This window comes from Littorina saxatilis, linkage group LG16 (genome assembly GCF_037325665.1).
Source record: "Littorina saxatilis isolate snail1 linkage group LG16, US_GU_Lsax_2.0, whole genome shotgun sequence".
Classification (NCBI taxonomy): domain Eukaryota; kingdom Metazoa; phylum Mollusca; class Gastropoda; order Littorinimorpha; family Littorinidae; genus Littorina; species Littorina saxatilis.
Genome location: NC_090260.1, coordinates 43,785,198 through 43,857,286, shown reverse-complemented (window position 1 = coordinate 43,857,286; position 72,089 = coordinate 43,785,198). Strand labels below are relative to the sequence as shown.

At 43.3% G+C, this 72,089-nt stretch overlaps 2 protein-coding genes across 2 annotated transcripts; both read right to left on the bottom strand.

Moving 5' to 3' along the window:
- Positions 1-35,077: 35,077 nt before the first annotated feature.
- Positions 35,078-46,923, bottom strand: LOC138949652 (uncharacterized). Its single transcript, XM_070321443.1, has 3 exons — positions 46,059-46,923; positions 39,054-39,457; positions 35,078-36,881 (listed from the first exon to the last, which is right to left on the bottom strand). Exons 2-3 carry the CDS (start codon positions 39,451-39,453, stop codon positions 35,920-35,922), a joined length of 1,362 nt encoding a protein of 453 aa, XP_070177544.1. The 5' UTR covers positions 39,454-39,457; positions 46,059-46,923; the 3' UTR covers positions 35,078-35,919.
- A 13,933-nt stretch (positions 46,924-60,856) lies between these two features.
- LOC138950018 (gastrula zinc finger protein XlCGF57.1-like) lies at positions 60,857-62,770 on the bottom strand. The gene is made up of 2 exons (XM_070321802.1): positions 62,113-62,770; positions 60,857-61,755 (listed from the first exon to the last, which is right to left on the bottom strand). Exons 1-2 carry the CDS (start codon positions 62,768-62,770, stop codon positions 60,926-60,928), a joined length of 1,488 nt encoding a protein of 495 aa, XP_070177903.1. The 3' UTR covers positions 60,857-60,925.
- Between the last annotated feature and the right edge of the window lie 9,319 nt (positions 62,771-72,089).

Below are 72,089 nucleotides of genomic sequence, written 5' to 3'. Positions count from 1 at the left end.
AGATGGGGGGGGGGGGGGGAAATATATGCCTCAGCAGATATTCGAAATTAGGGCTTCTTGGGGCCGATGTCTTTATTGCTTGGCCACCCCACCAGTTTTATCCAAGAAAACCAATTCAGAATGTTATTTCAATACATGCGTTGCAAAAACGTCACCAATCGCCGTTTTTGGTGCAAACATGTTTCACGAAATCGCAGCATACATTTACGCCACCAGGCTACATGACATAAGGGCCATGTGATGGCTGCGATATTTCTATATAGCTCAGTTGGTAGCGCGCTGGATTTGTATTCAGTTGGCCGCTGTCAGCGTGAGTTCGATCCCAGGTTCGGCGGAAATTTATTTCACAGAGTCAACTTTGTGTGCAGACTCTCTTCGGTGTCCGAACCTCCCCCCGTGTACACTACATTGGGTGTGCACGTTAAAGATCCCACGATTGACAAAAGGGTCTTTCCTGGCAAAATTGCTTTGGCACAGTTAATAATTGTCTACCTATACCCGTGTGACTTGGAATAATAGGCCGTGAAAGGTAAATATGCGCCGAAATGGCTGCAATCTACTGGCCGTATAAAATTTCATCTCACACGGCATCACTGCAGAGCGCCTAGAACTGTACCCACGGAATATGCGCGATATAAGACTCATTGATTGATTGATATTCAACATGCAAAAAAGTAGAAGAACTGTAACCGGATCACTCCAAATGTCTGCGCAGTTACAATAATTACAACAAACTATCAACGAAATAGTTCTATTCACTTCTGAGCAATAGAGGGGTTGAGGTTTAAACCAGATACTGCTCCAAAAATAACGCAAAATACATTCATAACTTTTTCATCAATTCCCGGTAGCTCAGTTGGTAGAGCACTGGACTTGTGATCGGAAGGTCGCAGGATCGAATTCGGGCCGGGACGGACACGGGTCAACTTTATGTGCAGACCCAGAGACGGAAGCCATGTCCCACCCCCGTGTCATCACAATGGCACGTAAAAGACCTTGGTCATTCTGCCATAAGTGCAGGTGGCTGAATACACCTAAACACGCAGACACCTGGGTAGCGCGACTCCGTTGCTGCTAGCTTTCCACGGGGAGGAAGCGACCCGAATTTCCCAGCCTCCCACTCTCCCCTCCCTCTTTCTCTCCCTCTCCCCTCTCCAACACACACCTCTCTCTCATTGGGTAAAAACATCTGTTGTGCGTTACGGGCTTCCAACGAGACTCGAGAAAACCTTCAGATACGCACCCGAATGCATTCCCTGAAATCAGGAAAATGCCTACAGGGAATACATCCCCTTCTGCGTTAATTAGGGACCTGTAAGTGTTGTCAACACGTGGTTCTTCAGTTCTGTATGACTTAACATGTGTCTTTTCAAACTCCTTTTTTGAGCAAATTTCTTAGTACAAATGAGGGCAGGCATGTGGCTTTTCTCCTGTATGTGTCGACATGTGGGAGTTCAAACTCCCTTTCCAAGCAAATTTCTTTGAACAATGAGGACAGGCATGTGGCTTTTCTCCTGTATGTGTCGACATGTGGGTCTTCAAATGTTCATTCAGAGCAAATTTCACTTCGCAATCAGGACAGGCATGTGGCTTTTCTCCTGAATGTGTCAACATGTGGGTCTTCTTACATACTGCTTGACTAAAATCTTTACAAACATTGACTATATTCTATACAAGAAACACTTGACAAGGGTAAAAGGGTCGCCTCTTTCGACATGCTGGGAAGCATCGGGTAAATTCTTTCTCGTCGCAACCAATATGGGACTCCCCCTAACCCGCGGGGGGTGGGTCTTCAAATGCCCTTATAATAATAATAATAATAATAATAATAATAATAATAACTGGACATTTTTAAGTGCCTAACCTATGGCTCTAGGCCTTTTACAAAGGAACATTCTTTCTTTCTTTCTTTGGTGTTTTACATTGTTTTTAACCACGAAGGTTATATCGCGACAGACAAAGGAACATTATACGTTAATTGGATCTGTGATCCAAACATGGCTTTTGGTCAATCGAGATGGAAGTTTATTCCACAAGCCCGTAGGGCGAGTGGAATAAACTGCCATCGAGATTGACCAAAAGCCATGTTTGGATCACAGATCCAATTAACATATATATCTCGACTTTCACTGGTCTTAGGGTTTTTGTTTTCAAAGAAGAAAGAAACTTGCTTGAACACGGACCACTTCTCCGAGCAAAATCAACAAACCTAATCACTCGCATTCCACCTCAAGGTCTCGGCCAACCAAGACTATGGCATACTCGTAGCAAAGCCGCCGAATGGTACCGTAAACCAAGAATAGTGACGTAAGAGAATAGAATGTCGTCTTTTGATTTGGAACGTGACGTGTTTCAGAACTTCTTCTGGACAACTCGGATGGTCTTCTGCGTAGTGGTTGGTACGAGATTCTTTTTCTTCTTCGACAGTTCATCCTCCGATACTGTAGCAAAACGTTTCATCTTTTTTTCACTTTCGAGTATGCGGACGACTGAACTTGACCGCTAAAAAGTAGTCCTTTCGGTATTATTACGCCGTGTCTGAACATGAGGTCTGAACATTGTTTTTAGGCAGGATCTAGGTGAAAGCGAGGCTGTTCTTATCTCTGTGTACAGTCGAGAGAGAGAGAAATACATGTCGAGACATATATATATATACAGAATAGAACAATTAAAAGTACAACCTACATAAAACAATCATGCAGACACAAATCACGACATGTACTGTTCACACAATAATCATATATGCAATACACAATAATTTTATATGCATTACACACTTTTTTCCGCATGTGTCAACATGTGGGTCTTCAAATCCCATTTCCGAGCAAATTTCACTTTGCAATCAGGACAGGCATGTGGCTTTTCTCCTGAATGTGTCAACATGTGGGAGTTCAAACTCCCTTTCAGAGCAAATTTCTTTGAACAACAAGGACAGGCATGTGGCTTTTCTCCTGTATGTGTTGACATGTGGGTCTTCAAAGACTTTTTCTGAGCAAATTTCTCTGAACAACCAGGACAGGCGTGTGGCTTTTCTCCTGTGTGTGTCAACATGTGGGTCTTCAAAACCCATTTCCGAGCAAATTTCTTTGAACAATGAGGACAGGCGTGCGGCTTTTCTCCTGAATGTGTCAACATGTGGTTCTTCAAATCCCTTTTCTGAGCAAATTTCTTTGAACAATGAGGACAGGCATGTGGCTCTTCTCCTGTATGTGTCAACATGTGGTTCTTCAAATCCCTTTTCTGAGCAAATTTCTTTAAACAATGAGGACAGGCATGTGGCTTTTCTCTTGTATGTGTCAACATGTGGTTCTTCAAATTCCCTTTCAGAGCAAATTTCTTTGAACAACAAGGACAGGCATGTGGCTTTTCTCCTGTATGTGTTAACATGTGGGTCTTCAAATGCCCTTTGTGAACAAATTTCACTTTGCAATAGGGACAGGCATGTGGCTTTTCTCCTGTATGTGTTAACATGTGGGTCTTCAAATGACCTTTCCGAGCAAATTTCTTTGAACAATGATGACAGGTGAGTGCCTTTTCTCCTGTATGTGTCAACATGTGTGCCTTCAAATACCCTTTCCGAGCAAATTTCTTTGAACAATGAGGACAGGCATGTGGCTTTTCACCTGAATGTGTCAACATGTGGGTCTTCAAATGCCCTTTCAGAGCAAATTTCACTTTGCAATGAGGACAGGCATGTGGCTGTTCAGTTTTATGTGTTAACATGTGTTTGTTTACACCCCCCTTTTGACCAAATATTGTTGTACATTTAAGGCAGGCATGTGGTCTTTCTCTTGTCAACATGTGATTGTTTACCTGACGCTTTGAATCATGTGTAACTGCACTCGTGGAACAGACATATTGTTGTTTCTTACTGTATGGGAGTGCACATCTTGTCAAATTGTTCTTCAAACCAGGAAATTCATCTTTACCACTGTGTTCCACACTCTCAACGTGTTGTGTGGGTTCTACTGGCTCTTGTTTCACTTCCACTTCACAGTAACAGCCTGCAGGCAGAGGACAACATGCTGCTTGCGTTACACAGTCACGTGCAATGTCTGGTTTCCTGTCCTCTTCAACTTCCACACCACCACAAACAAAACTCTCACCATGCGCATACACACTTGTTGCAGGGATGTCTTCAGCCGCTGAACTGTTGGTCTCGGTCACAGCTGGGAATGCCTCAGTCTTGAAGTCCTGCCCCGCATTGCATGTACACTCCTCTTTGCACTTGTCGGAGACCTCCATCACTGGCCTTGCTCCACCCTCCCCCACACCGTCTTTTTCACGCTTGATATCATTAGAACATGTACCCCAATCTTGTTCTGAAAATGAAGCTGTGTCTGCAATGGTTCCAAAATCAATTGGGATTTCTGCTGCCCCTTGTTTCTTCCTAATAACTTCACTGTAAGCACTGGACAATGTTGGTATTTCAGGTGCCTCTTGTTTCAGCCAAACAACGTCGCTGTGAGCACTGAACGATGTTGGTATTTCAGCTGCCTCTTGTTTCAGCCAAACAACGTCGCTGTGAGCACTGAACGATGTTGGTATTTCAGCTGCCTCTTGTTTCAGCCAAACAACGTCGCTGTCAGCACTGGATGATGTTGGTATTTCAGGTACCTCTTGTTTCACCCAAACAACGTCGCTGTGAGCACTGAACGATGTTGGTATTTCAGCTGCCTCTTGTTTCAGCCAAACAACGTCGCTGTGAGCACTGAACGATGTTGGTATTTCAGGTGCCTCTTGTTTCAGCCAAACCATGTTGCTGTCAGCACTGGATGATGTTGGTATTTCAGCTGCCTCTTGTTTCAGCCAAACAACGTTGCTGTCAGCACTGGACGATGTTGGTATTTCTGATGAACGCTCCATCTGCACGTTGACTGTTTTGTCTGTCTTGAAATCTTCACCTGCTGGTGCTGTAACAGAAAATTCAAAAATCATTTGTAAGTCTCCTGATGAAAATGTAAGACAGCATTCCTGAAAGATAGAAATACACAACTCCCAAAGACAGAAAGATTCTCTTCCTGAAAGAAAAGAAGAGACCTTAACGAAAGACAGAAAAAGATGTCACTTAAAGGCACACAACTTCTCAGGAAAACAGTTCGGCTCACCATCTCAGATTTTGCAGGTCTTTGCATGGAATACGACCATCTGTCCACTTGGTCACATATGAGAAATGAACAGCGTGGGTAATCCCTGTGATGAATCGAATTAAATGTCGTAAATGCAACCACTGGCTTCTCAAGAAATCCTTTTATTTAGTGGAACCCCCCTTTTAAGACCCTTCAAAAATCTAAGAAAATCAGGTTTCCACTGTTTGTTTGTTTGCTTGCTTAACGCCCAGCCGACCACAAAGGGCCATATCAGGGCGGTGCTGCTTTGACATATAACGTGCGCCACACACAAGACAGAAGTCGCAGCACAGGCTTCATGTCTCACCCAGTCACATTATTCTGACACTAACCCCATAATGCCAGACGCCAGGCGGAGCAGCCACTAGATTGCCAATTTTAAAGTCTTAGGTATGACCCGGCCGGGGTTCGAACCCACGACCTCCCGATCACGGGGTGGACGCCTTACCACCAGGCCAACCGTGCCGGTGGTTTCCACTGTACAGCAATTTCAACTCACCAGGGGCAGTGAGGAATTGTTAGTATGTAACCAAGTGAAGGGATGGTCTTATCCCATGTAAAGCCTGACCTGATCTGAGATGCTGATCCAAACCATTTTCACAAGAAGGAGTGAGTCTTTAAAGTCATCTTCTTCCGTAGAGGACTGGGTTCTTGCAAACGTCTCAGAGTCCTGCGTTTACAGAGTCCCAGGATTTATGCTGTATGTGGGCATACGTGCCTTGCCAAAAGAACTTCAGATGAGTTTACTCAAGTTACATACACACACCCTCCGACCAGAGGAACATAGGCTTAGTGGTTTAAGGAATCGTGTGCAAAGGGGAATAGCCACGTTTTATCTCTAACTCAAGAGGAAGAAAAGTCAGTTGCTTCCCTTAAAAGTGACTTGGGGCAAAACTTGAATTTTTATGTTTGTTTGTTGTTGCCGCAGCTTCAACACTACCCCCACACATCTAGAAACGCGTATATCGCTATCTCATTCTTTGGACCACAAAAACCACGTAGTGGAAGTCTACTGCTATTCGGATTACAAAATAACAAAACAATTGCAGGTTTTGTCAGCATCAGTTTCTGCATTGTTATAAATTTGTAATTGTTCTTTTCAGTACAAAACACAAACTGAAATGTATTATGCTTCTGGGACTGGGTGGCCGAGTGGTAACGCACTTGCGCTCGGAATCGAGAGGTTGCGTGTTCGACCCTGGGTCAGGCCGCTATTTTCTCCCCCCTTTCCTAACCTAGATGGTGGGTTCAAGTGCTAGTCTTTCGGATGAGACGAAAAACCGAGGTCCCTTCGTGTACACTATATTGGGGTGTGCACGTTAAAGATCCCACGATTGACAAAAGGGTCTTTCCTGGCAAAATTGTATAGGCATAGATAAAAATGTCCATCAAATACCCGTGTGACTTGGAATAAAGGCCGCGAAAGGGGAACATTCGCCTAACAGGCTTGAGGTTTGCTGGTCGATGTGAATGCGTTATATATTGTGTGTAAAAAATGTCTGTTTGTCTGTCTGTCTGTAAAAAAATTTCATTTCACACGGCAGAAATTAATATGTAAAGCGCGGAGAGCACTTGTGGTTCGCGCTATATAAGCTCACCATAATAATAATAATTTTTGACAATCTGTGGTGAATATAACACCTATATCAGGTTGGTTTGAAAATTTCATATTTCTGCTTGATTTAAAGCAGCAGACACTTTTTGACTTAAGTGAAATGAAGACCAAGAGACACAAAAAAGTTAAATCAAAACTGATGAAGTTGACTTTTTATTCATTAAACCCTGTGTGAACAAGTGTGTGTGTTTTCTCGACGAAAGAAACTTTTGTATTTGGGCAGGTAGCTTTTGACCTTGGCTGATTCATTTTGGTGAGTTATGATTGGGTATATTCACCTCACTTACTTTTTAAGCTAACCTACCAGGACAGTAATACAAATACATTTTTTGCAAAATTGCAGTGTTCAACTCCTTGCAAAAAAAGTCAATGAAACTTGATAATTTTCTTCATGAACAGAAGACTTTAAGCCCAAAGAGACCTGTGCAAGACAATGCGAGAAACATTGTTCTTTTAACTAATAGTTTACGGGTAGAAAAAAACTTATTGGCCCTTCGTTTTTAACATACTAAAATATTTTACATGTCAAAAGTCATAAAAGTTCTCCTGAAAACCTAGCAACTGTAGTGAATATAACCTCCGCATCTAAAACCCGTATCAAGTAATCAATAACTGAATGTACATGATCACTCATCACTGTTCACACACACAACATGACGTTACACACTCACTGCTTGGAGTTGTCTCCATCACCATACTGTAAGCACTGGACGATGTTGGTATTTCAGCTGCCTCTTGTTTCAGTCTAATAACGTCGCTTTGAACATTGGATGATGTTGGTATTTCAGCTGCTTCTTGTTTCAGTCTAACAATGTCGCTGTGAGCACTGGACAATGTTGGTATTTCAGGTGCCTCTTGTTTCAGCCAAACAACGTTGCTGTCAGCACTGGATGATGTTGGTATTTCAGCTGCCTCTTGTTTCAGCCAAACAACGTTGCTGTCAGCACAGGACGATGTTGGTATTTCTGATGTACGCTCCATCTGCACGTTGACTGTTTTGTCTGCCTTGAAATCTTCACCTGCTGGTGCTGTAACAGAAAATTCAAAAATCTTTTGTAAGTCTCCTGATGAAAATGTTTACATACCTTTTCTGAAGGTATGTAAGACAGCATTCCTGAAAGATAGAAATTCACATCTCCCCAAGACAGAAAGATTCTCTTCCTGAAAGAAAAGAAGAGACGTTAACGAAAGACAGAAAAACATGTCACTTAAAGGCACACAACTTCCCAGGAAAACAGTTCGGCTCACCATCTCAGATTTTGCCGGACTTTGCATGGAATACAACCATCTGTCCACTTGGTCACATACCAGAAATGAACAGCGTGGGTAATCCCTGTGCATAGTGGACATTAGCTGATGAATCAAATTAAATGTCGTAATGCAACCACTGGCTTCTCAAGAAATCCTTTTATTTAGTGGAACCCCCCTTTTAAGACCCTTCAAAAATCTAAGAAAATCAGGTTTCCAATGTTTGTTTGTTTGCTTAACGCCCAGCCGACCACGAAGGGCCATATCAGGGTGGTGCTGCTTTGACATATAACGAGCGCCACACACAAGACAGAAGTCGCAGCACAGGCTTCATGTCTCACTGTCGTGTTCCGAGCGTACATAAACAACACTCACATCAGGTACGTTCATCTGGTTTACTTGTCTAGCAAACTGCTACAGATGACAACAATACAAGGTCGATGCGGTAAGCCATGCCTAATCAGTGTCCCGCGTGCATGCCAGAGCGAAGCGAGTAGTGGGCGGAAAGGCACCGTTGCACATGCGCGCCCCATCACATGACCGACCGAGTTCGACCGACACGACCCGAGAGGTACCGAATACCGTCACATCTCCCCCCTTCAAATAAAAAGATATAATGATCTTGATGAAACGAAACGTTATCGTTATCATTTAAAATTAAAGTTCAATAGGGGTTTCAGTAACGAATCTTTCGACCGGAACCGAAACAGTCATTGTTTATTTGTTGTTGATCTGCGGAGTCGATGGTTCACTCTTCGAAGCGGGACGGTGGTCTCACAGTTCGTCCGCTGCGGGTTTTGATGACCGGAGTCGACGGTTGCTGCCCTGGGTTAGGCGCCGCTGGAGGACGTCGCGGGGACCCAGGCGTCGGTGGAGGTTCCGGAGAACGAAGACCTGGCTGGTCTGCATTGCGCTGGCTTGGCGTTTCAGGAACAGGACTCTGTTGGGTTGGGACAGGGTAAAGGACAGGGATGTTGGTCATGGTAGGCCTGTCTAACACTTGTCGGGAAGACAATCTGAGGTGTCGTCTGTTCCGACGATACTGTCCCCTTTCTGACCGTATCTCGTAGGACCGTGGTGCACATTGACGCAGGACTGTTGCTGGTTTTCCCCAGGACTTTTCGTGGTCTAGTTTCTGGAGAACAGTGTCACCTGGTATTAGTGGCGGCAGGGTCTCTGTCCCATGACGTCTGTCGTGGTCACTCTTGTTTCTGAGCTTTGCTTGCTCGTCCCGCGCCTTGATCGCATCCCTTCTGACCGTCTTTGGGATGAGATTGCTTGCGAGAGTAGGGAGCGTCGTTCGCATCTTTCTTCCGAGTGCTAGCTCCGCTGGACTCGTTCCTGTTGGCGTCGTAGGTGTAGCCCGGTGACTGAGTAGGGCTAAGAACGGGTCTTCTTGAGCGAGAATCTTCTTGGCCTCTTGTACTGCTCGCTCGGCTTCTCCATTCGACTGAGGAAAGTATGGACTGCTAGTCGAGTGAGTAAACTTCCATGCTGCTGCGAAGCTCTGGAACTCTGTTGACGTGAACTGAGAACCGTTGTCCGTGACGACGACGTCTGGTATTCCGTGGTGTGCGAAGATGTTCTTCATCCGTCCAATGACGACTTCAGATGTCTCTCTCGGAAGATGAGCGATTTCAAGATATCTTGAATAATAGTCAATCAGAACAAGATAACTCTGTCCCTTGAAGTCACACAAGTCTGCAGCAACCATCTGGAATGGTCTGTCTGGGAGTTCTGTTGTCATAAGTGGCTCACTTCTTTGGGATGGCTGCTTCTCTTCGCAGTGTTGACATGCTGACACTCTTTGCTTGATGTTTTCGTTGATGCCTGGCCACCAAACTGTCGACTTTGCTCTTTCTCGACATTTGGTTATCCCGAGATGGCCTTCGTGAATCCGGTTCAGCATTTCTTCTCTCAAGACCTGCGGAATGACGATACGGACGCCTCTGACGAGAAGACCTCGATGTATGCTGAACTCCCCTCTGAATGCGTAGTAGTCTTTCAGAGCTGGCTCTACGTCAGTGACGTACCTGGGCCAACCGTTGGCCGTGTAGTGTAGAGCTGCTTTGATGACAGGATCTTGCTGACTCAATGCTGCTATCTCGTCGAGTCTTTTGTCTGAAACCGGCCATGAAGATTGGACAGCGTCGACGTGAGCTTCCACATCTTCCGCCAGTAGTGTGGCAACATCGGCTCTGTCTTCCGATGTCTCTTCTCTCCCCTCTTGGACAGGCGACTGAGGACTTCTCGACAAGGCGTCAGCCACCACAAGTGTCTTGCCTGGTGAATAACTTGCTGTCAAGCTGAATCGCATCAGTCTCATCAGCATCCGCTGACATCTGATGGGCGTTTCGTCCAAATCTTTGGTGTTGATGAGAGGAATGAGCGGCTTGTGGTCGGTTTCGAGCGTAAATTTCTCCAGACCGATCAGATAACGTTCGAACTTTTCGCACGCCCACACAGCAGCTAGACACTCCTTCTCAATCTGGGCATACCCTTGTTCCGTTGATGTCAGAGTTCTTGAGCAGAAAGCGACTGGCTTCATCTTCTCCCCGTGCTGCTGCAGGAGTACGCCGCCAATACCGTAGCTGCTCGCGTCGGCACTGACCGTTGTCGGCTTAGTCAAGTCGAAGTAAGCGAGAGTAGGAGCTGCTGTCAGGAGCTCTTTCGCTTTTGAAAACGCGAGTGTCTGTGGCTGTCCCCAGTTCCACGCCTTGTCTTTCTCCAGCAACTCGGTGACAGGCTTCAAGACTGACGACAAGTTTGGCAGAAATCGTCCCAGAAAGTTCATCATGCCCAGAATTTTTCTCAGTTCTGTGACGTTGGTCGGGTCAGGCATGTTGATGATGGCATCAATCTTCTTCTTGTCTGGTCTGATTCCGTCGGCGTTGATCACGTGACCAAGGAACTCGATCTCTGACTGCTTGAAGCTGCATTTTTCCTTGTTGAGCTTGAGCCCGGCCTCGACAATCTTCTTCATGGAGCTCTCAAGATGCTGCTCGTGTTCTTCATCTGAGTTGCTGTAGATGAGAACGTCATCGAAGAAACAGATCGTGTTTTCTTCTCCCTTCAGGATCGTCTCCATCGTACGTTGGAAAATCTCGGGAGCGGAGGATATTCCGAACGGAAGTCTTTTGTAGTAGTACCTTCCGAATGGCGTGATGAAGGTTGTGTACTTGGCAGTTTCTGGGTCGAGAGGAATTTGATAAAAACCCGACGTTGCGTCCAGCTTGCTGAAAATCTTCGCTCCTTTGAGTCGATGCAAAATGTCGTCGAGAGTCGGAATCGGGTACCTCTCCCTCTTGACTGACAGGTTCAGCTTTTTCAAGTCCGTGCAGATCCGGACCGCTCCAGATTTCTTCAAAACTGGCACCATCGGAGAACACCAATCTGTTGGCTCGGTTATTTCCTCAATAATTCCGGCCTTCTTCATCCTTTCCAGTTCTTCTTCTACCTTCTTCATCAAAGGTATGGGTACTCTCCGAGCTGTGTGCAGACTGTAGGGCTGGCTGTTCTCTTTCAAGACGATCTTTGCCGGTGGGCAGTTGACTGGTTGCTGGTCCAACTCACCGAACGCTGGCTGTATGCTGTCGAGACGTTGGACAAGTCCCATGCGTTTACAGGCTTCTCTGCTTAATAAGCTCTCTGTCTTGCTGTCGACGACATAGATATCCAGGTGAAACTCTTGACCGTTGATGTAGGTAGTGTCCCTAAAGAATCCTATGCAGGATATCTGTCCGCCTGCGCCGTGCATGACTGCACAGGTGGGGATAAGTTTGGGACACGGGACAAGGGTCAGGTAGAGGGATTTGGAAATGATGGTCACATCTGCACCTGTGTCGATCTTGAACTTGATCTTGCGACGTCCAAATGATAGGTCAGTGTACCATGCTGGTTCAGCTCCCTGCTTGTGTACGACACCCATGTAGTACACTTCTTCTGCGTCGACAGCGTTGACTTGCTTGGAACGGCAACAAGAAAAGTAATGTCCGTACCTGCCACAGCCGTGACACTGCTTCCCTTTTGCTGGACAGTCACTGTCTTTCTTGTGTTGTCCACGTCCGCAGCGTGAACATGATGCGTCACTTCTCCCCTCCTGAGGAAAGCGACGACCGCCACCACGCGGATGACGAAATCCACCCCTGGAACCGGCGTGCTTGGTTGCTGGACCGCTGCTGCCACTGTCACAGCTGGTACCTGCTGCACCTGCACCGCCGCGAGGGCGTCTGTTGAATCGCTGCGTACCGGTGTGTACAGCGTCAACACTGGAACGTTGCTCAGACAGCTGTCTCTTGACTTGCTCGTACTGCCTGGCTTGCTTAATGGCGTCTTGCAAATTCAGGTCTGCTTGCATTTGTAACTTTTCTGAGAGTTCTCGGTCGTTCACACCAAGGACGAACCTGTCGCGAATGGCTTCGTCGCGGTTATGAAAATCTGCGTGCTCAGAAAGTTCGTACAGGGCTCTGACGTAAGGTTCGATTTGCTCGCCGCTGTGTTGGCTTCTGGTGTTGAAGACAGCTCGAACGTGTATGACGTTCTTTTGTGGAACGAAGTGCGTGTCAAATAACTTCAGTACGTCCTCCAGTTTTGCTTCGTCATTGTCCTCGTCATATTCGAACTGTTCGTAGATCTGTTCGGCTTGTATGCCCATAGCATAGATTAAGGAACTGACCTGGACTGAAAATTGTTCTTTGTCTAGTTTAGAAGCAACCCTGTAGCGTTCGAAACGCTTACGCCACGTGAGCCACTGGTCGGGCCTCCCAAAGTCGAGTGGTTCAGGCGGTTTGAATGGCATGCTCTTCTTCTTCCGTACGACTATGCTCGACTATTTCAAAACTCACGGTTGGGTAAAGAATCCCACCGCTGCCACCATGTCGTGTTCCGAGCGTACATAAACAACACTCACATCAGGTACGTTCATCTGGTTTACTTGTCTAGCAAACTGCTACAGATGACAACAATACAAAGTCGATGCGGTAAGCCATGCCTAATCAGTGTCCCGCGTGCATGCCAGAGCGAAGCGAGTAGTGGGCGGAAAGGCACCGTTGCACATGCGCGCCCCATCATATGACCGACCGAGTTCGACCGACACGACCCGAGAGGTACCGAATACCGTCACACTCACCCAGTCACATTATTCTGACACTAACCCCATAATGCCAGACGCCAGGCGGAGCAGCCACTAGATTGCCAATTTTAAAGTCTTAGGTATGACCCGGCCGGGGTTCGAACCCACGACCTCCCGATCACGGGGTGGACGCCTTACCACCAGGCCAACCGTGCCGGTGGTTTCCACTGTACAGAAATTTCAACTCACCAGGGGCAGTGAGGAATTGTTAGTATGTAACCAAGTGAAGGGATGGTCTTATCCCATGTAAAGCCTGACCTGATCTGAGATGCTGATCCAAACCATTTTCACAAGAAGGAGTGAGTCTTTAAAGTCATCTTCTTCCGTAGAGGACTGGGTTCTTGCAAACGTCTCAGAGTCCTGCGTTTACAGAGTCCCAGGCTTTATGCTGTATGTGGGCATACGTGCCTTGCCAAAAGAACTTCAGATGAGTTTACTCAAGTTACATACAAACACCCTCCGACCACAGGAACATAGGCTTAGTGGTTTAAGGAATCGTGTGCAAAGGGGAATAACCACGTTTTATCTCTAACTCAAGAGGAAGAAAAGTCAGTTGCTTCCCTTAAAAGTGACTTGGGGCAAAACTTGAATTTTTATGTTTGTTTGTTGTTGCCGCAGCTTCAACACTACCCCCACACATCTAGAAACGCGTATATCGCTATCTCATTCTTTCAGGGTCCCCACTGGTTTTTAGAAACAAAATTCCATGACTTTTCCATGACTTTCCATGAGCCTCAATAACATTTTCCATGACTAGATCCACAGGTCGCCATTTCCGAACACGCAAACTTTTTACGTATTGTCACTGCCAGTTTTGACACTGGCTTGCTTTGCACTGAATTTGAGTCAGTTTCTACGCAGTGTCTCTTCGACAAGCAAGTCAAGCATTTGCTACGCAGTCAGATTATCGGTAATGTTTGCTGGTCCTGTCATTTCACTAAACTGGACCAGCCACTGTTTGTAATTGTATCCATCTGCACTTTCGTAAATTTTGTTTCGTAACCGTCACTGTGACTTGACGAACTGTCATTTTTTTCACCGCGATACACAGTTCATTGCGAAGATCTTCCTCGGTAATTCCTTCCAATTCCGCATACTTTTTGTTGTCAAGAAACAACTCGAAAGAAAATTTCAAACTCATCATCCCCCATCTTGCTTGTCGAAGCGCTAAAGTACTTTATCGATGCAAAAACAAAAAACTTCGACGAAACCGACTCAAATGCAGCGCACACGAGGAGATAACAGAAGGAAGTGAGCCTTGCTTTGGCTCAAGTGCCGTTAAAAATACCGTTATTCTCGTATGCAAATACGAACGAGAAGTTGGTCATACGAACAAGCCTTGTGCTGGCGACGCAAATCGCTGCTGGCTGGCAGGCTGGGCGACGAAAATCACCGCTGGCGTGCTAAAGGTTAATTTTTTTTCTTTCTTATTTTTTTTAAATTCCATGACTTTCCATAACTTTAATTGAAATTCCATGACTTTCCAGGCCTGGAAAATTAAAAATCAATTTCCATGACTTTCCAGGTTTTCCATGACCTGTACGAACCCTGTTCTTTGGACCACAAAAACCACGTAGTGGAAGTCTACTGTTATTCGGATTACAAAATAACAAAACAATTGCAGGTTTTGTCAGCATCAGTTTCTGCATTTTCATAAATTTGTAATTGTTCTTTTCATTACAAAACACAAACTGAAATGTATTATGCTTCTGAGGATTTTTGACAATCTGTGGTGAATATAACACCTATATTTGGCTGGTTTGAAAATTTCATATTTCTGCTTGATTTAAAGCAGCAGACACTTTTTGACTTAAGTGAAATGAAGACCAAGAGACACAAGAAAGTTAAATCAAAACTGATGAAGTTGACTTTTTGTTGAAATTATTCATTAAACCCTGTGTGAACAAGTGTGTGTGTTTTCTCGACGAAAGAAACTTTTGTATTGGGCAGGTAGCTTTTGACCTTGGCTGATTCATTTTGGTGAGTTATGATTGGGTATATTCACCTCACTTACTTTTTAAGCTAACCTACCAGGTCAGTAATACAAATACATTTTTTTTGCAAAATTGCAGTGTTCAACTCCTTGCAAAAAAAGTCAATGAAACTTGATAATTTTCTTCATGAACAGAAGACTTTAAGCCCAAAGAGACCTGTGCAAGAAAATGCGAGAAACATTGTTCTTTTGACTACCGTACTTTCCGGGTCATAAGGCGCGACTTTTTTCCTCGAGTTCGACCCCTGCGTCTTGTATAACGAAGCGCCTAATCCGTGTATGAAATACGAAAAAAATCAAAGAGACCGCTTGAGTACCAGTCAAACAACTTGTGATAATGCATGTTTCAGCTACTAGGTACTGCCCTGCCTTTGATCTGGCCGCACACACAGATTTCCACTCTGTTAAACTCGGTCACTGACCGGTCACTGACCCCGATGCAGGAAGTGTTTCCTCTCTCAGATATGACAGGGGAACCACCTCTCATGGCAAAAACTGGGTCATTGACCCCTGGGAAGAAGGTCGTGTCTTTTAACAAGGCCACCCAGCTATCACAATGCCTTTGATCTGGCCGCACACACAGAGCACACATATTTTCACTCAGTTAAAGTCGGTCACTGACCCCGATGCAGGAAGTGTTTCCTCTCTCAGATATGACAGGGGAACCACCTCTCATGGCAAAAACTGGGTCATTTTGGTGCGCCCTATCGGCCCCCTGCGTCCAATGGGTGACTGGATTACAATTTTTTTTAAAAAGAAGGGGGTGCGTCTTAGATAACGAAGCGCCTTGTAACCCGGAAAGTACGGTAATAGTTTACGGGTAGAAAAAAACTTTTTGGCCCTTTGTTTTTAACATACCAAAATATTTTACATGTCAAAAGTCATAAAAGTTCTCCTGAAAACCTAGCAACTGTAGTGAATATAACCTCCGCATTTAAAACCCGTATCAAGTAGTCAATAACTGAATGTACATGATCACTCATCACTGTTCACACACACACAACATGACGTTACACACTCACTGCTTGGAGTTGTCTCCATCACCATACTGTAAGCACTGGACGATGTTGGTATTTCAGCTGCCTCTTGTTTCAGTCTAACAACGTCGCTTTGAACATTGGATGATGTTGGTGTTTCAGCTGCTTCTTGTTTCAGTCTAACAATGTCGCTGTGAGCACTGAACAATGTTGGTATTTCAGGTGCCTCTTGTTTCAGCCAAACAACGTCCCTGAAAGCACTGGATGATGTTGGTATTTCAGCTGCCTCTTGTTTCAGCCAAACAACGTTGCTGTCAGCACTGGACGATGTTGGTATTTCTGATGCACGCTCCATCTGCACGCTGACTGTTTTGTCTGTCTTGAAATCTTCACCTGCTGGTGCTGTAACAGAAAATTCAAAAATACAGAAAATTCAAAAATCTTTTGTAAGTCTCGTGATGAAAATGTTTACATACCTTTTCTGAAGGTATGTAAGACAGCATTCCTGAAAGATAGAAATTCACAACTCCCAAAGACAGAAAGATTCTCTTCCTGAAAGAAAAGACGAGACGTTAAGGAAAGACAGAAAAAGATGTCACTTTAAAGGCACACAACTTCTCAGGAAAACAGTTCGGCTCACCATCTCAGATTTTGCAGGTCTTTGCATGGAATACGACCATCTGTCCACTTGGTCACATACCAGAAATGAACAGCGTGGGTAATCCCTGTGCATAGTGGACATAGCTGATGAATCAAATTAAATGTTGTAAATGCAACCACTGGCTTCTCAAGAAATCATTTTATTCAGTGGAACCCCCTTTTTAAGACCCGTTACACACTCACTGCTTGAAGTTGTCTCCATCACCACACTGTAAGCACTGGACGATGTTGGTATTTCTGTTGGATGCTCCATCTGGATTCTCACTGCCTTGAAATCATCACCTGCAGGTGCTGAAACATAAATCTTTTGTAAGTCTTGTGATAAAATGTTCACATACCTTTTCTGAAGGTATAAAAGACAGCATTCCTGAAAGATAGAAATTCACAACTCCCCAAAACAGAAATATTCTCTTCCTGAAAGAAAAGAAGAGAAAGACAGAAAGAAATGTCATTTAAAAGTACACAACAGCTCGGCTCACAATCTCAGATTTGGCAGGTCTTTGCATGGAATACGACCATCTGTCCACTTGAATTAGGAAACAAAATAGAACATAAAACATAGGATTTTACTTGTGAATTCAGAAATAACACCTATAAACCCATTTTTGAAGAAAAATATACATGGTCTGACAATGGCAAGGCTCGAACCGGCAACCTCGTGATCTCTAGCTCATTTCACTAACGACGCTAAGAAGGCAAGCTGACTGTTGGGTGAAAAATAGGAAAGTCTAAGCATTTTTAGAAGTAACACGTCACGCCACACTTTCACAGTGACGTTTCTTTACTTTGACGTAATAGATTGCACAGGGTTCCACATCACGTAGAATTAAGGGTATAATACCCTTTGACCCTCCAAATCACGTAAGAGATGCTCTCTATAAAGACGTAACTGTTTTCTTCCAAAAAGGGCAAATAACTTACGAGTCAAACACTGAAAGGGTATAGCCTTTGCTAGTTTACAGGCAACAGCACGCAGGCCGCCTGCTCTACTGAGACCACTAAAGTACACGCCGTGTTCGTGCCACTCCTCTGTCGACACTGACACGCCGTAAAGCAGGAGTTGCCTCCCTTGTCCTCAAACTGCGCGATATCTTTAAATTGATCATCTCGATGGCACTGTTCGCTTTAGCCTATCCGGTGCTGTCGCCTGCTCAAAAAAATGCCTCGCAAAACGCTCTGGGAAAAAAATGACATTTTCATGGATACACCGATTGTCACTCATACCCTGTGAAAAATCTGGAAGGGGTATAAAACCTCTTTACTTTTTTTCCTGAAAGGGTATGAATACCCTTGACTTTTGGGGTTGTGTGGAACCCTGATTGCACGAGGCTTTAGAAGAGATCGAGGTTCCAAAACAAGCGTCTTCAATTTAGCTGCCTCGACTGCAGGACATTTTCAGTAAAATACACGTAAGTACAGTATGTAGGATAAACAGAATACTACATAGCTTGCTGTGTCGTACCAGATTTACACTCGTTGCTTTTTCAAATAGTGAACAGCTCGCTTTCGCTTGCAGTTCAATATTTTTAAAAAAAACGTGTAAATCTGGTACAACACAGCAAGCCATGTAGTATTCTCTATTTATATGATAAGGAGTTTCCATAAATTGGATAAAGATTCTTTTTTTTTTAAAATTGTATAAATCGTTAAGTTGGCCGCATTTGGAATATGGTAATTAGGTATGGTCCCCATTTTTAAAACGGCAATCTATTGCCTTGGATAGAGTTGAAAGAGCGACACGCCTATTAACCCATTTGGCCCCGGAGCGCCCGCTAGCGCCCGCTGTTTTTCTGCAGTGGCTGGCCCCGGAGCGCCCGCTACCAGCCGCTAAACACGTGTCTCAGTAGGGCGCGGCCATTGTTGTTGTTATAAACGAGACTCTCGCGGACGAGACTTCGTTGTTTTCGCGACTTCCTTCCGGTTATGCACATGTTTTCTTCTTGAAAATTGGTTCACTGTGAGAGGAGTAGCGATTTTTTGAAACTTCGAAATGGATACACGATCAAACGCAGAGTTTTGGTACGACTTCATGGGGGACTCGGACGATGACAACGATGTTTTTCAGGGATTTACGGACTTAGACCTGTGTAAGGGACACTGTTTTGCTCAGTAGCAGCCTTCTGCAGCTTTTTCTTTTGTGGAGGTTGGACCCTTGCTGCAAGTCTGTGTGTTTTCAACAGTCTGACACTGTTTTGAAAGAGAAAAAGAGACCAGACACTGATGTTGGTGCTTGCGTAAAAGTGAAATTTTGTACTTCTGATTTTTTTTTAATACATTCCTGTGCTGTGTAGCTGCAAAAAAAAAATTGTATTTGAAGGAATGATGTTTTGTGCATCAAGGAAAAATACACAGGTGAGTCAAACTTTTCAAACAGCATTTTATTTCATTTTTTAAATGTTTGTACAAGTGACATGTGACAGAATTACTTCCCTGTACATGGGATTTCATAGTAAAATGGCTGCCGCTGGCCTGGGGTCAAATGGGTTAAAGGATTTAAAAGACTTGACATATATATTGAGAGACTGGAGGTGGAAAGGGAAAACTTTTTCAGCTTTGCTGATTGACATATAAATTGATAAGGCCAGAAATGACATTGACAAGATTTATATTGAACATTGTAAAACAAATTTGAGGAAGAATGTTTTTATTAACAGAACTGCACCCTTTGGAATGCACTTGCACCTTCAAAAAAAAAAAGCACAAAATGTTAACTCCTTCAAAAACCGGTTGGATGATGATATCCAAATTTTAACAGTAAAATTTAATTTTGATGAGTAATTTATGGAACATCAAAATGATGAATTAAATATTATGAACAAGTAAATGCAGACCAAATGAAAACAAAAATGTTGAAAATATGATGGGGCGATATTCGGCCTTATCCCATTAGTCCGGTGTGGAGAAGCTCTTACCAGCACCCTTGTGAGATATCTTTTTAATTGTCGTTTCTAGATAGTAAAATATGTGCTCAAAACGGTCAGCTATCTGGCCACCTCGAAATAATGTCCCTGGTACCCTTTTAACGCTCCTGAACCACCCCGGGTGGCAATCTCGGGTCGCAACAGAGAGTGTACCCCATTCCGCCCAGAGCATTAACCGTTAAAGATAGGAAGACAAGTATTGAACAAGAAAGATGCACAACAACCATGTCTACAATATTTGGTGTCACATTTATATAAAAATATTGATGACCTTGGAATTCATAGGCTATTTTTAGATTTCTGACCAAAAATCGCCAAAAACATCAATCAATCAATCAATCAATCTTATATCGCGCATATTCCGTGGGTACAGTTCTAGGCGCTCTGCAGTGATGCCATGTGAGATGAAATTTTATACGGCCAGTAGATTGCAGCCATTTCGGCGCATATTTACCTTTCACGGCCTATTATTCCAAGTCACACGGGTATAGGTAGACAATTATTAACTGTGCCTAAGCAATTTTGCCAGGAAAGACCCCTTTGTCAATCGTGGGATCTTTAACGTGCACACCCAATGTAGTGTACACGGGGGGAGGTTCGGACACCGAAGAGAGTCTGCACACAAAGTTGACTCTGTGAAATAAATTTCCGCCGAACCTGGGATCGAACTCACGCTGACAGCGGCCAACTGAATACAAATCCAGCGCGCTACCAACTGAGCCATATCCCCGCCCCACATGACAAATTGGTTTTTTTCTAACCTTAACTATGAAAGATTTAAAGACAAGTATTGAAGACAAAAGATACAATGGGATATTGGCAACAACATCTGTTCTCATTATTGTACAAAATTGTTGATTGTTATTGCTTTTTGTTTAGTTTTTGTGGATTTCACAAAGCGTACCGATTAAACGGCAACGTGTGTCATTTGACGTAATTTCGTTCAACCGTTGAAGATAGGAAAACAGTTATTGAACAAAAGAGATGCACAACAGCAATTGAACAATATTTCTTCTCACACTTATTTAAAAAAATATTGATGACCTTGGAATTGATAGGTTATTTTTAGATTTCTGACCAAAAATTGCCAAAAACATGACAAATTGTCTTTTTTCTAGGCGAAACTATGAAAGATTCAAAGACAAGTATTGAAGACAAAAGATACAATGGGATTTGGGCAACAACATCTGCTCTCATTGTTGTACAAAATTGTCGATTGTTATTATTGCATTGTTTTAGTTTTTGTGGATTTCACAAAGCGTACCTATTTACGGCAACGCGTGTCATTCGTCCGATTTTAACTCTAGTTATCCACAAATACACGATAATGATGTGAAGAAATACAACATTAAATACAGTAAAACCTGCGAGCAAAGGACGCTCTTGGGGAGCCTTGCCACTGTCCTTTGTAGCAAGGTGTCCTTTCTTATGATTATGAATGCATCAACATTTTTTTTGGAAAAAAAAACCCAACAGTCGCTGATTCTTTTTTGCCACAGTGATTATTAAAACTCAAAGTTTTGAAGCCCTCAAGTTTTTTTGTTTTTGTTTTTTTGTTCAAAGAAAAGGAGAGAGAGAGAGAGAGAGAGAGAGAGAGAGAGAGAGAGAGAGAGAGAGAGAGAGAGAGAGAGAGAGGTGCAATCGGTTTCTTATCTGAAGCAATGGGCCATTCACTGGAAGATTCTTTGATCGAGCTGTTGAAAACCACTCGAAGAGTTCTTTGTTCAACTTATCATGGGTTGTTTTTCTTCTCTTAACACATTTTGCCGTCGATCTGGCACCGGAGTCCCACTGACTGAGAATTTGTGTTCGATCAGCTTTTATGTTGGAAATTTGAGTTTTTCCGCAATTCAGCTCATCAGCAACTTTTCGAACGGTCTTTATGACATTGACTCTCTCTTCTAAAGTCAAAATTTGTCGTTTTGGCATGATGAGACGAAGACGAAGGATGAGTTGAAGATGCATCACAGTACAGAAAGTAGAAACCCGAAATGTTTGTGAGTTCACGGCATCGACCAATGAGCGTGCACCATACAAAAATCAACTTCTTTCAAGTGCTGTCATTGGCTTACAAAATAAGCTTCTCACGCGTTCACATCGCCAGCGAGATTGTATTTGCAGAACCAAGATGGCGGACCAGCGTCTGCTTCAAGGGTTTGTCCGTTGTTGACAAGTAACAATCCCAATCGGGACCAAAAAAGGGTGTCCGCGTCCGCGCCTTGAGGTGTTCGCTCTTTTAAGGTGTTTTTGAGAGTAAAATACATCCGTCCTCACTTGAATTGTCCGTTATGCTAAGGTGTCCGCCGAAATAAGGGTCCGCTGGATGCAGGTTTTACTGTATTACGGTTTGGTGTATAAATAGGTACCAGCTGCATGCTTGGGGTTTACCTTGCGATAGAGACGGCATCCTATCCAGGGGAAAGGGAATTTTACTCTTTGCTGTTTAACGTTATTGAAATCAGGATTAGATCTGGTTGAATTGGGCTAGTGTCCCCTACTCGAAGACAGAACGTAACCTTTGTATTCCATTCCTTTTTTCTTTATTTGATTCAAGGTTATATCGCGACGGGGAGATGGGATAGGGGAAAGGGGGGAGATGGGATAGAGCCACTTGTTAATTGTTTCTTGTTCACATAAGCACTAATAAAAAAAATTGCTCCAGGGGCTTGCAACGTAGTACAATATATGACCTTACTGGGAGAATGCAAGTTTTCAGTACAAAGGACTTAACATTTCTTACATACTGCTTGACTAAAATCCTTACAAACATTGACTATATTCTATACAAGAAACTCTTAACAAAGGTAAAAGGAGAAACAGAACCGTTAGTCGCCTCTTACGACATGCTGGGTAGCATCAGGTAAATTCTTTCTCGTCCCAATATGGGACACCCCCTAACCAGCGGGGGAAGTCTTATAAACGCAATCTGTTGTACTGTATAGCCACTACGTCTTATAAAAGCAATCAGTTCTACTGTATAGCCACTACGTCTTATAAAAGCAATCTGTTGTACTGTATAGCCACTACGTCTTATAAAAGCAATCTGTTCTACTGTATAGCCACTACGTCTTACATTAGCAATCTGTTGTACTGTATAGCCACTACGTCTTATAAAAGCAATCTGTTGTACTGTATAGCCACTACGTCTTATAAAAGCAATCTGTTGTACTGTATAGCCACTACGTCTTATAAAAGCAATCTGTTGTACTGTATAGCCACTACGTCTTACAAAAGCAATCTGTTGTACTGTATAGCCACTACGTCTTATAAAAGCAATCTGTTGTACTCTATAGCCACTACGTCTTACAAAAGCAATCTGTTCCACTGTATAGCCACTACGTCTTACAAAAGCAATCTGTTCTACTGTATAGCCACTACGTCTTATAAAAGCAATCTGTTCTACTGTATAGCCACTACGTCTTACATTAGCAATCTGTTGTACTGTATAGCCACTACGTCTTATAAAAGCAATCTGTTGTACTGTATAGCCACTACGTCTTATAAAAGCAATCTGTTGTACTGTATAGCCACTACGTCTTATAAAAGCAATCTGTTGTACTGTATAGCCACTACGTCTTATAAAAGCAATCTGTTGTACTACCGGCACGGTTGGCCTAGTGGTAAGGCGTCCGCCCTGTGATCGAAAGGTCGTGGGTTTGAACCCCGGCCGGGTCATACCTAAGACTTTAAAATTGGCAATCTAGTGGCTGCTCCGCTTGGCGTCTGGCATTATGGGGTTAGTGCTAGGACTGGTTGGTCCGGTGTCAGAATAATGTGACTGGGTGAGACATGAAGCCTGTGCTGCGACTTCTGTCTTGTGTGTGGCGCACGTTATATGTCAAAGCAGCACCGCCCTGATATGGCCCTTCGTGGTCGGCTGGGCGTTAAGCAAACAAACAAACAAACAAACAAAATCTGTTGTACTGTATAGCCACTACGTCTTATAAAAGCAATCTGTTGTACTGTATAGCCACTACGTCTTATAAAAGCAATCTGTTGTACTCTATAGCCACTACGTCTTACAAAAGCAATCTGTTGTACTGTATAGCCACTACGTCTTATAAAAGCAATCTGTTGTACTCTATAGCCACTACGTCTTACAAAAGCAATCTGTTCCACTGTATAGCCACTACGTCTTACAAAAGCAATCTGTTCTACTGTATAGCCACTACGTCTTATAAAAGCAATCTGTTCTACTGTATAGCCACTACGTCTTACATTAGCAATCTGTTGTACTGTATAGCCACTACGTCTTATAAAAGCAATCTGTTGTACTGTATAGCCACTACGTCTTATAAAAGCAATCTGTTGTACTGTATAGCCACTACGTCTTATAAAAGCAATCTGTTGTACTGTATAGCCACTACGTCTTATAAAAGCAATCTGTTGTACTACCGGCACGGTTGGCCTAGTGGTAAGGCGTCCGCCCTGTGATCGAAAGGTCGTGGGTTTGAACCCCGGCCGGGTCATACCTAAGACTTTAAAATTGGCAATCTAGTGGCTGCTCCGCTTGGCGTCTGGCATTATGGGGTTAGTGCTAGGACTGGTTGGTCCGGTGTCAGAATAATGTGACTGGGTGAGACATGAAGCCTGTGCTGCGACTTCTGTCTTGTGTGTGGCGCACGTTATATGTCAAAGCAGCACCGCCCTGATATGGCCCTTCGTGGTCGGCTGGGCGTTAAGCAAACAAACAAACAAACAAACAAAATCTGTTGTACTGTATAGCCACTACGTCTTATAAAAGCAATCTGTTGTACTCTATAGCCACTACGTCTTACAAAAGCAATCTGTTCTACTGTATAGCCACTACGTCTTATAAAAGCAATCTGTTGTACTCTATAGCCACTACGTCTTACAAAAGCAATCTGTTCTACTGTATAGCCACTACGTCTTATAAAAGCTATCTGTTGTACTCTATAGCCACTACGTCTTACACAAGCAATCTGTTGTACTGTATAGCCACTACGTCTTAAAAAAGCAATCTGTTGTACTGTATAGCCACTACGTCTTATAAAAGCAATCTGTTGTACTGTATAGCCACTACGTTTTACAAAAGCAATGTTTGCTGAATATGGCAGGGGAATTATTGGCCTATTCAGTCGATTGTATGTTTCAACATAAACTGCCTTATCGTTGTTACAGTTAAAATGAGCTGCGAACAAAGGCATTTTTCTTTTTCTTAGTGATGTGCTGTATACAAAGCTTCACTTACCGTAAACTATTTTGTCTACAAGCTTATCCTGCAGTGTCAACCTGGTTTAAATTTATTTATTTTATCTCTCTCTGCTTTTTCTTCAAAAGACAAAATTATCTTTACATAGGTTTTGTTAAAACTAAAGTAACAGTAACACACCTAAAAAATGTCACTTTAACAATTAAAGATAGCAGTCTTCAGCACGGCACATTGCTTCAGCAGGTTGTAGACTGAGGATGTTGCATTTGTTGTTTTAGTGTTAGATAGGTTTGGTTAACCTTACCGTATGGCTGTGGTTCCGTCATGTGCCAGTACTGCGGTGTCTCTTCTGCGACATCAATCTCTATCTTGAAGTCAGACAGAATTGCTGTGTCTCCTTCCTCCATGCTGCAGTGAGAAGCTGCATGTACCTGTCTGGTCACTGGTCAAGGCCTTGATGGTTACCCACTGTTCACAGTTCAAGGCGTTACTGTAGAAAAAGAACAAAAAATGTGGTACATGTATTTGAAGAAAACGAGGATGAAATGGTGCAATGGTTATTCTGCTTGCACTTGCAGTAAAATAAAAATCCATGGCAGCTGGTCATTATGGTAATTCTTCCCCCACCACATCACAACCACCAAAATAGCACACGAACATCTGAACAGCCAATTTCAATTTTTCAAGGGAAAAAATCGAACAAGTTTGTCTTTCAAAAGTTTCTTGTATACACAAAGTACAAAAATGGCACGCGCCCCTCAGTAATCACTATATGCAAAGTAATCATTGTATGCAGAAATTAGCGATAAACAGGTGAAATAAGGCAAAAGCTATATGCACTAAGAATAAGAATAAGAATACTTTATTATCTCATAGAGAAATTCAGGCGTGGTACATAACAATAGTACAAACAAGACATTGATTTTACATAAAACATATAGCACTATATAACAGGGCAGGTTTTCTGTTTTGTTCTCACTATCATTTGCTTATGAAGATCATGATGTTGTTCCATTGCTTAGTCAGTCCTAGAAATAATGTCCTAGACCTGTCTTACCTTGCTGTTATTAGTATTTTTGCCCTCTTTCATTACGATGCTATGGTATTTCTGTGGGTCTCCACATGTGTTTGTTTATAAGGCGGAAGTGACCTCCCCTTGTACACAATAGGCCCTCAGAGGAAGCCTACGGACAGACTAGAATAGAACATGCACATAACACAGAAGTCTGCACAGCACACTCACACACAGCAATACAGCACACCGTCTTGTACCTCCTTCTGCCCTGCCGAAGTCGGGGTATCCTTTTTAATCCATCGAACAATTAATATCCACAGCCATGTGTGTCTCTTGCCTCCGAACACACACGCTACAGAGCTCGACTCGATGTGCGCAGTTTCGTATAAAATTATTTTCCAAATTTCCCCACTGTGTTTTATAAAATAATCATATTATGAAAGCACATACATTCTTATCTTAGTTGTTATGTATTCATTGTTAGAAAACATCGGCATTATTCATGTTTTACTTTAAACGCAATCATTGTTATTTATAGATCACAGGCACTTGATGTAAGTAGGTCACACACGTGTAAATGTTGTGCCCAGTCCTTGTTTTTATTTCTGTTATTATTTTAGTTAGCAGGTCTAGTTGAGCACGTATTAAGTATCATGTACCCACTACTAGTCATTGTGCATTTTAGTTAATGGACTGATGATGTCATTTGTATGGAGTTGACGCACGTGCGAGGATATGTATGTGTGGGAGGGGGGGGGGGGGGGGGGGCGCGGGAGATGGAAGCTTGCTGTATGTTATGTAATGTATATATTGTGTGTGATACGTGGAAATGTGATACTATCTATTTGCATGTATGATACAGGTACAAATGTGATAATTGTAGGCTTATACTAGTGATTACTGTGTGTGATACATGAAATGTGATATGAATGCTGTTTTTATATGTTATACTCTTACTTTCTCCCAAGCGCAAGACAAATTCTTCTATGAAAATTGAAGCCAATAAAATTTGAGTTGAGTTGAGTTGAGTTGAGTTTATAGAAACACCTTCCACATACCTCTCTGGACATTCCTTGCATTGTTCTTACGCATTCAGACATGAACACATCCGAGTGTTTACAGGATTGCTAGGTCTGTATACACTCCGACAACGAACAGCTTTGTTACAACTCTTTTGTCAATGAAATGCCCCCTAACTAGTCATTAGGAAGTAGCCAATGAAAAACCAATATATGATGTATTGACTTCCGCTATCTCTTTTTTGGAGTGTCGAGGGTTGGCAAATAATGTACATTTACATAGTATACTTCCACTTGTGAGTCACAAAGTGTGTTCCAAACTGCCGTGCAACAACACAAGTAGTTTTTGTGTGTGTTACTGTTTGTGTTCTGTTTGTGTATGTCCCAAGCGTACTTTGATATGTATACAATGAATCGACAATGAATGGCGTCGCCGTAATGACAATCTGCATGTTGATGTGGTTGTCTGATCTTTGATGTACACTCAGAGAATGAAATCTACAATATATTATAATTAAAGTCCGTGGAGCATCAGGTTTTTTAATTGTTTTGCACCGACTATACGTACTTGGAGCGTATAGTAGTAATAAGTATACAGGGGGAAGAGTCCTGTATACACTCCGGCGTTTTTGACACCACTTTGGAACACCTAGAGCTACATCATATTTTCCAAAACACACAAGACAAGTCAACATCCCACAATGCAATAGCAATTAGCGGTAATCTTGAACTTTAGTGTGTTAAATTCATAACTCAGAAGCATCTAAGCCTCAAAATTTGCAAAACCTGCACTTGTAAGTATAACAATTCATTTTTAGATCCCTTTGATGTCACGGAATGAACTGTATCTTTGTGTACAATTTTACAAATGCATTTCGTTTACATGCGTCAAACTCAAAGATGGAATTATGATTATCCGTGAATTCCGACAGGGGATATAAAGTTCTTTGTCGTGTATATGATGTCGCATGGTTGAAAGCGTAAGCTTTCTTGCGTCATTTTCTTCGATCAAACAACCAAATTAATCAATTATGCTAAAGTTTGGAGCTCAATCCGTCAATTAATTTCACGACAAAATAATGTTCTTTGGCTTGTAACAAAAATAAGTAAAGAATGCCACTGAATTCTGAGCTATGAATTTAACACACTAAAGCATATCAAAATACTCATTTAAACCAACCTAGCTTCAACAAAACAGTTTTACAATCTTTCGATTTACAAGCTTTTTAGATACCATGCTAAAACTAGCACTCATAACAATGGTTTCCCCTGTAACGTCGTTTTGCACAAAACTGCCAAATGAGAAAGGAATGGACACAAAACAAATAATGTATTGACACATACTGAACCGACCCAGTGCCTGAGTGTGTGTGTCCATTTCTGTTGTTTGTAGAACATGTTTAATTGCACACGCTTTTTTGAGGGCTCAAACTTTTTTGAAAGTTACAGATGTGACTCAACACCGACTACAACTACGCCGATTATATATTTTAAGACATCTTGGTAAAAAGACACACAATTTAGTAGATTTTCTGGTAAAGAGCTTATACCAAGGGAGCGAACTCCATCAACTTGAACTATTTTCGTCTGGTTCATCAACCGAATCACGAAGACTGTTCCACTACTTTGCTGTTCATAAGGTGTGTATTGTTCTTTTATTGCTTCGAATGTATCAGAAGGCACAGTACTCTCACCTTTTCTTTTTTCTCTCTACACAGCAGATTTCAGAAATTCTAGTGACTCCTGCCCCATAACCAAGTTTGCTGACGACACTGGACTGACCGGACTGCTGACTGATGACGACGACTCTGACTACAGGCAGGAGGTAGATAGGTTTGTGGGGTGGTGTGAAAACAACTATTTAGAGCTTAATGTGGGGAAGACAAAGGAAATGATAATGGACAACAGGAGGGGGGAACATGTACACAGGGAGATAGTGATCAAGGGGGAGGTCGTAGAGAAGGCCACCAGTAAGTTCGTCACACGGTAGATTCGTCACCGGTCACGGTAACTTCGCCACAGTAACTTCGCCACAGTAGTCCGAGCGCGGCTCTCTCTCTCTCTCTCTCTCTCTCTCTCTCTCTCTCTCTCTCTCTCTCTCTCTCTCTCTCTCTCTCTCTCTCTTTCTCTCTCTCTCTCTCTCTGTCTCTCTCTCCCACCTCCTTCCAACCCTCCCTCTGCTCACATTGAGTTTCTCTGCCTCCTTGACAGTGAGGTACGGGTTGAAGTCGTGTGTGTGTGTGTGTGTTAGTGAGTGTGTGTGCCGCTGGTGTGTGTGAGTGTTTGTGCGTGTGTACGTGTGTGTGTGTGTGTGTGTGTGTGTGTGTTTTAGTGAGTGTGTGTGTATGTGCGATGGTGTGTGTGAGTGTTTGTCAGTGCGCCGTGTGTACGTGCGTGTGTGTGTCGTGTGTGTGCGTGCGTGCGTGTCATGGATGTGGGTGTATGTACGTCCGTGTCTCTCTCTCTCTTTTTCTCTCTCTCTCTCTCTCTCTCTCTCTCTCTCTCTCTCTCTCTCTCTCTCTCAGTCTCTCTCACCACAGGCCGCTGTTGAGAACTGCTCAATGAGTAGATCTCGGGTTTTAAAATAACAACGCTCGGACTGTGTCGTCTGAAAACTACTCAGTTGAGAACTGCACAATGAGTAGATCTCGGGTTTTCAAATAACCTTTCTCTCTCTCCCTCTCCCTCTCTCTCTCTCTCCCTCTCTCTCTCTCTCTCTCTCTAAAAAATGTCACAGAATCTTGAATCTCTCCCACAAATCAAACATCTGAAAGCATAAGCTCTTTAGCATAAACACCCGCCCACCCCTGCCGGTAACTTCGTCATAGGTGACGAATCTACCGTGTGACGAACTTACTGGTAGCCGTAGAGAAGGTAGAGCAGTATAAGTATTTGGGGGTGATTATAGACAATAAGTTGACATGGAAACCAAAGTCTGATGCCCTTATGAAGAAACTCCACTCTCGCCTGTACTTTTTGAGAAAACTCAGGTCTTTTAACATCAGACAAGAAATCCTTCAGATGTTTTACACTTCAACGTGCAATAGTGTGTTGTACTTTGGCTCCGTGTGTTGGGGTGGCAACATCAACAAGCAAGACAGGGATAGATTAGATAAATTCATCAGGAAAGCAAGTGGGGTGGTTGGGAGGAAGCAGGACAATTTCACATCAACACATGAACGACGACTGACTGACAAGGTACAGAAGATTTTGGCTGACGACTCGCACCCACTCAGACCGGAATTTGACAGTAGACGGACAGACAGGAGCAACAGATTCAGACAACCAACCGCAAGATCCACACGCTACAGAAATTCGTTCATTCCATCTGCAATTCACATCTTCAATTCTCAGGTGGGGCGGTAGATGCTGGTGTTGTCGCTCTGATGCACGGGGTCAGTGTTCTGTATTGTTTCAGTATTGTTGATTTTGTTTTGCATGATTATATACTCTTATTCTACTCTCTTAGACAATATGTGATAACCGGCAAGGTGCTGACTTTCTTTTGTGCATTGTTGATGGTGAATGCATGTTAATTTATTTTTAATATACTTTCTTATGTGATAACCAATGTGCTATATTTTCTCAGGACAAAGAACAAATGTTTATTTTGAATGTTTTATGTATGTTATTATTACGGACACAAACGCTCAGCAATGTAATTTCTCTTTTAGAGATTAATAAAGTTATTGTATTGTATTGTATTATATTGTATTGATATTATTATTTTGCTGTGTATTAGTTACTTTTTGGATCAGCAACATGGGTGGGTTTGTTTGGCAAGCTATTGCTTTTCGCGATGCTTTGCTATGCTCTGAAGTTTGCGAGAGATTACGAGAGCTTGGAATACCGATTTGGTTTTGTCAGCATATATAATCAATCAGTCATTTTGAAAACCGATCAGTCAAGAAAAAACCCTTTCCTTCCTCCACGGGATTGCATTAATTGTGCATTACGGCAGTGAGGAGAAACTTCTGAAAGTTGTTTACAATACATACGTATGTACAATTTATGAGAGGAAAATTCAATTAAATTTTTCATTTTCTTGTTTATTTTCCAATGCCAATGGTCTTACATGAAGGTGAATAAAAGGTCTTGGGATACAATGACAAACAGTAAAGTTACCAAAACAACTGGATGGACAGAAAAACTTTTTTGTTTGTTGGATCAACTCCACAGCCTAATAATAGTAATAATAATAATAATAATAATAATAATAATAATAATAATAATAATAATAATAAATGAGCATTTATATTGCGCAGCATCATAACTTTACAATTATGCTCTTTGTGCTTGACACATTTAAAATTAAAACACAGTTATACAAGCATTTACATCTACATTCATAGTCAGCAACGCTTAATTAAAAGCATACACCATCAAACACACATTACAAAAGATTCTTCCACTAACTAAGTAATAAAAAAACATGAATAAAATAGGTAGTGAAAACAAGGAAATACCAGCTGAATACCCTTAATCAAACAGAACATGTTATCAACAATACTGAAAACAGCCCTAGATGTTTATAGTATACATTATCACTAAAACAACAAATACACTACATGTAGCCTACTGATGGACTGAGAAAACAAAATCAGGGGTTGTATTTCTTGAAGAGGTGTGTTAAGTGCTCGTTTGAATGCTTGGGGTGACTGAGAGTGGCGGACGTGAAAGGAGAGAGAATTCCATTGTGTGGGTGCGCAGAAAGTAAAAGTGCGTTGTCTGTATGTTTTGGTTTTGGTGTGTGGAATGGTGAGGATGCGACAGTCAGAAGAAGCACAGAGTTGTCTTGCTGGAGAATAGACGGTGAGGCGTTCAGAGAAGTAAGCAGGAGACGAACCAGAAAAGAAGTTAAAGCAGAGGGTGGACAGTTTGTAGTCAATGCGGGCTTGAATAGGTAACCAGTGCAGTGTGTGAAGAAGTGGTGTTGCGTGATCTCGTTTTCGTGCTTTCAGAATGAGGCGTGCTGCCGAGTTTTGGACTTTTTGTAGTTTATGCAGGAGGTACAGAGGACAGCCAGAGAGAAGAGAGTTGCAGTAGTCAAGTTTAGAAAGAACAGACAAGAGTGTTAGTTGTTTGAGAGGAGAGTGTGTGGCGAATGGTGCTGATCTTACGAAGCTCAAAATAAGCTGCTCTACAGACTAAATATATGTTTGTTAAGGGTCATGTCAGATGAAAGGGTGAATCCAAGGTTTCTAGCTGATGGTGAGAAAAGAATGTCGGTGTTGCTTATTTGAACAGAAACAGGTTGGGGAGAGGGAAATGTAGTGTTCTTCTTTTTGCACAGTAAGACTTCAGTCTTATCATCATTTAGCTTAAGTTTCACCTGAGGCCAAAAATCCTGGAACGCTGAAGAAGAAGAAGAAGAAGCTTAAGTTTGTTATCGACCATCCAAGATTTAACATCAGTGATGCATGTCTGAATGGTCTGGATGGCGGAATGTGTCTCTGCAGGGGGACTGGGTTTATACAGCTGGCTGTCATCAGCAAAAGACTGATTTAAAACAGAATGGGTTTGAATCAGTGTGGAGGCTTAGTGTACATGATGACAAGGATGGGACCGAGTACTGAACCTTGAGGAACGCCGAAAGAAAGTGGGGCTGGAGCAGACATCTGGCCAACGACAAGCACAGCCTGAGTCCTGCCAAAGAGACAGGACTCAAGCCATGCTAGCGGTGGACCGGAAATGCCGTACAGAGTCTGAAGTCTATGGAGAAGCGTGACATGGTCAATCCTGTCGAACGCTGCAGAAAGATCAAGTAGGGTAAGCACTGACGCATCACCACCATCCAGAGCAGACAGAATGTCACTGATTACTTTAAGTAGGGCTGTTTCAGTACAGTGAGAAGGGCGATAAGCGGACTGAGAGTGCGAGATCAAATCATGGGTGTTCAAATATGACAACAGCTGCTTCAAAACTACCTTTTCAAAACCTTTGGACAAGAATGATAAATTAGATACAGGACGATAGTTCTTCAAAATATTGACATCAAGACAAGGTTTTTTGAGAAGTATGTCAGTCTTTCCTCTCTCATGCACACACTCACAAGATTGGCACATTGACTAGAAATAGAATGGCACTTCAGGGGTTACATTAGCACACTGTTTGATTTGATCTGTTGCTTTTTGGGTCCAGCGGACCATAAAGGCCAAATCAGGACCCCTTAGCACACTGTAAAAGGATAATTTGACCAGAATGGCACTTCAGGGTTAGATTGGCACATAATTTGAAAAGTAAATTTCAATTTGACTAGAAATCCACTTCTGTCCTGGCAACAACTTTTCTTCTTTTTTTTCGGCGCTGGAAATGGATGGTGAGACATTTTGTTTTCTTTGTCAGCGGAAATTGCGCGCTTAGCCGAGGTAAACGTAGGATCGGCGAGCGAATCAAACTAGCCAATCCCAAGCGGAAATTGCGCGCTTAGCCGAGGTAAACGTAGGATCGGCGAGCGAATCAAACTAGCCAATCCCAGTTTTTAAAATACTCCAACTATCGTCTGCTCGCTAAGTCTTGCGGCGCTCCCAGTCTTGCTGTGAGTCCTTTCAATCATGATTTTCGCAAAAATAAGACGAGCTGACTATAACTCTGCTGCATGTCTTATCAGGTCAATTGATACCGCCCTGATATGGCCCTTCGTGGTCGGCTGGGCGTTAAACAAACAAACAAACAAACAAGGTCAATTGAAGTATTGACGGATTGAGACCCATGTGTGTCGGTCTTTTCCGAATTTAACATTGTAAAAGACCGATGACCGACACCCAAGCCAATCCATGCGCTAGTGCTCATGCAGTTTCAGGCGCTGGGCTGTGGGGCTAGCCAGCTACCACCCAGTGCTTTACCTAGCGCAGCAGCTGCGCCCCGACGAAACAATGCAAACAGGACGAACAATATGGAGCATGAGTGATAGATTAATTGTACATATATTACAACTGATTTCTTATGGCCTTCGTCTTCAGGAACTGTGCAGACCTGCTCAAGTGGAAACAGTGGTACTGGTAGAAACGGCTCGATCCATGCGGTTAGTGAAATTGCACGCTGAGTGTTAGGAATTCAAAGTAAATAAAAGTTCACGATTAGCTTATTTGCTGCCACCATTGTAAGGTCTTATGTGTGCTTTTCCATCTGTTCAGGCTTACATTGATATTAGAATAAAAAAACAAGAAAGGTAGGTTGTTAGAACGTTTGTTATTGACAAAACAATACATTCACAAATATATCGACCCAACGGTCTTTTAAGTGCACAGCAAAACCTTATCTGGCTGATTTTTTTTTTTGCACAGACAAACAATAACGAAAACTTATCTGGCTGATTTTTCCTTCCGCCTGTCACATTATATTCGCTGCATGGCGGCTTCGTGGCAGGCGGAAGAAAAATTCAGCCAGATAAGTTTTTGTTATTGGTTGGGTCGATATATCTGTGAATGTATTGTTTTGTCATTAACAAACGTTTCGACAATCTACCTTTCTTGTTTTTTGATTCTGAATTTTGGAACGTTGGCAGTCTCTTTGTTATTGGATTTATTAACATTGATATTGATATATATATGCTCTCTCTGTTGTTGTTTGTTGAATTGTCTTTCGGTCTGTTTGCCTGTCTAAAGGCTGTCTGTGTCCAAAGGCTGTCTGTGTCTAAAGGCTGTCTGTGCCTATTCAGAGGTTTGGTGCTATCCGGAGGTGTGCTATTCGCAGGTTTCACTGTATACATTTTTACTGCATTTCGTTGATTTGTTCAGGCTATCTGTGTTCATGTTTCAGTAACTCAATCTACAATTTTGTTAAAGTAGTTTTTACAGTTTTGCTAACGCTTGATAATAACCGTATGTACATATTGATGATAATGGGAAATACTGTTTACTTTTCTTAATATTCCTGGTCTTTTCTGTACATTGAAACTATGTATGATACATAAGAATCACAATTACAGTATTATCTTTATAACATGTTTGCTAACAGCAAGCTACTGGTGTTTCTGTGCACTTTTGTGAAATGGTCAGTGCTGTTATTCAGTTTTATGATTTTATCATAAATTAATTTATGTTCTAAATATTTTTTGGAGAAAGACCAGAGCACAGCTTATTGAAACACACCCCCAAGCCACTCGCATTACACAATTTAAATGCACAACTTACACGCATCTTGCACACCCTTGTTCTCATCACTTGTTCAAAACACATTCATAACACCTAAACATTGATGTTTCTGTCGCTGAAGTTTATTTTCAGCGACTACTGTTTTTGATAGAGCAAAAGCTCTACAACAGTAAAATCATAACCAAAGAACATATATATATAGCAAGGTGTAAGTTTTAGTGTACGGGTTGACTAGATTTCAAAATGGACATATCAGGCCCTAATTTATCATTCCCGTCACTAAAAACACCAAATTACAAAGTAAGTTTTAGTGTACGGGTTGACTAGATTTCAAAATGGACATATCAGGCCCTAATTTATCATTCCCGTCACTAAAACACCAAATTACAAAAATACCTGTACATTGAGACCACGACATTGGCAGCCGTGGATGTTATCCATACATTTGTCAAGAGACAATATTCCAGTACACAAAAAAGAAGCATAAAAATGGTTCAAATGCGGCGGTAAAACGCCACAGACCAGCTGACAATACAATTGTTGGCTGGTACCGCCGCACACCCAGGGAAAAGAGGTGCAAAAACCCTGCAAGTCACCCAATGTACCCTTGAGGGCTCCTGCCTCCCTCCTCCCTACCAGTCAGAAGTAAGAGACACAAGCGCCCAGCAAGTCACCCAATGTACCCTTGCCGGCTACTTGCCTCATTCCTCCAAACTGATTTGATGTAACGGCCTGTCCAAGTTAAAAGATGCAAGTGTCCTGCAAGTCACCCAATGTACCCTTGCCAACCACTTTCACCCTTTAGCCCAATTATTCTGAAATTACTCTCGAATTCCTGTCTCAACTCTTTGAGAACCTTAATATGCAGCTAGATCATACAACTCCGCCTTGGATGTAGACCCGATTTATATTTTTGCTCTGCGCTCGACAACGTTGTTACGTTTAGGTGGTGCTCTGTAAGCGTACATAAGACGTGAAAGCATTTGACGCCCATCTACCTGCATGGCGTATTTGAGCGTCTGATGCCCCTTGTGATGCTAGATGCGTTGCCCCTCCTATCCTGAAACTGTGTGTGTTGTAGCGGGCTTGTGGATAGCCACAAAATTGCAGAGCACATTTTAATTCTGCACAAAATTGAGAGCGAAGTACTGGTGTACCTGCACTTGACAAAAAAAGAGAACCAGTTTTGGCCCCTCGTACACGCAAATAATTTTTCATCATAGCTACCGCGCAAATGTGTTCATTCGAACACGCCTTCACGGTAAGCTGAGACGTTGCCCCTGTGCTATGTTTGTATTTGCGAAAGGTTATTGTTAAGGAGTCAACCTCAACATAGACATCTTCTTGTTGTAAAGTGTTAGGCGAACTTGTCATTTCTCCTACTCTGAGAAGCGCATGAAACGCTAACGTGCACATGGCCTTGAAACGGGTTTGAGCATACATATTGCCCATTGTTTTCTGACTAGCTCCTACTATCTTGTCTAAAATGTGCAAAGTAATAGGAAGCCTTGCATCTGCCGGATTGCTCAATCTTTTGCAGCCTTGCAACATTTTACGTACAAAAAGGGAGTCAGCAGGATCGTCTGCCCCTACTACTTTGTGGACAAAACTTATTGCGGAAACAGCCGATGTAATAGAACTAGAGGCATACTTGCGCTCATGCATGAACGCCACAAATCGGATCAAAACAATTTTTGCAGAAGGAAATTCAAACATTATTTCGTGTAACCGGTGAAATTCCATAAAAAACTTCCATGTGCGGTGATACGCTTGCCGAGTGGAATTGCTTATAGAAGAATATAACAGCGAGTGAGCTGTCTCATCTAGATGAGAGCAACTGGTAGAGGGGGAATCGGCACTGCTTCCCCGACTGCCCAAGAACACAGGGTCTTGAACCGCTCCATCTGCAATCGCGACAAGGCATCCGCTATTGAGTTGTCAATACCTGGTACGTGCCTTGCTGATATGACAATGTTATGTTCTAAGCACATTAAAACAAGTTTCCTGACTAAAACCATCACCAAGGGCTCTTTAGATGTCTGCTTTTGCAGAACACCTACAATCGCCATGTTGTCTGTGTACAATACCAGGTGTTTGTTCTTTAGCCTAAGGCTCCATACTTCTACCGCCAACACTATGGGGTAGAGTTCTAGCAGTGTTATGTTCTGGTCCAGCCACCAGGGGCTCCATTCCCCATTGAACCATTCCGAACCACAGAGAGCACCATACCCAATTGCCCCAGAGGCGTCTGTGTACAATTTAATGTCCGGGGAATGGACTGGTTGCTGGTCCAGAAATATACATCTGCCGTTATGGTTAAGTAAGAAATGTAGCCACAATTTCAAATCTTCTTTTACCCCTCTGTTCAAGCGGATCCTGAAATGAGGCGCTGCCACCCCAATTGTCAGATCAATGAGTCTTCTCAAAAATGGTCTGCCTGGCAATACAACTGCGCAGGTAAAGTTAAGGAGGCCGATGATTGACTGAAGCTCTCTAAGGGTGGCTTTGGTTTTCTGTAATAAGTTCTGTATCTCTTGAGCGCACTTCTGCAGTTTATCCAGAGGTAGTCTTACTTCCTGGGCTAGTGAGTCGATTTCATACCCTACGAAAGACATAGTTGTGTTGGGTGAAAAAGTTTTTTCTGGTGCCATTGGTAGTCCAATGTCACAGCACATGGCTAAAAATTTGTTCAGCTGAAATTGACCAACTTCTCTCGACACGGAAACCAGGAAAAAATCATCTAGCATATGTACCAGGTTTATGCCTAGCTTTGTTTTGGCTATCCATTCAATTGCGGTGCTAACTGACTCAAAGATCTGACATGAGGAGGAGCACCCCATTTGTACGGCCCGATCAACATAGTACATACCATCCCAGCAAAACATGAATAAGTGATAATCGTCCGGGTGAAGGGGCAGAATCCTGAAAGCCTTCTCAACATCAGTTTTTGCCATGAAAGCCCCAGGACATAAACCCCTCACCAAGCCGATTGCATCCTCAATGGTTGCATAAGACACATGTGATCGCTCTGGATCGATACCGTCATTGATCGATTGTCCCACCGGATGGGAGAGGTGATGGATCATTCTAAATTTCCCTTTATCTTTCTTCTCTACTAGACCAACTGGGGAACACTGAAATTGTTTGAATGGGGTTGTTGAAAAGGGGCCTAAAATGCGACCTGCTTGTTTTTCCTTCTGAATGTACTCGTTAACCACTTTGGGAAATTGGAATGCTGTTTTTAAATTTGTTGGCACTTGGCAAAGAACTTCTCCTGTATAGCCTACCCGAAAACCTTCTGTGAAACCTGCTACAATCTCTTCTGAACCATCATACCCCTCCAGCCAGTAGGCCAATCGATCAACCTTGATGGGAGTGGGAGGCGCTTCACTTCTGACGGGTATTGCTCCCCTTTTGGGGTTTTCCACGAAAGGATTGGTCAGCCTGCTTCGCTTCGGGACAGCTGATAGCCGGGTGTTCCCCGTTCTGGCAGTGGAAGCAGGCATGCTTGTACCTGCACCTGTTAAAGGTGCAGGACCCCTTCACGTGGAAATTGAGGCAATACCCTTTTGGCGCCCCCGCATTCCATCTGTTGCCGTCCGCAGGACTGTCACGCCGAAGCGGTGCATTTTGAACAGATTGTATAAACTTCAGTCTGGCAGTCGTGTACAACTCGGGACATGAGGCCCCCCAGGTTTTCAGGCCCTGCTGGACCATGCGCCGGAACGACCGGTCATACCCGCGCCAGTCCCCCTTTTCCTGCATAAGCAGTTGGACCTGCTGGAAATGGACCGCCAGGCCCTGCCCTGCTGCCGAGAACTTCTGTACGTAAATGGCAGTGAAAATGTTCCAAGCTGCCATCCAGCGTGACTCACTCAAGGTGGAGGCTTTCTGCGGCGAGTCGCGGATCTGGAGGCTTGGCCCCTCGGTTGACTTTGTGATAGTCACATCATATGAGGGGCCCTCCTCCCCCTTCACCAGCAACGCCATGTCGATGGCCTCATTGGTCCAAATCCTTTGTTTAATTTTGTCCTCCACAAAGAGGTCCACAGGGACAGTTGGCTTTGGGCCCTCACCTGTCAGGTCATGGATCAGGCTGGCGGCTGCGGTGCTTTGACCGGGCGACTCGTGTCTGCCATTGGTCTCCTGCGGGACGGCTGATCTGCTGGGCTGAGGTAGCTCATGTCTGAGTGTCGGCGCAGCAACAGACTCCTGCCGGGCCTTTTCCCTCAACCCGGCATTTTCCCGCTGGAGGGAGAGGATGGCGGACTCCGCGCGTGTCTGGAACGCCTCCTGCCGCTCTCCCATGCGTCGCATTTCAGCCAGGAGCATGGCCAGGTCTGGTGCTGGCTGTACCGCTTCTTGTATCGGTGTAGATGTGGATGCGGCAGTCGAAGCCCTTTGTCGGCTTTGTTTGCCCCCAGCTGCTCTGGTGACCTCCGACACCCTCAGGGAAGCTGCCCTCTTGGGAGGCATGATGCTGTACAAACAGATATCAATACTGTGAGAATATCGTCGTGACCATTAAAATTGTCCCCCCATGAAATCTTCGTAATTTGACGAAGGAATTTTAGTATCGCCCCGATTAACATCAGAACCCGAAACTGGGTGCGTCTTCCTGCAAAACAAAATTTGTTTTTACAGCATGAAACTGCGCTACACCGAGGAAAATTCACAATTAACCATAACAGCACATATTACTAATAATGATGGAGCCCAATTACCTCCAGTACATCATGTCGGCCAAGTATCAACCAATATATTTTTACCAACCATCTTCACAGCCTGGCAAGTCAGCGTTGCTCTTACAGGAGTAGAAGCCTACATCATACACATACACCTGCATCAACCCAGTGACACAAAATACCCCTGCATCAACCCAGTGATACAAAATACACTTGCATCATCCCAGTTACCCAACATACACCTGCATCATCTCAGTGACACAAAATACCCCTGCATCATCCCAGTGACACAAAATACACCTGCATCATCCCAGTGACACAAAATACACCTGCATCATCCCAGTGACACAAAATACCCCTGCATCATCCCAGTGACACAAAATACCCCTGCATCATCCCAGTGACACAAAATACACCTGCATCATCCCAGTGATACAAAATACCCCTGCATCATCCCAGTGACACAAAATACACCTGCATCATCCCAGTGACACAAAATACACTTGCATCAACCCAGTGACACAAAATACCCCTGCATCATCCCAGTGACACAAAATACACCTGCATCATCCCAGTGACACAAAATACACCTGCATCATCCCAGTGACACAAAATACACCTGCATCATCCCAGTGACACAAAATACCCCTGCATCATCCCAGTGACACAAAATACACCTGCATCATCCCAGTGACACAAAATACACCTGCATCAACCCAGTGACACAAAATACACCTGCATCATCCCAGTGACACAAAATACACCTGCATCAGCCCAGTGACATAACGTACACTTGTATGAACCCAGTGACACAAAATACACCTGCTCTCCCCGCCTCTGAAAAACCAAATACAATTCACTTTCTCAGGAAGATTCGACTGTGAGTGACAGCCTTTCTGAGGGATTTATACATTCTGAACTGGCCTGAAGGTGCAAGGTGAACCCCGTCTGCCAAAAAATTGGCTTGCAGCTGTTGATACTTGGCTGCATTCTCATCTGGGAAGGAAACAAAATCATGTTCCCAAAACAAAACATTCGGAAGCAATGCAGCTCCCTGCCGAAGCAAACGGTTTACCTCCCTTGCACTGGCATTGTACCTGCGATCGAACCTGTACGTTTTGGATGGAAAGCGGGGCATGAGCTGACACAAAATCACGTTCGGCACCCCAATTCTGATTCCTTGAATCACTGGCACAAAGGCCAGAATTGTTGTATAATGGTTATCCCCAATCGGTTCGATACAGATGTTGTATAATGGTTATCTCCAAACGGTTCGAGTTGGGAAATAGATTGAGCTCGCATCTTGATGGCGTGCAGCGTCCCTGTTCATTTGTCTGAGAGTTGAGAGTGTATTCAAAGCATACACACACACACACACCATAACATAACATGGTGTCAGAAGTGGGGTTACACACAAGAGATTTACAAGGAATTTCTGTGAGTAAATAACTTTTAATCACGTCTATCGAACTTTTGAAAGTTTTGGAGTGCAGCCACGTGCGCGCATAGACAGTGATACTGAGGCTAGGGACAGCAACATCGGTGACAACATCAGTGACGAGCGTTTCTAGGTCATCAGAACACTGCCCTGTGGGTGAGACAGACTGGCGAGAGCGTCAATGTTATCATAACACAGACGTGTGTGGTACAGTGGTACAGACTTTTGTTTCTGAGAGTGGGGGGGTTTCCCTGTTAACAGTAGTGACAGTAGATAGTGATCTTTGTCATGGCGGAGAACCAGCAGTCAGTACTCCAGAAGCATTTCACAGCCAATCTTCCTGTTCCGTCCAAGCTATGTATGGAAGGCAGTTTGACCCAAAATTAGAAAAAGTTCCTCAGACAGTGGGAAAACTATGAAGTTGCGTCTCGACTCAACAAAGAAGACGCAGAATACAGGTGTGCTGTACTACTAGCAGTAGCATGTATAGGGGAAGAAGGCATGGAAGTGTATGATGGCATGCAGTTCAACGGTGGGGAGAACAAGAAAGATATTAACGTTGTTCTCCAGAAGTTTCAAGACTTTTGCGTTGGGTCAACTCATGAAGCTTTTGAAACATATAAGTTCCACACCAGAAACCAAGATTCCTCTGAGTCCATTGAAGCATATGTTGCAGCTCTGCGCAAGCTGGCGAAAACCTGCAATTTTGAAGAAATGGAAGACAGAATGCTGCGTGATCGCATTGTGGTGGGCGTGAAGAGCGATGTTGCTCGTGAGAAACTTTTAGAAGATTCCACGTTAAATTTCAAGAAAGCAGTCGATGTCTGCCGAGCTTACGAGACATCTCAACAGCAGCTTCAGGTGATGTCAAAAGACGCTTCAGTTGATCGTTTCACCTCATCTAACAAGTCAGGCAGTCGACCGACTGGAAAGCAAAGACCCCACAAGTCCAAGTCCTTCCAATATACCCAAAACCCTACCAGTCCCAGACAGTCCCATTGCTCTCGTTGTGGGAGAACCCCACCTCACAACAGAGAAGCATGTCCAGCCAAGAACGCCAAGTGCCACCAATGCTCCAAGGTGGGTCATTATGCGACGGTCTGCCGTTCATCCAACATCCAAACAGTGGAAGAGGAAGAAGGAGCTGAAGCTTATTTGGGTTCTGTGGTTGGTGAAGTGACGTCAGATAAGTGGCAGATCACAGTCAAGATCGAGGGTGCTGACCAAGTGTTCAAGATTGACACTGGAGCCGACGTGACTGTCATCCCGGACAACCTCGTTCCAAGTTCTAAGCGCCCGCTAGAAAAAGCAGGGAAGAAACTTTTCGGTCCAGGGAGAGCCGAAATGAGTGTAGTAGGCAAGTTCAAAGGCAAGATCACCTACAAGCAGAAGACTGCGATCCAAGATGTGTTCGTGGTGAAAGGGCTAGAGGAACCACTTCTGGGTAGGCCTGCCATAACTGCCCTGAAACTCGTAGAAAGAGTCAGCTACGTAGCAGAAACACTCGAGACAAGCAGCAAGAGGCAGTACCCAAAGCTTTTCGAAGGACTGGGTAAAATCCAAAACTCGTACAAAATAAGGCTGAAGGAAAACTCAGTTCCTTTTGCTGTGTCCACACCAAGACGTTTGGCTTTGCCCCTCAAGGGTAAGGTCAAGGCAGAACTTGAGAAGCTGGAAAAACAAGAAGTAATCCGACCCGTGACGCAGCCAACAGACTGGTGCGCTCCCATCGTTGCAGTACCAAAAAGCAACGGCAAGGTCAGGCTATGCGTCGACCTGACAAAACTGAATGAATCGGTGAGAAGGGAGAACTTCCCGCTTCCCTCTACGGATCAGCTGTTAGCCCAATTGTCAGGAGCAAAAGTGTTCTCGAAATTGGACTGTAACAGTGGATTCTACCAGATTCCGTTGGACGAAGACAGCCAACTTCTGACGACGTTCATCACGCCGTTCGGAAGATACTGCTATACAAGACTACCTTTCGGGATAAGTTCGGGTCCTGAAGTGTTCCAGAGGACCATGACTCAACTCCTCTCGGGACAAAGCGGCGTCATCTGTGACATAGACGACCTCCTGATCTACGGTCGTAACCAGAAAGAGCATGACGACAACCTGGATCACGTTCTGAGAAAGCTGGAGAACGCTGGCGTGACGCTGAATGCAGAGAAGTGCCAGTTCTCCAAGGAAACAATCAAGTTCCTAGGACATGTGGTGTCCAGAGACGGAATCGCGATTGATCCTGACAAGGTTGCAGCCATCAAGAACTTTCCGAGGCCAGCAAACATTTCTGATCTCAGGAGACTCTTAGGGATGGTCAACCATGTTTCCAAGTTCGCAGGTTCCACTTTATCAGAAGACGTCAAACCACTGAGAGATCTTTTGAAGAAGGACAACGATTGGTCCTGGGACAGCATGCAGGAGACGGCGTTTCAGAACATCAAGACGAAACTGATGTCCGCCCCAGTTCTTGCTCACTACAGTCCCGACAGGAAGACGGTTGTCTCTGCTGATGCTTCATCATATGGATTGGGAGCAGTCCTCTTCCAGAAGCAAACAGACGAAACTCTTAAACCCGTGTTCTACGCCTCCAGATCAATGACGCCAACAGAGCAGAGGTACGCGCAAGTAGAAAAAGAAGCACTTGCTGCAACCTGGGCGTGTGAGAAGTTCTCGGTGTATATCACAGGACTAGCAGATCTGACTATTGAAACAGACCACAAACCTCTGCTGGCACTCCTAAAGACAAAGAACCTCGATGAACTCACACCACGCATACAGAGATTCAGAATGCGCCTGATGAGGTACCTTTACAAGATAGTGTATACTCAAGGGAAGAACCTCATCACCGCAGATGCACTCTCCAGGGCCCCAACTCAAGAGCCTGGAGAGACAGAGAAGAAACTCGAAGAAGAAGGCGACCTCCTCATCCACCAAGTTATTGGCAATCTTCCTGCCACAGAGAGGAGATTAGAAGAAATCAGAAAAGAAACAGGACAAGATCCTCTGTGCGAAACATTGAAGAAGTACACTCAAGAAGGATGGCCATACTCCTGTCCAGAAGAGAAACTGAAAGCTTTCTGGGCAGTACGCCATGAGATATCCATCCATGAAGGGCTTCTGCTGTATGGAAGTAGAATTATCATTCCAGAGACTTTGAGAAAAGATGTTTTGCAGAAAGTGCATGCAGGACACCAGGGCATTGTAAAATGTCGTGCCTTGGCCAGAGAGAGCGTTTGGTGGCCTGGATTGTCTTCACAGATCGAGACGATGGTGACAAACTGTCCGACCTGTATGCAAGAAAGAAAAGTTCCCCCTGAGCCTCTCATCCCAACGCAGACTCCAGATTTTCCATGGCAGAAAGTCGGTATGGACCTCTTTGACTTCAAAGGAGACCAATACCTCCTAGTCATAGACTATTACTCTCGCTTTATCGAGTTAGCCCATTTAAAGAACGAGAAAGCCATCACCACCATAGCCCACATTAAAAGCATCTTCTCCAGACATGGTGTTCCACAGAGTGTAATGACAGACAATGGACCTCAATTCAAAAATGAAGAATTCAGAAAGTTTGCATCAACCTACGGGTTTGACCATACCACCAGTAGTCCTTATTACCCACCTGCAAACGGTGAAGCTGAAAGAGCGGTGGAGACAGTCAAAAACTTACTGAAAAAGGCGGATGATCCCTACATCGCCATCATGATGTACCGAGCCACTCCACTACAGATATGGAAAAGCCCTGCAGAACTCCTGATGGGGAGGAAAATAAGAACCATCGTGCCCTCCATTTCAAGGAACTTCATGAGAAAAAGCCAAGGTTCACTTGAAGTTGCCAAAGCCGATGCTGAACAGAAGATGAAGATGAACCTCAACTTCGACAGAGCTCATCATGCCAGAGTTGCGCCTGAACTAGTACCAGGACAGCAAGGCGTCATCCCCAAGACTTTGCCCTTTCGTTCCTACGAAGTACAGACGCCAAGTGGCAGCAAGAGAAGAAACAGACACCTTGTCCCTCGGGACCTTGCAGCTACGAGAGACTTTCAGACCCCTGGAGTGTCCTCGCTGATCCCTGTCCAAGCTCAACACCCTGGAGACGTCAGCATTCCGCAAGCTATGCCGGAACCAGTCACCGCCAGTGATCCTGTGCCAGTATACAACCAAGTCTACACCCGAAGCGGCCGCCCAGTCAAGAAGCCAGACAGATTGGACATATGAAAACTTCGCGAACATTCAGTGAACTTTAAAGCTTCGCGAACATCGAAATCGATATCGGAAGATGCGCGACAAAGTTTGCCTTCGCGATCTTAAAGGGGGATGTTGTATAATGGTTATCCCCAAAGGGTTCGATACAGATGTTGTATAATGGTTATCTCCAAACGGTTCGAGTTGGGGAATAGATTGAGCTCGCATCTTGATGGCGTGCAGCGTCCCTGTTCATTTGTCTGGCAGTTGAGTGTTTATTCAAAGCATATACACACACACACACAGGCCATAACATAACAAGAATCTGAGAGGAAATCTCCTCTGCTGAACATTCAGAGGAAATGTCGTTGTCCCCAATCATTATTAGCAACAGATCTGGCCTGCCAAATGACGCCATCGCGTGACCCAGATTTCTTGCCCAGTCTCCAACTTTCAAACCCCCTCTCCCCGAAACATTGACTTCGCAGGTATCGAGGCCAAATTTGGGCGAAACACCTTCGTTATGAACCAAAAATTCACCAAATCTTCTGGCGAACGAGTGTCCAGAGATAAGGATCTTAGCCCAAGCTTTATTTTCTTCGAGTTCGACTCCCGCACTACGACGGCACGCCATCACTGAAAGCGTCACTAGAAAACCTGTCAGTTTACTCGAAACAAAGTTGACAAAATACCAGCTATTCGTGAATGGAATTGAGCACACTTACACGACTGGTATTAACTAGCAACAAAGAATAAGAAAAAAAAATGTACTCAACGCTGGAAAGTCGTTAAAACGGCATAGAACGCCACCAAATTTCGAAGAGCTGTATTTTCACTTGTTGCTGCTTTCGAGTAGTGGGCGGAAGTGCCTTTTATGATTTGCATCTTGGTTATTCAATGAAAACTTGGATTGGATATGGATTTAACATCTTACTGCTTTTCATCCTAGAATTTAAAACCCCCATCAGAAATAATTTTTCACATAAATTATATTTGTGAAATGGTCAGTGCTGTTATTCACTTTTGTGAAATGGTCAGTGCTGTTATTCACTTTTGTGAAATTGTCAGTGCTGTTATTCACTTTTGTGAAATGGTCAGTGCTGTTATTCACTTTTGTGAAATTGTCAGTGCTGTTGTCCACTTTTGTGAAGCAGTTGGCTGACATGCGTTGCCGCTGGCGCTAATAGCTAAAAAATATGCATCCTCAAATCTCACTGGCTCAATGCATATTTTTTTTGCGAAAAACAGAAACAAAGGGGAATAATTCTTTTGCGATTTGCAGCAGCAACAATGCATGTTAGCCATCTGCCTGAAATGGTCAATACACTTTTGTAAAATTGTCACAGCTGTTATGCACTTTTGTGAAATGCTCAGTGCTGTTGTGCACTTATGCAGAACTTGGTGCTGTGCTGTTAACATTTGAACAAAATGCATTATGTTCAAATGTTTAGTGCAACTTGCCACTATGTAATTGCTGTATGCGCTTTGTGGTGATAATGCACTGTTGTGATAAGTTTGCGCTAAATGTTGGCACTATGCATCATTGTTGGAGCACCCTCCTGTAGATGCACCATGCTGAAAAATGTACTTAGGTGAAATGTTTCGTGTAAATTATTGTCACAATAATGTTTTGTGCGCCCCCATGTATGTGTTCTGTGCTAATAATGCACAGTTGTGAAATGTCCGTACAAATTTTGTGGCACTATGTAATTGTTAGTGCATCCTCCTGCGGATGCTTCGTGCTAAAAATGCACTTCCATTAAAATAGTGTATTTTCAATTGTTTCTCTGTCAATTTCAAGTGTTTGTTTCCAATTACTTCAGTATCTCCCTGTTGCAATTCCAGGTGATTCATTATTCATGTGCCAATTTGAGGTGTTTAATTCTGATTCCTGTATTTAGCCGGTAGCCGCTGACGTCATTTCCGTCGTCAGCTTTTTTCATGACGTCATCAATAGGCGTCTCCGGGTAAACACACTCCCGTAAATGACACATCAAAGATGGCTGGTGGTGGTCGAAGACGTCATTTCCGTCGTTACCTTCTTTCATAACGTCATCACCAGGCGTCTCCGGGTAAATACACTCTCCAATAAATGACACATCAGTGGTGGTCGGTGACGTAATTTCTGTCGTTACCTTTCATGACGTCATCACCAGACGTCTCCGCCTTTCGTGTCTTAAAGTTTCTTCTGTAGGCTTTTAACGCTTGTCTGTTGTTTTTTTTTTTTTTTATATATAATTATGATCTCTAGCACATATAATATGGAAACGCCGATTCATGCTCAAAACACTTTTCACTGAGCGCAGAATTCCAGGGTGACTGCTCAAAGCGCAGTGCGGTCAAGGTAAAAATAAAAGTGGCAACAACAATATTTATAGTGCTTAATCACAAACACACACACACACACACACACACACACACGGCACACACACACACACACACACCCGGATACACACACACACACACACACACACTCAGCCGTGTTAGTCTTTCACATTACGTAAAAACCGGAGGTATAATGTACCTTCGGATACCAAATATCACTTACAACTGGTGAAGTAAATTAATAGAAATATACACTTTTTGTTCTATTCAGGGAAAGTGAATACGCAGTGTTTTCAATCAAGAAACAGGAATAGTATGATATTGGAAGGTTTAATTTGTGAGAAAAAAAACCAATACGTTAAATTCACCGTTCTTCGATCCAGCGGTCTTCAAAGGCCCCAAAAAAAGTTGTATATTTCTGGTAACATGGCTACACAAAATAGGGTAGGTAGGTAGGGATTTATTTATTTTTTTGAGTCACTTGAGAAAAAGTGACTCTATGTAATCGGTCAGTGTTAGTCTGTCCGGCCGGCCGTCCGTAGACACCACCTTAACGTTGGACTTTTCTCGGAAACTATCAAAGCGATCCGGCTCATATTTTGTTTAGTCGTGACCTCCAATGACCTCTACACTTTAACGATGGTTTCGTTGACCTTTAACCTTTTTCAAGGTCACAGGTCAGCGTCAAAGGAAAAATTAGACATTTTATATCTTTGACAAAGTTCATCGGATGTGATTGAAACTTTGTAGGATTATTCTTTACATCAAAGTATTTACATCTGTAGCCTTTTACGAACGTTATCAGAAAAACAAGGGAGATAACTAGCCTTTTCTGTTCGGCAACACACAACTTAACGTTGGGCTTTTCTCGGAAACTATAAAAGTGACCGGGCTCAAATTTTATGTGAACGTGACTCCCAGTGACCTCTACACTTTGACATCTGCTTTGGTGACCTTTGACCTTTTTCAAGGTCACAGGTATGTCTTGAAGGAAAAAAATTGAAATATCATTTCTCTGAAACTATTCATCGGATTTGATTCAAACTTTATAGGATTATTCTTTACATCAAATTATTTACATCTGTATTGTGTTGTGAATAGCAATTTCTTCCTGTCCATCTGATGCCTCATATAATATTCAGAACTGCGAAAGTGACTCGATCGAGCGTTTGCTCTTCTTGTTGTTTTTTGGTCAGGGTAGAAAATAACTATTCAGTGACGCAAAGAGACTGGACTTAATATACAAAAAGACAACACATTACAAAACAAATGAGACGAAAGGGATGCGGGGTTATCCCCCTTGTGTCGTTTGCCGTCTGTTACTTTCGTTTTGACGCTTTTTATATTTAGTCAAGTTTTGACTAAATATTTTAACATCGAGGGGGAATCGAAACGAGGGTCGTGGTGTATGTGCGTATGTGTGTGCGTGCGTGCGTGCGTGTGTGTGTGTGTGTGTGTGTGTGTGTAGAGCGATTCAGACTAAACTACTGGACCGATCTTTATGAAATTTGACATGAGAGTTCCTGGGTATGAAATCCCCGAACGTTTTTTTTTATTTTTTTGATAAATGTCTTTGATGACGTCATATCCGGCTTTTCGTGAAAGTTGAGGCGGCACTGTCACGCCCTCATTTTTCAACCAAATTGGTTCAAATTTTGGTCAAGTAATCTTCGACGAAGCCCGGGGTTCGGTATTGCATTTCAGCTTGGTGGCTTAAAAATTAATTAATGACTTTGGTCATTAAAAATCTGAAAATTGTAAAAAAAAATAAAAATTTATAAAACGATCCAAATTTACGTTTATCTTATTCTACATCATTTGCTGATTCCAAAAACATATAAATATGTTATATTCGGATTAAAAACAAGCTCTGAAAGTTAAATATATAAAAATTATTATCAAAATTAAATTGTCCAAATCAATTTGAAAACACTTTCATCTTATTCCTTGTCGGTTCCTGATTCCAAAAACATATAGATATGATATGTTTGGATTCAAAACAAGCTCAGAAATTTAAAACAAAGAGAGGTACAGAAAAGCGTGCTATCCTTCTTAGCGCAACTACTACCCCGCTCTTCTTGTCAATTTCACTGCCTTTGCCATGAGCGGTGGACTGACGATGCTACGAGTATACGGCATTGCGTTCAGTTTCATTCTGTGAGTTCGACAGCTTGACTAAATGTTGTATTTTCGCCTTACGCGACTTGTTTTTCTTTTCTTTTTACAAATGCAATTTTTGTTTGTTCGTTCATGGGGTGAAACTCCCACGGCTTTTACGTGTATGACCGTTTTTACCCCGACATTTAGGCAGCCATACGCCGCTTTCGGAGGAAGCATGCTGGGTATTTTCGTGTTTCAATAACCCACCAAACTCTGACATGGATTACAGGATCTTTTTTGTGCGCACTTTGTCTTGTGCTTGCGTGTACACACGGGGGTGTTCGGATACCGAGGAGAGTCTGCACACAAAGTTGACTTTGAGAAATAAATCTCTCGCCGAACCGGTGGGGACGAACTCACGCTGACAGCGGCCAACTGGATACAAATCCAGCGCGCTACCGACTGAGCTACATCCCCGCCCTTACAAATGCAATAAAAAAAAAAAGTCTAGGGTCGACGGGAAAAAAAACTAGGTAGGGTCGGGTGACCAGAAACATACAACTTTTTTTTTTTTTGGCCAAAGTGGACAGACAGACAAACATTTACGATACAGACAAGGAGCTCTCTGATCATAGACCATTTATCCTATTTGGGGGCGGGGCGGGGATATAGCTCAGTTGGTAGCGCGCTGGATTTGTATTCAGTTGGCCGCTGTCAGCGTGAGTTCGATCCCAGGTTCGGCGGAAATTTATTTCAGAGTCAACTTTGTGTGCAGACTCTCTTCGGTGTCCGAACCCTCCCCCCGTGTACACTACATTGGGTGTGCACGTTAAAGATCCCACGATTGACAAAAGGGTCTTTCCTGGCAAAATTGCTTAGGCACAGTTAATAATTGTCTACCTATACCCGTGTGACTTGGAATAATAGGCCGTGAAAGGTAAATATGCGCCGAAATATATGGCTGCAATCTACTGGCCGTATAAAATTTCATCTCACACGGCATCACTGCAGAGCCCCTAGAACTGTACCCACGGAATATGCGCGATATAAGCGTCATTGATTGATTGATTGATTGATTGAGATAATAAACTTATCTGAGAACAGTTTCTTAAAAAGAAAAATCGATCCCTGGGAAGACGCATGAGCTGAGCACACTGCCAAGCATGACATGTTCCTGCTTTTGTTTTGAGAGTCGTGACTTGTTAGTCCCAAGTTCTTCCTCTTCTTCTTCGTCTTCTTCTTCTTCTTCCTCTTCCTCTTCCTCCTCCTCCTCTTCCTCTTCCTCCTCCTCCTCCTCTTCCTCTTCTTCTTCTTCTTCTTCTTCTTCTTGTTCTTGTTGTTCTTCTTGTTGTTCTTCTTCTTCGTTCATGGGCTTTGACTCCCACGTTCACTCATGTTTTTCGCACGAGTGGATTTTTACGTGTATGACCGTTTTTTTCCCCGCCATTCAGGCAGCATACGCCGATTTCGAGGGAGGCATGCTGGGTATTTTCGTGCTTCTATAACCCACCGGACTCTGACATGGATTACAGGATCTTTTCCGCGCACACTTGGTCTTGTGATTCCGTGTACACACGAAGGAGGTGTATAGTCACGAGCAGGTCTCCACATAAGTTGACCTGGGAGGTTGGAAAAAATCTCCACTCTTAACCCACCAGGCGGCAGCGACCGGGATTCGAACTCACGACCTCCCGATTAGGAGGCCGACGTCTTACCACCACGCCACTGCAGGGCCGGACTAAGTATAAGTACTAGGGGGGGGGTGGGGGGTGGGGGGGTGGGGTACAGATGGGGGTCCAGGGGGCAAAGCCCCCTTGGTGGGGGTTGCAAGGGGGCGAAGCCCCCATGAAGCTGATCGGTTTTTTTTGTGTTTCTGGAGGGAAAGGAAGCCTCTCCTTGAACGAAAAAGGTAAATTCGACTGCAAGCTGTATAAGCAATCTCCCTCCCCCACCACCCAAAAAAAATGCGTTTGGGAGGTACATGCTTAAGCCGTGGGGAAGGAGGCCCAGCAGAGACATGCCCACAATGCCAGTCGTCACGGATGACGCGCGGTGGTCGGGAGCCGACGTCTTGTTACGAATGGTGGCCGACAGGTCGTCGCGAGGAAGGTGCAGCTCATTGCGCAGACTCTGCAACGCAGAGGAAAACGCCGGATTGGCTGTCGCTGACGTCAGCTTTGCGCTTGCGCAACGCCGCGCATGCGCAAGGACACAGGCCGCCTTGCCTTTCAGGGTCTGCTGGTTGTTGAGGTAGGCTTGCCTCGCCTTGCCTAGGTAGACTTTTAGGTGTCGGCGGGGTAGACTCCGCAAAACTTGTGTCCAGACCAGACGAGGCGGAGGAAGGAATTTCAGCCGTTCTAACTTCTGCCACCGACGCCGTCATAAACGACTGAGAGTCTGTAGCCGATGGTGTAGCAGTTAACTCTTTCGGTGAGTTCTTGTCATCGCATGAGTCTGAGGGAATCGTTAGAACTGAAGACGGCTGGATCCTATTTTTGCGTTGTTCCATACTCATCATGTTTAGTGAAGATGTCTCTCTCGACACCATGGATGGTGTGAGGATGTCAGTAGAACTGTCCCCTGTGTCTGACGAAGCTATTGGCTCACAGTGGTAAGTCCGCCGCTTGGGGTCAACTGAACGGACACAGTGAAGACAATAAGCCACAACGATTTTTTCTTCAGAGTTTATTTATAGCTTCTGAAAAAGTGTGAATGACGCAAATGTGCAATTGTTCATTTTAGACTAACAAGAGACGGGCGCAGTGCAGGGCCGGACTGGGGGGGGGGGGGGGGTTTTACCGGGGTTCCGCACCCCCCCCCCCTGGCTTAAGCATGTACCTCCCAAACGCTTTTTTTTGGTGGGGGAGGGAGGGGGGGGGGTTGCATTGCTTATACAGATTGCTGTCGAATTTACCTTTTTCGTTCAAGGAGAGGCTTCCTTTCCCTCCAGAAACATAAAAAAACCGTTCAGCTTCATGGGGGCTTCGCTTGAAAATGACTTTCAAAACTGATACAAAAGGTTTTTTTCTTCATATTACCAGGACAGTAACTATGTTGTATGCTTTATTTTGTTCCTATATTAGTCATCTGGAATTTTGATAATTAATTCACAGTAAAATGTTAACAAATCTTCAGTAGTAATTGCATAAAAAAAAGTCTGATATATATCAATTATGTTATTTTTATCTTAAAATGGGCGCGTTAAATCCTAATCTGTTTGTTTTAATGGACTAAGCAATCCTTGGACTGACAGAAAAGATGTATTTTAAAAATGTCCAGTTACGATTACTTATTTTTCTAATGTAAAGAGAATATGCACTCTTTTTTGTTCAAATGGGGAGGGGGCCGGGGTAGTAAAAGCATCACAGTTCAAGATTTTGCGCGACAAGAGGTGTGTTTCTTTTAACTGTGATAAAGAGGGATAACTCAACTTGGTATCTAACACTATTTCTGAACACTGTAACCACTTTAGCCCCTTTAATTTATGTTTTCTATCTTCCAAACTTCTAATTCAGCTTCAAAAATGAGAAGAAAAAAAGTGTGTTTTCTGAATTCACCAGTTAAATCACTATGTTCGATCATGTTCTATTTTGCTTCCCTATTTATCTTCTGAAGTACCTTGCTTTTCTATTCAGAAAATAATATGTACTCTTTTCTGAAAAATGGGTAGGGGGTGGGGGTAGTAAAAGCATCACAGTTCAAGATGTTGCGCAACAAGGTGTATTTCTTTTAAAAATGGTGAAGAGGGATAACTCAACTTGTTATTTAACACTATTTCTGAACACTGTAACCACTTTAACACTTTTAATTTATGTTTGACTGTGTTCCATGTGTGATAGGGTGGAGAGGAAGGGGGGGAAATAGGCCAGGAAGCATATATGAGACGCCAAGACAGAGGTTGCGATAACGTGACTTTTAATTAACGTACACCAGAAAGCACACCAGAAAGCAGTGTCTGATGACACATGAAAAGAAAAGAAAACATAATATATACTGTTCAAAAAAAGAAACGCATAGTTGCTACTTGCCAAATTTGTTTTATTTTTCGAAAAAAAGTAACAGAAAATCCAATATTTAGATTATTTGTTTGAAATTTGGTATGGACACAGTTGAATGCACACACAGTTCATTTGCATCTTCAAATCAATCAGTCAATCAATACGATTGGGTGCCGAGGCTGTCAAGTCAGTAGGGGGTGTGACTGCCTTGAGCAGCAACAACTGCCCGGCACCTTCTGGGCATGGACTGGATCAGATGCCGGATATCTTGCTGTGGGATGGTGTCCCACTCCTCATGAAGTGCCTGCAATAGATCGCGGTGATTTGCCGGCGCTTCTTCTCGCCTGCGCACACGTCTGTCCAATTCATCCCAGAGGTGTTCTATCGGGTTCATGTCTGGCGACATGGATGGCCAGGGAAGCACCTGGACATGGTGGTCGGTGAGGAACTGGGTGGTGAGTCGTGCTGTGTGCGGGCGAGCGTTGTCCTGCTGGAATATGGCATCTTGGTCAGCCAGAAGAGGAAGGGCGTGTGGGCGCAGAATTTCCTCCACGTATCGCTGGGCAGTTATGCGCCCTTGGACGTGCACCAGGGTGCTCCTTCCAGCGGTATTGATCGCCCCCCACACCATGACGCCTCTACCACCATGAACGGGTGCCTCATCCACACAGTTGAGCGCGTAACGTTCGTTTACTCTCCTGTAGACCCTCCTCCGACCATCATGTCGCTGGAGCAGGAAGTAGGACTCGTCGCTGAACCACACGTGTCTCCAGTGATTCCGGACGGTCCAGCGAAGGTGCTGGTTGCCCCACTGCACTCGGTTCTGGCGATGGCGGCGGGTGAGGACAGCTCCTCTGTGAGGTCTGCGAGCTCTCAAACCAGCTTCATGCAGGCGGTTCCGCACGGTCTGGTCCGATAATCGGTGTGGCCCGGGGAGAGCCTGGACAGAAGATGAGGCCGACAGGAAACGATTCCGGAGGTGGCGGAGCCGTATGAAGCGGTCGTGAGCAGCAGTTGTCGCCCTTGGTCTTCCCGCTCTTGGCAAGTCAGCAACGGAGCCAGTGGCTTGAAACCTGACCCACAGTCTACTGATGGTGCTCTGGGACACGTGGAAGTGCCTGGCGATTGCACTTTGACTTTGGCCTGCTTGTAAACGACCCAATGCAATTTGGCGGTCTTCTCTGCTCAATCGGGCCATCTTTCGTCGCTGAATTGTCGTCTGATTTCTTTGTGGCGAACAATCCGCTTTTATGGGTTTTGGAAGACATGGTGAGAGCTCAATATTCCCCGAGTTTCACGAGATTACACTGAAGCATGACGAGTGGTCATGCCAAATGAGCAATTTTGACATTGTAGCCACTGATAACGCATGCGTCACGTGCAGAGCTCACTTGTGGCAATGGACGAAAGGTCGACGACCAGATAAACATTTTCTGCAGTTTGGTGGATATCCTTGTAGCCATATAACTAAATTAACCAAATATTACAAGCTATGCGTTTCTTTTTTTGAACAGTATAAGTACATGGCATAACAAGTAAAAACGCACCATTCATACCAATGCAGCCTAACCATACATACATTCCACAATAAACCTACTATATCACCTGAACAGAGGGGGGGAGGGCGGTTGGGAGACAGGACCTATTATCCTTTACAACACAATAGATCTCCGAGGACACGTCACATCTGCACGCATTGAAGCGTGACGAGGGCCGATAATTTCAAGGTCCATGATACTACTACTACAAGTTACTAAGGGGAGGTTACTCTAGCTATGACGTCACAAGGCACGCTACGTCGTGAACAAAGACACTCAGCTGTCGCGGGAAACAAAATGGCTGACACACATGCATACATACATACATACATACATACATACATACATACATACATACATACATACATACATACATACATACATACACGCCATAGCATCAATCATACGCTCAGAACACATTATAGAACTGATAAAACATAGCAAATACAATAGTACCAAAGAAACAATATCTACTTACAGTTCCTTCCTCAAGATACAGCCGCACACAACTCGTCGGAACTTAAATTACGATCCCGGTCGAAACTAGTCACTTCGCTGATATAAAACCCAGCTCTAAAACCTTTGTTTAACCGAATACACACACAAAGTCTCTCTAAACAATCCTCAAATCACTCCTTCGCCAAAATAAACGTTATAATGGCTCAGCTACACTCCTTGCATTGATTATTACAGCAACACAAACATCGTTCAACTACAACTGGAACATCACAAGCCAAGATACGCTCACAGACACGTCCTCACAGTTCGAAATCACACCGGGTACTATCCTAGCCCACGCTATCATTCTGCCTCTCGCGCGCACCCGTTCAAACAATCAACCAATATAAAACCAGCCTCCCTACACACCTACAATTAGCTACAACACATCCTAGCGGGAGACACAACTTGGGTCAGGGGAAGATAATAGACAGGGAGTAAAAGAGAGGGACAACAGTACATGAAATCGCCACACGGTAACACATGCTTTAAATTGGGCATCAAAAATGGATACATAAGGTTTTTTTCCAAATACACCTGTAAAATCACTATGTTTGATGTTCTATTTTGCTTCCCTATTTCTCTTCTTCAGTTTGTGATCATCCGATTGTTTTTTTGTTTACATATTCACAATACAATATCACATTTTCTTCAGTAGGACGTGACAAAACTGGACGTGACAAAATCTGGGTGGTTAATAGTAACGCACTTGCGCTCGGAAGCGAGAGGTTGCGAGTTCGACCCTGGGTCAGGGCGTTAGCAATTTTCTCCCCCCTTTCCTAACCTAGGTGGTGGGTTCAAGTGCTAGTCTTTCGGATGAGACGAAAAACCGAGGTCCCTTCGTGTACACTACATTGGGGGGAGCACGTTAAAGATCCCACGATTGACAAAAGGGTCTTTCCTGGCAAAATTGTATAGGCATAGATAAAAATGTCCATCAAAATACCCGTGTGACTTTAAATAATAGGCCGTGAAAAGTAGGATATGCGCCGAGATGGCTGCGATCTGCTGGTCGATGTGAATGCGTGATGTATTGTGTAAAAAATTCCATCTCACACGGCATAAATAGATCCCTGCGCCTTGAGTCCGAGTCTGGAGATATAAGACTTCATAGTACCTATGCTCAAACTTCAGTCGTTATCTCAAAATGTTGCGCGACAAGCACTATTCATTTTGTTATGTCCTGATAAACCAAACATTGAACTAACATAAAAAGAAACCTTTAAAACTGCCTAACCACTTTGAAATTTGGCCTCAGGTGTATACTCCAGTCTTAAGGAGAAGTGCAATGCCAAGGACAAATCTCTCTCTCTCACACACACACGCAAACACGCACACACACACACACACAAAGCCTTACAAACACAGACACACACACACACACACAACTGTGACACACACACACACAAACACACACACACAACTGTGACACACACACTTTGACACACACACACACTGTGACACAAACACTGTGACACACACACACACTGTGAAACACACACACACACACACATTCACATACGCTCAATCACTCGGCTCACTCACACAAACTTAAAACACAAAACGCACTCATGCGCACATATAATCATACGGACACACACACACCTTTACAAACATACACACAAACTCCGGAACACACTCACGCACAGCCACCCTCTCTTTTGTACACACTCACATACACACACACACACACACATAACCACACTCACACACACTCTCTCTCTCTTACACACACACTAACACGTGCACAAAGTACACACACACATCGCGTGAGAGAGAAAGACCGAAGAGGGGAGATTTCTTTCTTTCTTTATTTGGTGTTTAACGTCGTTGTCAACCACGAAGGGTTATATCGGAAGGGTTATATCGCGACGGGGAAAGGGGGAAGATGAGATAGAGCCACTTGTCAATTGTTTCTTGTTCACAAAAGCACTAATCAAAAATTTGCTCCAGGGGCTTGCAACGTAGTACAATATATTACCTTACTGAGAGAATGCAAGTTTCCAGTACAAAGGACTTAACATTTCTTACATACTGCTTGACTAAAATATTTACAAAAAATGACTGTTATTCTATACAAGAAACACTTAACAAGGGTAAAAGGAGAAACAGAATCCGTTAGTCGCCTCTTACGACATGCTGGGGGGTCGAAGAGGGGGGATGACGTCAGTGCATTGACGTCAAAGCCTTTCGACGTCTTCTTTGTAGGCGAGCTTTATCCACAGACTTCGAAACTATAGAATTTCTACCAGGCCAAAGCGGCCATTGGTGGCGTTTGCTAAAAAAACGAGGGCGCCCATGTCACCCACCGTATTTTAGTTAGTATGTTCCCAATTGTTGGTGAACTTCCATAGCCCGTGATCGGGCACAAAGAATCCTTCTTTATCATGTGTTATCGGCATGGACATTTCTCAAGTCGATTACAGTATAGCGTTCGTGGGATACCTCCAGCTTCGCTGGGATAAGCCACACCATTGGCAACACATTTGATTTTAAGTGAGACTCCATTGACCGTGCTATATATATGATCTCTCTCTCTCTCTCTTGCCAGAAATGTATTCAAAGCAAAACAACGGGAAAACAGGACAAAAATGTTTTTCTGTGAAGCTTCTTTTCCCAAATTCACACTTAACTAAGTCAAAGACTGAGCTTGCTGGGTACGAATTTGTTTGTTTGCTTAACGCCCAGCCGACCACGAAGGGCCATATCAGGGCGGTGCTGCTTTGACATATAACGTAAGCCACACACAAGACAGAAGTCGCAGCACAGGCTTCATGTCTCACCCAGTCACATTATTCTGACACCGGACCAACCAGTTGCGTACGAATTAAGCTGCGTCATTTTATTAAACCGTTCTCAGTAAAAACAGAGATATAGGATAAGTAATTAACATGAGTTCCTGGATATAATATTCCAAGACGTTTTTTCCCTATTTTTTTTCGATGACTTCATATCCGTTTTTGCGTGAAAGTTATGGCAGCACTGTCACGCCTTCATTTTTTAAGCAATTTGATTGAAATTTTGGTCAGGCAATCTTTGAAGACGTCCGGGCTATGGGATTGCATTTTAGCTCGGCAGCGTAAAAATTAGTTCATTAGTTTGCTCATTAAAGTTGTCATTAAAATCGAATTTACACTAACAGATTTAAAAAGGATTGCATACTATTCCTCAATTTCTCCCAAATTCAAAATGTCACGTTTACTCTAAAAATGTGATCAGAAAATAGGTTAAGTAAGTACCGCGTTCGCACACTACGCGGAAACGAGCGTGACAGGTCGACCCTTCTTTGGGCGTGGTTAGTCGAGACAATGTAAATATAGTCCTGGCAATGACTGCATTTTTGGTGTTAATCTGTTACTTTTGATAGTGACAGCTTGACAATTTTTTTTAATATGGCTTCACGCGACTTGTTTTCTCAGGTGTTTGCATGACTAGAAAATTCACGCCAGGTGTTGTACGCCAGGCGAACTCGACTTTACATCAGTTGTAGTGACACTGATTGTTTGTTTGCTTGCTTAACGCCCAGCTGACCACGAAGGGCCATATCAGGGCGGTGCTGCTTTGACATATAACATGCGCCACACACAAGACAAAAGTCGCAGCACAGGCTTCATGTCTCACCCAGTCACGTTATTCTGACACCGGACCAACCTGTCCCAGCACTAAGAATAATAATGCAAACTTGTATAGCGCTATTCTAGAAAAATGTCTACTCTTAGCGCTTAACAATACATACATCGACCAAGCATACTATACACGCACAGGCAAAGAAACCGATCAAACATAACCAACAAACTATACATGCACAGGCAAAGAAAACGACCAAACATACAATACACGCACAGGCAAACATAAGCAATCATACTATGACTAAACATAACCAACATACTATACGCGCACAGGCAAAGAGAACACTAACCCCATAATGCCAGACGCCAGGCGGAGCAGCCACTCCCGTCGCGATCTAACCTTGAATGGTTGAAAACGAGAAAGAAAGAAAAGAAAGGAGCAGCCACTAGATTGCCAATTTTAAAGTCTTTGGTATGACCCGGCCGGGGTTCGAACCCATGACCTCCCGATCACGGGGCGGACGCCTTACCACTAGGCCACCGTGCAGGTCTAGAACACGCGTGCTTCCGGTAAATCGGAAAACGTCTTTTCAGCGCAACGGCCAACTAATTGGTCAAAACATCTTAAAACAGAAAAAAGTACAAACAATATTTTTTTTGAGTACAACATCGGAATTTTGGAATTTTAATTAAACATCCGTAGCACTGTATTTTGCATATAAAAATTGGGAAATTCCGTAGAAATTACGGAGAAACCGTAGATGTGCACAGGTCTGGATGTATCAGGACCTTCAAATAAAGTGGTATGCCAGGGATGCTGGTGTGAGTTGCTTCTTACTGGTGAAACCTATACTGGAAGACAATATTTGCAATTTGGTCATACATACGAACTGACAGGTTTGGTAGTATATCCGGTGGTGCCAATTTTGCGCAGTTAACAGTTCTGGGTCTGAGCATACTTTATTTTCTAGAGATGGGGGAGGGGGGGGGGAATATATGCCTCAGCAGATATTCGAAATTAGGGCTTCTTGGGGCCGATGTCTTTATTGCTTGGCCACCGAACCAGTTTTAACCAAGAAAACCAATTCAGAATGTTATTTCAATACATGCGTTGCAAAAACGTCACCAACCACCGTTTTTGGTGCAAACATGTTTCACGAAATCGCAGCATACATGTACGTTTACGCCACCTGGCTACACAACATAAGGGACATGTGATGGCTGCGATATTTCTATTCAACATGCAAAAAAGTAGAAGAACTGTAACCGGATCACTCCAAATGTCTGCGCAGTTACAACAAACTATCAACGAAATAGTTCTATTCACTTCTGAGCAATAGAGGGGTTGAGGTTTAAACCAGATACTGCTCCAAAAATAGCGCGATTCATTACTTTTTCATCAATTCCTGTTTGTTGCCTCCCACTCTCCCCTCCCTCTTTCTCTCCCTCTCCCCTCTCCAACACCCACCTCTCTCTCTCTCTCATTGGGTAAAAACATCTGTGCATAGTGTTACGGGCTTCCAACGAGACTCGAGAAAACCTTCAGATACGCACCTGAATGCATTCCCTGAAATCAGGAACATGCCTACAGGGAATACATCCCCTTCTGCGTTAATTAGGGACCTGTAAGTGTTGTCAACACATGGTTCTTCAGTTCTGTATGACTTAACATGTGTCTTTTCAAAATCCCTTTCCGAGAAAACTTCTTTGAACAATGAGGACAGGCATGTGGCTTTTCTCCTGTGTGTGTCCACATGTGGGAGTTCAAACTCCCTTTCTGAGAAAACTTCTTTGAACAATGAGGACAGGCATGTGGCTTTTCTCCTGTGTGTGTCAACATGTGGGAGTTCAAATTCCCTTTATGAGAAAACTTCTTTGAACAATGAGGACAGGCATGTGGCTTTTCTCCTGTATGTGTGAACATGTGGGTCTTCACTTCCTCTTTCCGAGCAAATTTCTTTGAACAATGAGGACAGGCATGTGGCTTTTCTCCTGAATGTGTGAACATGTGGGTCTTCAAATTTTTTTTCTGAAGAAATTTCTTTGAACAACAAGGACAGGCATGTGGCTTTTCTACTGTATGTGTCAACATGTGTGTCTTCAAATCCTTTCTCTGAGCAAATTTCTTTAAACAACGAGGACAGGCATGTGGCTTTTCTCCTGAATGTGTGAACATGTGGGTCTTCAAATTTTTTTTCTGAATAAATTTCTTTGAACAACAAGGACAGGCATGTGGCTTTTCTCCTGTATGTGTCAACATGTGGGTCTTCACTTCCTCTTTCCGAGCAAATTTCTTTGAACAATGAGGACAGGCATGTGGCTTTTCTCCTGTGTGTGTCAACATGTGGGAGTTTAAATTCCCTTTATGAGAAAACTTCTTTGAACAATGAGGACAGGCATGTGGCTTTTCTCCTGTGTGTGTCAACATGTGGGAGTTCAAATTCCCTTTATGAGAAAACTTCTTTGAACAATGAGGACAGGCATGTGGCTTTTCTCCTGTATGTGTCAACATGTGGGTCGTTAAATGCTCTTTCTGAGCAAATTTCACTTTGCAATGAGGACAGGCATGTGGCTGTTCAGTTGTATGTGTTAACATGTGTTTGTTTACACCCCCCTTTTGACCAAATATTGTTGTACATTTAAGGCAGGCATGTGGTCTTTCTCTTGTCAACATTTGATTGTTTACTTGACGCTTTGAATCATGTGTAACTGCACTCGTGGAACAGACATATTGTCGTTTCTTAGTGAATGTGAGTGCACATCTTGTCAAATTGTTCTTCAAACCAGGAGATTCATCTTTACCACTGTGTTCCACACTCTCAACTTCCACTTCACAGCCTGCAGACAGAGGACAAAATGCTGCTTGTGTTACACAGTCACGTGCAATGTCTGGTTTCCTGTCCTCTTCAACTTCCACACCACCACAAACAAAACTCTCACCATGCACATACACATTTGTTGCAGGGATGTCTTCAGCCGCTGAAATGCTGGTCTCGGTCACAGCTGGGAGTGCCTCAGTCTTGAAGTCCTGCCCCGCATTGCATGTACACTCCTCTTTGCACTTGTCGGAGACCTCCATCACTGGCCTTGCTCCACCCTCCCCCACACCGTCTTTTTCACGCTTGATATCATTAGAACATGTACCCCAATCTTGTTCTGAAAATGAAGCTGTGTCTGCAATGGTTCCAAAATCAATTGGGATTTCTGCTGCCCCTTGTTTCTGCCTAATAACTTTACTGTAAGCACTGGACAATGTTGGTATTTCAGGTGCCTCTTGTTTCAGCCAAACAACGTCCCTGTAAGCACTGGATGATGTTGGTATTTCAGCTGCCTCTTGTTTCAGTCTAACAACGTCGCTGTGAGCACTGGATGATGTTGGTATTTCAGCTCCCTCTTGTTTCAGCCAAACAACGTTGCTGTCAGCACTGGATGATGTTGGTATTTCTGATGTACGCTCCATCTGCACGTTGACTGTTTTGTCTGTCTTGAAATCTTCACCTGCTGGTGCTGTAACAGAAAATTCAAAAATCTTTTGTAAGTCTCATGATAAAAATGTTTACATACCTTTTCTGAAGGTATGTAAGACAGCATTCCTGAAAGATAGAAATACACAACTCCCAAAGACAGAAAGATTCTCTTCCTGAAAGAAAAGAAGAGATGTTAACGAAAGACAGAAAAAGATGTCACTTAAAGGCACACAACTTCTCAGAAACTTCACAGTTCGGCTCACCATCTTAGATTTTGCAGGTCTTTGCATGGAATACGACCATCTGTCCACTTGGTCACATACCAGAAATGAACAGCGTGGGTAATCCCTGTGCATAGTGGACATAGCTGATGAATCAAATTAAATGTCGTAAATGCAACCACTGGCTTCTCAAGAAATCATTTTATTCAGTGGAACCCCCCTTTCAAGACCCTTCAAAAATCTAAGAAAATCAGGTTTTCACTGTTTGTTTGTTTGCTTGCTTAACGCCCAGCCGACCACGAAGGGCCATATCAGGGCGGTGCTGCTTTGACATATAACGTGCGCCACACACAAGACAGAAGTCGCAGCACAGGCTTCATGTCTCACCCAGTCACATTATTCTGACACTGGACCAACCAGTCCTAGCTCTAACCCCATAATGCCAGACGCCAGGCGGAGCAGCCACTAGATTGCCAATTAAGGGGAGACCGGGTAGGCAAAATTATTTATTTTTGGTCTCATACACCTTTTTTGGGTTGTTGCATTTATCACACCTTTGAACATCCTGGAATGCATTCAATAATCTGCTTTTGTCATTTTAGACATGTATTCATGTAAATAAAACCATTTTCAAACCAATGTTTTGTTGTTTTTGTCTGTGTTTTATCAAAAAAATCGAAAAAATGGTCTACTTTGGATACTCCGTGCTGGTAAATGTGCGCACATGACATGACCCTTCGCTGTTCAAACTGTGTGGAAATTTCCGTTCTTCAAGATGACGTCATCACCGTTGGGGAATTTCCATTGACATAGGCACAAAGAGAGAGAATCCGTTCCAACCGAAACCCCGGAATTAATATATGCAAATATATGTAGGTCAAAGGCATTTGACACAAGCGCAGTAGACAACTTATCAGTCCCCCGGTGTCAACAAATCCATGACTTTTTCACCGATTCAGCAGCATTTTTCAAAGTTTTGAGCTGCGGAGAACAACCCTAACATTGGAAATGTTCGGCATAGTGGCAAGAAATATCAGAGAAAGATGAACCAGCAGCAGCGAACAGTAGAAGGAAGTAACAACACTCCGAAATGAACCAACATGATCGTATTGAAGCAGACGACATTCTAAGATTCTTGACTCGACGAGGTGGGTTTTGCTTCTTTCTCTTTTCGATCTTGTTTGTTTGACAACGTGATTTATTGCACATTGTTATGTTGTTGTTGTAAGAATGTGTTAGGGTTTGCAGGTAAATGATAAACAGTTTGTGTCTGAAGTATTTTGCGGGTTTCTTGATCCAATTTACTGACCATGCGGCATGCCGTCGCCGCACCCCACCCCCCCCTCCCTCGATCATCTCTGTGATATCGTCTTCACAACCCCTATTTTATTGTTCTTCGCTGGCCAGTCCTTGAGAGCTTACTATGGTGTAACATGTCATCATTATTCTTTGTCTGGGGTCAAACTGAGAAGCAGCATCTGAGCGATGTACGACTGACAGAGTTTCTGTTTCTGGTCATTGACCGTAGGAAAATAAGTACCCTACTAGAGAGCGTTCTCTGATTCTAAAGGATTGGTTTACACCAGCATGGCTGACCAACCTATCATTGACAGCAATATTGTTGTCAAATCTTTTCCATTAACTAAGGAATAAAAAAAATAGATCCAATTTACTTCACCAAAGAAAAACAAGTCGTGTAAGGCGAAAATATAATATTTAGTCAAGTAGCTGTCGAACTCACAGAATGAAACGCAATGCCATTTTACTCGTAGCATCGTCAGGCCACCGCTCATGGCAAAGGCAGTGAAATTGACAAGAAGAGCGGGGTAGTAGTTGCGCTAAGAAGGATAGCACGCTTTTCTGTACCTCTCTTTGTTTTAACTTTCTGAGCGTGTTTTTAATCCAAACATATCATATCTATATGTTTTTGGAATCAGGAACCGACAAGGAATAAGATGAAAGTGTTTTTAAATTGATTTGGACAATTTAATTTTGATAATAATTTTTATATATTTAATTTTCAGAGCTTGTTTTTAATCCGAATATAACATATTTATATGTTTTTGGAATCAGCAAATGATGGAGAATAAGATAAACGTAAATTTGGATCGTTTTATTTTTTTTTACAATTTTCCGATTTTTAATGACCAAAGTCATTAATTAATTTTTAAGCCACCACGCTGAAATGCAATACCGAAGTCCGGGCTTCGTCGAAGATTACTTGACCAAAATTTGAACCAATTTGGTTGAAAAATGAGGGCGTGACAGTGCCGCCTCACCTCCTCACCTCACCTACGCCTGTGACCCCGTCTGGGGTATAGGCCGCCAATCAGCTCCCTCCATGCATCTCTGTTTTGGGCGAGTCTTTCCAGCATTCCCCACGTCTTTCCCATGTGCTTTGCATCTGCGTCCAAATCTCGGCGCCATGTGTTCCTGGGTCGCCCTCTCTTTCTCTTGCCTTGAGGGTTCCACGTGAGGGCTTGCCTTGTGATGTTTGAAGCAGGTTTGCGAAGGGTGTGGCCTATCCACCGCCAGCGTCTCTGTAGGATGTCCTCCTCGACGGGCTGCTGTCTGGTTCTCAGCCACAGGTCTTCGTTGCTGATTTTTTCTGGCCAGCGAATCTTGAGGATCTTCCTGAGGCAGGTATTGATGAAGACCTGGATTTTCTTCATGGTGGTGACGGTGGTTCTCCAGGTCTCGGCTCCGTATAGTAGGATCGGCTTCACGATGGTATTGAAAACCCTGATCTTTGTAGTGATACTGACTTCGCTGGATCCCCAGATCTTCTTCAGCTGATGGAATGCTGCTCTGGCCTTGCCGATGCGGGTTTTGACGTCTGCGTCCGTTCCTCCCTGCTTGTCCAAGATGCTGCCGAGATAGGTGAAGCTGTCCACCTCTTCCAGCGCACTGCCTTCGACTGTGATGGGTGTGTTGTTAGGTGCATTTGTCTTGAACACCTTGCTCTTCCCTCTGTTGATGTGGAGGCCCAGGCTAGCTGAGTTGTCCGCAACAATGCCGGTCTTTTCCTGCATCTGTTGTTGGGTGTGAGAGAGAAGAGCCAGATCATCAGCAAAATCAAGGTCGTCCAGCTGTGTCCAAAGTGTCCACTGGATGCCATTTCGTTTCTGGTCAGTCGACGTCTTCATGACCCAGTCGATCGCTAACAGGAACAGGAAAGGTGAGAGCAGGCAGCCTTGCCTCACTCCGGTTCGTACTTCAAAGGCGTCGGTGAGTTGTCGGCCATGCACTATCCTGCAGGTCATCTTTTCGTATGATTTCTTGATGATGTTTGTTATCTTCTCCGGCACTCCGTAGTGTCTCAGTAGCTTCCAGAGGGTCTGCCTGTCCACGCTGTCGAACGCCTTCTCGTAATCAAGAAAGTTCACGTAGAGAGGCGAGTTCCACTCCAAGGACTGCTCCAGGATGATGCGCAGAGTTGCAATCTGGTCAGTGCCGCCTCAACTTTCACGAAAAGCCGGATATGACGTCATCAAAGACATTTATCAAAAAAATGAAAAAAAACGTTCGGGGATATCATACCCAGGAACTCTCATGTCAAATTTCATAAAGATCGGTCCAGTTTGTTTGTTTGTTTATTTGTTGCTTAACGTCCAGCCGACTACGCAGAGCCATATCAGGACGAGGAAGGGGGGGATGAAGGGGGCCACTTGTCAAGCGATTCCTGTTTACAAATGCACTAACCCATTACTTGTGTCCCAGCAGGCTTTAGTAAAACTAAATTAATACCTACTGGAAGATTACCAGTTTCCAGTATGTTAAAATAGGCTTAACCTATCTACTGCTGGACTTACATCAGAACACTAACAGATTAAACTATACATGAATCGCGAGACAAGCGGCAAGAGAAGAGATTTTTGGAAAAAATACAGGTGAATGAGCAAGAAGGCAGAAAAAAGAAAAGAATTCATGAAGAAAAAGAGAGCATGACAGGAAAGAGGAACCAAAAATCCACCTAACAGCAAACTAGAAAGCTCCTGCGGTTCCAAAAACAGGAGGGGCCTTTAATTTCATAACCGCAGTGCCCCACTGCGGGAACGGTCCAGTAGTTTAGTCTGAATCGCTCTACACACACACACACATGCACACACGCACGCACATACACCACGACCCTCGTTTCGATTCCCCCTCGATGTTAAAATATTTAGTCAAAACTTGACTAAATATAAAAAGAGTTAATCTAAAGGACTGGGGATGCAACTCATGAATCAAAAGCATAAAGATCACCTGCAAACAGTGCTAGGTTTAGGAAATCTGAAAATGTATACACACACACAGAACACACAGAACACACACACACACACACACACACACACACACACACACACACACACACGCACTCACACACACACACACACACAAAACAGACAACAGACAAGAAACAAGCAAATACATAGCAAGTGTGATGAAATAAATTAATTTTAAAAGAAAAATATGAAAAGAAAGAAAGAAAGAAAGAAAGAAAGAAAGAAAATAATTCAGCTAGTTTCAGTATTAGTTCCTGTGTGTATGTGATTGTGTGGTTACTCAAATCCCATAGTAAACTTGACATGTAAATTTTGTGATAGGGGCCGGTATGTATATATGGGATAACCTTCTGTGAGGTTTGTTGTGTGACAGGGTGAGAATACTTTGATTTCTTTTGCTTTTTCGTGGCTGCTTTTATTTTCAATTATTTATCATTATATATATTAAAACATACACTTTTTTGTCATTAAGTTGTGTGTGTTTGGGTATTAATAAGTAGTGCAAATCCACATGTAATGAGTATGAGTCACTGTTAAATTAATGAATGTCTTTTGTGTGTGTGTGTGTGTGTGTGTGTGTGTGTGTGTGTGTGTGTGTGTGTTCGTCAACCGACATATGTGGGTACGAGCCGCTGAGGTGGTTGTAAGAAAACCCGCCTGGTTCAGTGGTTGGGGGCTGATTGGGATTTCTGATTTACCGGCCTAGCCAAAAAGTTGAGGTACACCCCATGTAACATGGTCATTTGCAAAATAAAGTACAAGCACTTGTTGACGTTTATATTGAGTCTTAAAATTTGCAGCTTATTACAAACAAAAACCATGGACAGTTGTATCAAATATTAAATCAGTGTTTGTGTATTTATTAGGTTGGAGCAAGGGGAGAGCCAGTCCTCCTGTGGTGGCAGCGAGGAGAAAGATTGACCTGATGGAAAAGTTTGCTAAACCGGAACTACCCTCTTCCACAGCAGAAACATCAGCTTTGCCATCTTCTGACCAACCATAAGAAGATACAGATACTTTCCATCTTCTGACCCATCACAAGCAGATATGGATACTGGTTCTGTGCAACGTCACTCCGCTGACATGTGTTGGGCTTATGTCAACATTGATCAGCTCAATCTATTGCTGAAAGGTCTATATCCTGTACTGAATGCTTGTCTGATAGCAGTCTGATTATGAAAGAAGGTGATGCATCAGCCCAAGGATTTGCACAGGCCCTGCATCTGGAGTGCATATGTGCCATTGTTTACTCTTCTCCCGGTGTTTGCAACGCTTCGGGTGCTAAAGTTGCATTTTAAATAATCCGCGTATGACCATGTTGGTACATGGAAAGGGACATTCAGCTTTACAGAAATTTGCTGCAGTGTTAGGATTGAGCACAGAAATACTGTAATTAAAATGTTGCAACTTTTGAATGGCTTAATAGCTTTGTTCCATTTGTGTATATCAGACCTGTTTACCCTAAACCCGAGGCAAGAGTACTTTCCCAAAAAGTTGAGTGTATTTTTCAAAAAGTTGGTGTACTTTGCAAGCAAAGCCATATATGGGCTAGGGAAAATGTACGCGTGGGTGCAAACGTGTTTGTGTAAGAATTGCATGTCTTGTGAACACCTTCAGAATTTAACTCCTTCCAATACAACAGGGATAAAACATTTACAATTGTATTTACCTGCCAGTTTGTAGCATTATAACCAGTGTCTTCCAAACAGATTGATAATGAAAAGATGAACTTGCCACTGACAGCTGCATCTGTTCAGTCTTCTCCCCTTTGGCTTTGCTCAAAAGTTAATCTTGTTCAAGTTGTCTTCATACTGTTAGTGTTACTCTCACAAAAGTGACACACACAAAATCAACAAAGGGAAACCGATAAAGATCTGCTGGTGGTTAAAATCCATTACAAGCTGATTTTTTCCACTGAGCCCCTTAGTCTAGTCAGGGTTCTTCAAGTTGTAGTATGCAGCGGTACTGAGTCTAGTCTAGTCAGGTTTCTTCGACAGCAAGTTGTAGTATGATGATTTCAGCTTGGTCAGCTGCACTGAGCTGTAGTTCCGCTCATGAGGTTCACCAGGCCTGCTCTTTACCACCAATAGGCTGTCAACAGTTTCAGCTGATAAGGAGGCCCTCTGGTTTGTTTTGTTCTTTGTGACACACGAGAAGATTCTCTCTGCAGTGTCGTTCGATGTCATATTTCCCGGCATGGGCAACGGAGAAATCCGATTTACAGTACTTGCAGTGTGCATGACTTTTTCCCAAAGAAGACTCTACAATTCCTGGCTCTTTCTTGTATTTCTCCAAGAAAATCTGCCGTTTCTGCTGTTTAGACTTGGTACAGTCATCCGAAACTGGCACATTTTTCCGCACGTGCCAACAACTGAACGAGGTTTCTACAGCTGAAGATTCGCTGTCATGGTTATCTCCCTTAGACCGAAACCGGTATCAGTTGTACCATCCCGTAATCAGCACTGGCCCACGATTGTCCAGACGTGCCAACAACTGAACGAGGTTTCCACAGCTGAAGATTCGCTGTCATGGTTATCTCCCTTAGACCGAAACCGGTATCAGTTGTACCATCCCGTAATCAGCACACCAACAACGGAAAACGTATTCTAGACTTTTCCTTATGCGTATTTTGTGCGTGTGTCGCGTATTATGCGTACTGATACAAATTTGGCGTAGAAAATACGCCCAAATCGTACTGGTAAACAGGTCTGGTATATATAATTATGTAATGTTGTTGATGATTTGTGAAGCATCATTTCTATGCAATGGAATAAGAAATCAGTGCATCCGTTGGGTTTTTATGAGTCTGACAGTTTGGTTCTGATCAATATTTTCATATCAGCACAAACACAGATAATTGACTTTTTTAATGTTTTCATATGATTTTTTTTAAATAAAAAAAATCTGATAATTTGATTATCAAATCATTTCCCCTTCATAGTTAAAGTGTTATTCTGGTTAAAAAAAAAACCACCCCCATTAATTCAAGCTCTACTGTGGTACTAGTTTACCGGGGTACTAGTGAGACTCTTTTACATGCTGTTTTCTCTACATGTAATTTGAGACAAAATGTGGTAATTAAAATGTTGTAACTTTTGAATGGCTAGATGGATTTGTTCCAATTTTGTATATGTTGTTTATGATTTGTGAAGCACCATTTCTGTGCATGGAATAAGAATACAGTGGATTCCTTGTGTTTTTATGAGTCTGACAGTTTCGTTTTGATTCATATCTGCACTAACAGATGAGTTTTCAAATGATTTTTAAAAAAAAGTCCGGATAATTTGATCGTCAAATCATTTCCCCATCATAGTAAAGTGGTTATTCTTTTAAAAATATATAAATTCAGGCTGCACTGTGCTACTAGTTCGAGGTACTGGTTGGAATCTTTCAAATGCTGTTTTCTCTGAATGTAATTTTCAGAAAAACATCTGTAATTAAAATGTTGCAACTTTTGAATGGCTTGATGGATTTGTTTCATTTTTGTTTATGTTGTTTATGATTTGTAAAGCGTCAGTTTTGTGTATGGAATAAGAGTTAAGTGCATTGGTTGGGTTTTTATGAGTCTGACAGTTTGGTTCTTATTCATGTTTTCATATCGGTACAAACAAAGATGGTTGTTTTCATATGATGTATATATAAAAAAAATCCTGATAATTTGATTGTCAAATCCTTTTCCCTACATAGTAAAGTGGTCATTCTGATAAAAACATATGAATTCAGCGTGCACTGTGCTACTTGTTTTTTTTTTATGTACTTGTTCGAATCTTTAAAATGCTGTTTTCTCTGAATGTAATTTTCAGACAAAACGCTACAATAAAAATGTTGCAACTTTTGACAGGTTTGATGGATTTGTTCAGTTAATGTATATGTTGTTTATGAGTCGTACAGCATCAGTTCTGTGCATGGAATAAGAGTTCAGTGCATTGGTTGTGATTTTATGAGTCTGACAGTTTGGTACCGATTCATAATTTCTTATCCGGACTGAACCAATAACTGAAAATGCTAAATCAAAAACATATTTTGCTTTGAATTCCTTTTCCATCAACAGAATTATTAAACACACACATATCGCTGCAAAGAAGAAAAATTGGATCAAAACATGCACTGGTTCACAAACTGCAACATTTTGAAAATGAGCACATTTTATGATGTTTTTCTCGGTTTTTGGTGAATAAAACCAAAAAAAATTGCTTTTCACTCAAAATTTAAAATTTTTTCCCTTAATTAAGTTATTATGCTTGCAAAAATCAAACAAGCAGCACTCTGTTTCAAAAAGAAAAAAAAAAGTGGTTGCCTACCCTGTCTCCCCTTAAGAATTTTAAAGTCTTAGGTATGACCCGGCCGGGGTTCGAACCCACGACCTCCCGATCACGGGGTGGACGCCTTACCACCAGGCCAACCGTGCCGGTGGTTTCCACTGTACAGAAATTTCAACTCACCAGGGGCAGTGAGGAATTGTTAGTATGTAACCAAGTGAAGGAATGGTCTTATCCCATATAGAGCCTGACCTGATCTGAGATGCTGATCCAAACCATTTTCACAAGAAGGAGTGAGTCTTTAAAGTCATCTTCTTCCATAGAGGACTGGGTTCTTGCGAACGTCTCAGATGAGTTTACTCAAGTTACATACACACACCCTGCGACCACAGGAACATAGGCTTAGTGGTTTAAGGAATCGTGGGCAAAGGAGAATAACCACGTTTTATCTCTAACTCAAGAGGAAGAAAAGTCAGTTGCTTCCCTTAAAAGTGACTTGGGGCAAAACTTGAATTTTTATGTTTGTTTGTTGTTGCCGCAGCCTCAACACGACCCCCACACATCTAG

Coding starts and splice junctions, on each gene's coding strand:
- LOC138949652 (XM_070321443.1), bottom strand. CDS start 39,453: ATGCCTCCCAAGAGGGCAGCTTCCCTGAGGGTGTCGGAGGTCACCAGA. Junction 36,882..39,053: donor CCTGATCCATGACCTGACAG/GTGAGGGCCCAA, acceptor TCGCGATTGCAG/ATGGAGCGGTTCAAGACCCT.
- LOC138950018 (XM_070321802.1), bottom strand. CDS start 62,770: ATGGAGCGTACATCAGAAATACCAACATCATCCAGTGCTGACAGCAAC. Junction 61,756..62,112: donor TGAGAGTGTGGAACACAGTG/GTAAAGATGAAT, acceptor TTTCTCATAAAG/GGAATTTGAACTCCCACATG.